This window comes from Hordeum vulgare, chromosome 5H (genome assembly GCF_904849725.1).
Source record: "Hordeum vulgare subsp. vulgare chromosome 5H, MorexV3_pseudomolecules_assembly, whole genome shotgun sequence".
NCBI lineage: Eukaryota > Viridiplantae > Streptophyta > Magnoliopsida > Poales > Poaceae > Hordeum > Hordeum vulgare.
This window is the reverse complement of record NC_058522.1, coordinates 464,647,052-464,719,140: the sequence shown is the minus strand read 5'-3', so window position 1 is coordinate 464,719,140 and position 72,089 is coordinate 464,647,052.

Here is a 72,089-nt window from a genome sequence, read left to right as displayed (position 1 = left end):
CACTTAGTTGCAAGCGTCGCCAAGTCTACTCCGTCATCAAGCCTTCCTTGGCATGGTGGCATCAATGATTAGGACATACTTTGTCATCTATAGTCAAACAAGTAGTCAATAAAGACAAACTTCTATTGTCAAATATTCGTGCTAGCGAGTCTGTTTGTGAAACTTGTCAATGTGCCAAGAGTCATCAACTCCCCTATCCTAAGTCAAATAGTGTTTCTCATTCTCCTTTAGATCTTATTTTCAGTGATGTATGGGGTCATGCTCGCGATTCTTTTGGACGCAAGAAATATTAAGTTAGCTTCATGGATGACTATAACAAGTTCACTTGGATTTATTTACTTCAATATAAATTTGAAGTACTTTGTGTCTTCCAAGAATTTCATAAACTTGCTGAGACACACTTTGACAAAAAAAACTGATCAAAGTGACTTGGGAGGGGAGTATGAGAAGCTTAATTCTTCCTTCCGAAACATTGGGATCGAACATCATGTCTCTTGTCCACATGCTCATCAACAAAATGGATGTGCAGAGCGCAAACACCGTCACATTGTTGAAGTTGGTCTTTCTCTTTTAGCTCATGCATCCATGCCTCTTTAATATTGGGATAAAGCATTTATCACCGCCACATATCTTATCAATCACCTACCTAGTAAAGTGATTGGCTATTCTACTCCATTAGAGTGTCTATATCATCAAAAACCTGATTACACATCTCTTAAAAAAATTGGTGCGCGTATTATCCCAATCTACGTCCTTACAATCGTCATAAACTTGATTTTTGTTCAACTCAATGTGTCTTTCTTGGCTATAGTATCCTCCACAAAGGGTACAAATGTCTAGACATTGCCACATGACGTATATATATTTCTCAAGATGTCATTTTTGATGAAACTCTTTTTCCTTTTGCCAAGCTTCATCCCAACGCAGAAGCTCTTCTTCGTGCTAAAATAGCACTCCTTTCAGACCATGTTTCCCTTCCTGATCATGGGGGGAATTAAAAGAACTTGATCATGTGACAAATTCAAGTTCCAAAGAAACATGTGATTTTGTTGCTACATGTGCAGCTACAGGGTGTCATTTTATGTGTGAAGAAACAAACAACACCTGCATGCGACCTTAGGCCAACTCCACCGCGCTCCCCCATCCTGTCCGCGCGCATCCGTTTGGGGTAAAATGAACGAACCAGACGGCCCAACGCGGGGAAGCAAACGGACTTTTGTCCGTTTTGTGTCCGCTTTTGACCCATCCCCGACGCAAGTTTGTGCTGCCTTTGGGGTAAAACGGACAGCGCACGGACAGACCGGACACGTGTGCTTGTCCTCCCGTGGCCCGCCCGTTGGGGGCACAGGTGTCCTTTTTCTATTCCCACCCCCCCATCCACGAAGCTGGCCTGACACGCGGTGGTGTATTTTATTAATATAAGGTGGACATGACGCGGCCCGGGCCTCCTTTTTCTATTCCCACCCCCACCCACGAAGTTGGCCTGACACGTGGTGGTGTATTTTATTAATATAAGGCGGACAGGATGCGGCCGCGCGCTGGGTGCACGGCCAGCGCATCCCAGGACAGGCTGGGACACGACCCCATCACCCTACCTAAACGGACAGAATCCGGGCAAAATGGACGTCTGTTTGGGGTCGCGCGGTGGAGTTGGCCTTAGGCTCATTCGGCCGGCAACACTCCCTTCGAGATGGTTTAGCGCGCCAGTCCTCGTGCTCCTGCCTGCATGAGATCCCCGGAGGATCCCTCCTCGCGTACGGCCACACGTGGCCTGGCAGACGGCATCCCCAATCGAGTGGAGCCCACCAGCTCAAGCGGGGATGGGGGTGAATCCCCTCTTGCCAAGACTTCACAAGTCGAGCCAGTGGACGACCAAGGGCCAACACCTGGGTCAGACGTGGTTGTCACAAGACGTGAACCCAACTGTGCCCATGAGTAATATGACGTGCGGCTCGATTCTACTGGCGCGGGGAACGTACTGCGAATTCGTTCGCCTGGTCCGGCGGTTGGCTCGGATCAAGATCCGGAAGATATTTTGCCACTATCATCTATGGCAGGTCTCTTTGATGAAGAATCTTCTACACCAATATGTTGTGTATCGACTCTTGTTCTTCGACAATGGTGGCGATGCAGAGGCTCTTCGGCAAGGCACAGGACGGTCGGAGGTCGGGGACGGGCAGATTCAGCAATCCCTGGCCGGATCTGGTCGGCGGACGAGCAGGCGGCCGGCGACAAAGTCTGCAGGCGGCTGGCTTAGCTGGCGTGGCGGCGCTCGCGCTGGGTGGTTTCGGTTGCACAGAAGAGCGGCGCGAGCTTTGGCGAGCGAGGGGCACAGTGACCGGCAAGCTCTGGTAGGCGATGGATGCTGACGAGGGAAGCCACGACAGAGGGCGAGTGATACGTCCATTTTGCATCATGCTTTTATATCAATATTTATTGCATTCCGGGCTGTTAATACACATTATGGTACTATCCGTATACCTTTTCTCTCTTATTTTACAATGTTTACATGAAGGAGGAGAGTGCCGGCAGCTGGAATTCTAGGCCGAAAAAGGAGCAAAACTGAGAGACCTATTGTGCACAACTTCAAAAGTCATGAAAATGTACGGAGAATTATTTCAGGATATATAAAAAATATTGGGAGAAAGAAATACATCAGGGGACCCACCAGGTGGCCACAATCTAGGGGCGCAGCCTACCACTCGGCGCGCCCTACAGGCCTCCGGTGCCCATCTTCCGCTATATGAAGGGTTTTGACATGGAAAAAATCATATAAGAACTTTTGGGGCGAAGCGCCGCCGTCTCAAGGAAGAACTTCGGCAGAACCAATCTAGAGCTTCGGCAGAGCTATTCTGCTGGGGAAACTTCCCTCCCGGAGGGGGAAATTGAAGCCATCGTCATCACAAACGATCCTCTCATCGAGAGGGGGTCAATATCCATCAAAATCTTCATCAGCACCATCTCCTCTCCAAACCCTAGTTCATCTCTTGTATGTGATCTTTGTCTCAAACCTCAGATTGGTACCTGGGGGTAGCTAGTAGTGTTGATTACTCCTTGTAGTTGATGCTAGTAGGTTTACTTGGTGGAAGATCATATGTTCAGATCCTTAATGATTATTAATAATCCTCTAATTATGAACATGAATATGCTTTGTGAGTAATTACATTTGTTCCTGAGGACATGGGATAAGTCTTGCTACAAGTAATCATGTGAATTTGGTATTCGTTCGATATTTTGATGAGATGTATGTTGTCTCTCCTCTAGCGGTGTCATGTGAACGTTGACTACATGACACTTCACCATTATTTGGGCCTAGGGGAAGGCATTCGAAGTAATAAGTAGATGATGGGTTGCTAGACTGACAGAAGCTTAAACCCTAGTTTATGCGTTGCTTCGTAAGGGGCTGATTTGGATCCATATGTTTCATGCTATGGTTAGATTTATCTTAATTCTTCTTCCATAGTTGTGGATGCTTGCAAGAGAGGTTAATAATAAGTGGGATGTTTGTCCAAGTATGGGCAGCACCCAAGCACCTTTCTACCCACATACCAAATTATCAAAGTAACAAACGTGAATCATTTGAGCATGATGAAAACTAGCTTGACAGAAATTCCCATGTGTCCTCGGGAGCGCTTTGCTTTATATAAGAGTTTGTCCAGGCTTGTCCTTTGCTACAAAAATGATAGGGCCACCTTGATGCACCTTTGTTACATTTGTTACTTGCTACACGTTTTGAATTACTTTATCACAAAACTATCTGTTATCGATAATTTCAGTGCTTGTAGAGAATACCTTAGTGGAAACCGCTTGTCATTTCCTTCTGCTCCTCGTTAAGTTCGACACTCTTACTTATCGAAAGGACTACGATAGATCACCTATAATTTTGGGTCATCAAGACTCTTTTCTGGCGCTGTTGCCGGGGAGTGAAGCGCCTTTGATGAGTGGAACTTGGTAAGGAAAAATTTATATATTGTGCTGAAATTTACTGTCACTTGTCACTATGGAAAATAATCCTTTGAGGGTCTTGTTTGCTTTATCTTCATCCCGATCGGAAGCACAAACAGATGGTCCTCAACCTGCTGCACCTACTCAAAATATTTATTATGAAATTCCTTCAGGTATGATAGAAAAACTGCTAGCTAATCCTTATGCAGGAGATGGAACACTACATCCTGATTTGCATCTAATCTATGTGGATGAAGTTTGTGGATTATTTAAGCTTGCAGGTCTGCCAGAGGATGATGTCAAGCAGAAGATTTTTCCTTTATCTTTGAAGGAGAAGGCGTTGACGTGGTATAGGCTATGTCATGATATTGGATCATGGAACTACAACCGTTTGAAACTGGAATTTCATCAGAAGTTTTATCCTATGCATCTAGTTCATTGCGATCGGAATTATATTTATAATTTTTGGCCTCGTGAATTAAAAATAATCGCTCAAGCTTGGGGAGGCTCAAGTCAATGTTATATTCATGCCCCAATCATGAGCTCCTGAGAGAAATTATTATTCATAATTTTATGCTCGGCTCTCTCGTAATGATCAATCCATGCTCGATACTTCTTGTGCTGGTTCCTTTATGAAGAAAGATATTGAATTCAAATGGGACTTACTGGATATAACTAAATGCAACTTTGAAGATTGGGAACTCGACGAAGGTAATGAGTCAGGTATAAGCCATAAGTTTGATTGTGTTAAATCCTTTATAGACATAGATGCTTTCGTGATTTTAGCACTAAATATGGACTTGACTGTGAGGTAGTAGCTTCATTCTGTGAATCTTTTGCTACTCATGTTGATCTCCCCAAGGAGAAGAGGTTTAAATATCATCCTCCCATTTAAGTTAAAGTAGTTGAACCTATTAAATTTGAAGAAGAACTATTATTTATAATGTTGATCCTGTTATTCCTACTGCTTATATTGAGAAACCACCCTTTCCTGTTAGAATAAAGGAACATGCTAAAGCTTCCACTGTGGTTCGTAAGAGTTGTACTATAACACCTATACCTCCTGAACAAATTAAAGTTGAAACTAATATTGCTATGGTTAAAGATCTCTTGGTTGAAAATATTGATGGGCATGTCATTCATATTTGTGATGAAGCTGCAAGAATTGCTAGACCTGATACTAAAAGTAAACATAGACCTATTGTTGGCGTGCTTGTTGTTTCTGTTAAAATAGGAGATCATTGTTATCATGGCTTATGTGATGTGGGTGCTAGTGTGAGCCCAATTACCTTTACCTTATACCAAGAAATTATGAATGATATTGCACCAGCTGAATTAGAAGAAATTGATTTTACCATCAAGCTTGCTAATAGAGATACTATTGCACCAATGGGATTGTTAGAGATGTTGAAGTCTTGTGTGGGAAAATAAAGTATCCTCCTGATTTTCTTGTTCTTGGTTCCCCACAAGATGATTTTGTTCCATTATAATCGGTAGACCCTTCTTGAATATTGTTAATGCTAAGATTGATTGTGAGAAAGAAATGGTTACTGTAAGTTTTGGGGATGTGTCTCATGAGTTCAATTTCTTTAAATTTCATAGAGAACCCCATGACAAAGAATTGCCTAGTAAAGATGAAATTATTGGTCTCGCTTCCATCGCTATGCCTCCTACTGATCCCTTAGAACAATATTTGCTAGACCATGAAAATGATATGCATATGAATGAAAGGAATGAAATAGATAAGATTTTCTTTGATCAACAGCCTATTTTGAAACACAACCTGCCTGTTGAAATACTTGCGGATCCTCCTTCACCCAAGGGTGATCCCGTGTTTGAGCTTAAACCATTACCTGATACTCTGAAGCATGCTTATCTTGATGAAAAGGAGATATATCCTGTTATTATTAGTGCTAACATTTAATAGCATGAAGAAAAGAGATTATTGAAAACTTTGAGGAAGAACCGTGCCGCTATTGGGTATACTCTTGCTGATCTTAAGGGCATTAGTCCCACTCTATGTCATCACAAAATCAATATGGAGCCTGATGCTAAACCAGTTGTTGATCACCAACGACGATTAAATCCTAAAATGAAGAAGTGGTAAGGAATGAAATACTAAAGCTTCTGGAGGCAGATATAATTTATGCTATTGCTGATAGTAGATGGGTTAGTCCCGTTCATGTGTCCCTAAAATGGGAGGTATTACCATTGTTCCTAATGATAAAAATGAATTGATCACGCAAAGAATTGTTACAGGATATAGAATGTTAATTGATTTTAGGAGATTAAATAAAGCTACTAGGAAAGATCATTACCCGCTACCTTTTATGGATCAAATGCTAGAAAGACTATCCAAACATACACATTTTTGCTTTTTAGACAGTTATTCTGGTTTCTCTCAAATATGTGTGTCAAAAGAGGATCAAGAGAAGACCACTTTTACTTGTCCTTTCGGTACCTTTGTTTATAGACGTATGCCTTTTGGTTTATGCAGTGCACATGCTACCTTTCAAAGATGTATGATGGCTATATTCTCTGACTTTTGTGAAAAGATTATTCACATTTCCATGGATGATTTTTCCATTTACGGAACTTCTTTTGATGATTGATTGAGAAACCTTGATCGAGTTTTGCAAAGATGTGAAGAGACTAATATTGTCTTGAATTGGGAGAAGTGTCACTTTATGGTTAATGAAGGCATTGTCTAGGGACACAAAATCTCCGTAAGAGGTATTGAAGTTGATAGAGATAAAGTTGATGCAATTGAAAAAATGTCGTGTCCAACAAATATCAAAGGTATAAGAAGTTTCCTTGGTCATGTTGGTTTCTATAGGAGGTTTATTAAAGACTTCTCTAAGATTTCTAAGCCTCTCACTAATATTTTGCAAAATGATGTTCCATTCATTTTTATGTTGATTGTGTAGAAGCATTTGAAATTCTTAAGAGAGCCTTCATCACTGCACCTGTTGTTCAACCACCTAACTAGAACCTACCCTTTGAAAGTATGTGTGATGCCAGTGATTATGCTCTTGGTGCTCTTCTAGGGCAAAGAGTTGATAATAAATTATATGTCATCCAAAACGCTAGTAAAACTCTAGACAGTACTCAAAGAAACTACGTTACCACTGAAAAGGAATTTTTAGCAGTTGTGTGTGCTTGTGATAAGTTTAGACATTATATTGTTGATTCCAAAGTAACTGTTCACACTGATCATGCTGCTATTAAATACCTTAAGGAAAAGAAAGATGCTAAACCTAGGCTTATTAGATGGGTTCTTCTGCTACAAGAATTTGATCTGCATATTATTGATAGAAATGGTGCTTATAACCCCGTAGCAGATAACTTGTCTAGACTAGAGAATGTTCTTGATGACCCACTACCTATTGATGATAACTTTCCTCATGAACAATTAGCTATCATAAATGCTTCGTGTAGTGCTCCTTGGTATGCTGATTATGCTAACTACATTGTTGCTAAATTACCGCCTAGTTTCACATACCAACAAAAGAAAAAGTTCTTCTATGATTTAAGACAATACTTTTAGGACGATCCACACCTTTATAAAGAAGGAGTAGATGGCATTATTCTACGTTGTGTACCTGAGCATGAACAGGGGCAGATCCTATACAAGTGTCACCCCGAGGCCTACGGAGGACACCACACTGGAGATAGAACTGCACACAAGGTATTACAATCTGGTTTTTATTGGCCTACTCTCTTCAAGGATGCTCGTAAGTTTTTCTTGTCTTGTGATGAATGTCAAAGAATTGGTAATATTAGTAGACGTCAGGAAATGCCTATGAATTTCTCTCTTGTTATTGAACCTTTTGATGTTTGGGGTTTTGATTATATGGGACCTTTTCCAATGTCCAATGGGTATACTCATATTCTAGTTGTTGTTGATTATGTTACTAAGTGGGTAGAAGCTATTCCAACTAGTAGTGCTAATCATAACACTTCTATTAAAATGCTGAAAGAAGTTAAATTTCCCTAGCTTTGGAGTCCCTGGATATTTAATGACTGATGGTGGTTCACACTTCATTCATGGTGCTTTCCGTAAATTGCTTGCTACTTATGATGTTAATCATAGAATTGCATCTCCTTATCATGCTCAGTTTAGTGGTCAGGTAGAATTGATCAATAAAGAAATTAAATTGATCTTGCAAAAGACTATTAATAGATCTAGAAAGAATTAGTCTAATAAATTTGACGATGCATTATGGGCTTATAGAACCGCTTACAAAAACCTATGGGCATGTCTCTGTATAAAATGTTTTATGGTAAAGCATGTCACTTACCTCTAGAGCTAGAACATAAAGCTTATTGGGCAATTAAAGAGCTTAACTATGAATTCAAACTTGCTGGTGAGAAGAGGCTATTTGACATTAGCTCGCTTGATGAATGGAGAACCCAAGCATATGAGAATGATAAATTGTTTAAAGAAAAGGTTAAGAGATGGCATGATAGAAAGATACAAAAGCGTGAATTCAATGTAGGTGATCATGTCTTGCTATACAACTCTCATTTACGATTTTTGCGGGAAAACTTCTCTCTAAATGGGAAGGGTCTTACATTATCGAGGAAGTATATCGTTCCGGAGCCATCAAGATCAACAACGCTGAAGGCACAAATCCGAAGGTGGTAAATGGGCAAAGAATCAAACATTATATCTGATGTACTCCCATAAATGTTGAGACCAATAGTGTCAATACCATAACTCCGAAAGAGTACATTAGGGAGGCCTATAAGAACGTTTCAGACTCCGAAAAGTAATAGGTATGTGTTACGGTAAGCAAACCGACTCCAAAACTTTTCCAATGGCAATTTTCATTAGTTTTAGAATATTTTCAAATTTTGGAAAAATCAAAGCAGCCCAAAAAGTGCACGAGGAGGCAACAAGCCAGGGGCCGTGCCCTACCTTCCTAGGCATGCCATGTAGGCTTGTGCCCACCCCGTGTACCCTCCGGACTCCGTTTTCTTGTGGAATACTCCTTCGGGTTGGTAAAATTTGATTATATAATCTCCCAAAAGTTTTGAACTTCGTATCACGACAATATCTCATGTTTTTGTTTTGAGTTGTTTCTGCAGCAGATTTAGATCAATATGACGTCTTCAAGTGCTTTGAAGGACAAGTTCTTTGAGAGGATCATCAACCCCTACCTTGAGGAGGTGTTGCAACACCCTCAAACCATTGAGATGCAAGAGGGGGTGCTGCACATCCGTGATGTTGAGGGGGCAAAGAAGACCGGAAGGGTGGAGACACTACTGGAATTTATAATTTTGTCGTCTGCCATGGCTGACGGCAAATGGTGGAACCACGGACGGCAAAGGCTTTGCCGTCCGTCAGGAGACGGCAAAGTAGACGGGGAAAAAAATCTGGTGAAGAGGTTGTTTGCCGTCTACTATTGTAAAGCGGACGGCAAAGAATCTTTGCCATGCGGGGGCACATGGCAAATTAAATGGGACGACAGATCCACCAACGGTCCCGTTAAGTGTTAACGGCAGGCCTCCCCTCTTTGTCGTCTGCCCTCCCCCCTTTGCCATGAGGGGGCCGACAGAAAAGGGGGGAACCAGCCCTTCTCTCTCCCATCTTTGCCGTCTGCCCTCCCCCCTTTGCCATGAGGGGGCTGGCGGCAAAGGGGGGAACCAACCCCTCTCTCTCCCTTCTTTGTCGTCTGCCCTCCCCCCTTTGCCATGAGGGGGCTCACGGCAAAGGGGGGGAACCAGCCCCTCTCTCTCCCCTCTTTGTCGTCTGCCCTCCCCCTTTTCCATCAGGGGGCTGACGGCAAAGGGGGGAACCAGCCCCTCTCTCTCCCCTCTTTGTCGTCTACCCTCCCCCCTTTGCCATGAGGGGGCAGACGGCAAAGGCTGAAACAACCCCTTTTTATTTTATTTCTTATTATATCCAGCAATTTTCATAATAATCAGGATATATATATATATATTTGACAAAAATAAATTTGTTTCCGTACTCATAAGCATATTAAAATAACTTTCATCCATAGTACATACATATTATGCAAGTTGCATCCGTACCAAACCATATATTACACCAGTTTCATCCACATGCATACAAAGTTTCATATATATCCATATACTACAATAGTTTCAATACAAGCTTCAGTGAAGCCATGGTACAAGAAATCATATTCAAGCATTCCATCAATATAATCCAAGCTTCCCGTGAAGTGAATGTAATCTGCAAAATGACAAATAAGAAAGTTAGAAGAAGAAAACTAGATGAAGAAGTAAATATAGGTTATTTCGGAGAGAACGTAGCTAATTATAGGCCATTTAATAGCTAAGTTAGGTCGAATAGGTCATCTTGGAATTACATAGCCTTATTATGTCATTTAGGAGAGAACTTAGCTAAGTATAGGTCATTCTAGAGATAACTTGGATAAAATATGTCATTTTGTAGCCAACTATGATTATTAATCCATTTTGACCTTATTATGTCATTATGGAGCTAAATTACTCATTTTAATGAGCTAACCAAGGTTCTTATGATGTTTTTACCTAACTATGCTAATTATGTCAGTTTGGAGGATAATTAGCTAAGTATGTCTTTGTTGGGGAAAATAACCTACGTAGAAGAAGAAATAGAAGAAGCAAGAAGAGAAGAAGAAGGAGAAGAAAAAGAAGAAGAAGGAGGAGGAGGAGGAGAAGGAGGAGGAGAAGGAGAAGGAAGAGGAGAAGAAGAAGAAAAGAAGAAGGACAAGCAGAAGGAGAAGAAGGAGGAGAAGAAGGAGAAGGAGCTTCTCTCCTCCTTCTCCTTCTTCTCCTTCTTCTTCCTCCTTCTCCTTCTCCTTCTCCTTCTTCTTCTCTTCTTATTCTCTTCTTCCTCTTCTTCCTTCTTTTCATTTTTCCTCTTTCTTCTCCTCTTGTCCCCTTCTTTGGGCTAAATTAACTAATTATGCCTTTTTGGAGCTAATTATGTCATTTTGAGGATAATTAGGTAAGTATAGGTCATGTTTTATTAAATAGACCATTTTGGAGCTAAGTAAGCTAATTATGTCATTTAGGTGGAAGCCTAGCTAACTATAGGTCATTTCGGAGCTAACTTGGGTAAAATAGGTCATTCCGGAGCAAACTATGCTTATTAAGCCATTTTAGATCTAGCTAAGCTAATTATAGGCCATTTAATACCTAAGTTAGGGGGAATAGGTCATCTTGGAGCTACGTAAGCCTTATTATGTCATTTAGGAGATAACTTAGCTAACTATAGGTCATTTTTTATTAAATAGGTCATTTTGGAGCTAATTAAGCGAATTATGTCATTTAGGCGGAAGCCTAGCTAACTATAGGTCGTTTTGGAGCTCACTTGGGTTAAATGTCATTTAGGAGCTAACTATGCTTATTAAGCCATATTGGAGCTAAATTGGCTAATTATATCATTTAGGTGGATGCCAAGCTAAGTATATAATATTCATGAGCTAACCAAGGTTCTTATGCCATTTTGAGCTTATTATTTCATTTTTAGCTAAATTGATCATTTTAATGAGCTAACCAAGGTTCTTATGATGTTTTCACCTAACTAAGCTAATTATGTCATTTTGTAGGATAATTAGCCAATTTAGTCTTTGTTGGATGAGTCTAAGCTACGTAGAAGAAGATAAAGAGAAGAAGCATGAAGAGGAAAAGAAGTAAAAGAAGAAGGATGAGGAGGAAGAGGAGAAGGAGAAGGAAGAGGAGAAGAAGAAGAAAAGAAGAAGGACAAGAATAAGGAGAAGAAGGAGAAGGAGCTTCTCTCCTCCTTCTCCGTCTTCTCATTCTTCTTCCTCCTTCTCCTTCTCCTTCTTCTTCTCTTCTTCTTCTTCTCTTCTTCTTCCTTCTTTTCATTTTTCCTCTTTGTTCTCCTCTTGTCCCCTTCTTTGGGCTAAATTAGCTAAGAATGCCTTTTTGGAGCTAATTATGTCATTTTGAGGATAATTAGCTAAGTATAGGTCATGTTTTATTAAATAGACCATTTTGGAGCTAACTAAGCTAATTATGTCATTTAGGTGAAAGTGTAGCTAACTATAAGTCATTTCGGAGCTAACTTGGGTAAAATGTGTCATTCCGGAGCAAACTATGCTTATGAAACAATTTTGGATCTAGCTAAGCTAATTATAGTCCATTTAATACCTAAGTTAGGGGGAATAGGTCATCTTGGAGCTAAGTTAGCCTTATTATGTCATTTAGGAGAGAACTTAGCTAACTATAGGTCATTGTTTATTAAATATGTCATTTTGGAGCTAACTAAGCTAATTATGTCATTTAGGTGGAAGCCTAGCTAACTATATGTCGTTTCGGAGCTAAATTGGGTTAAATATGTCATTTTAGAGGATAATTAGCTAAGAATGCCTTTTTGGAGCTAATTATGTCATTTCGAGGATCATTAGCTAAGTATAGGTCATGTTTTATTAAATAGACCATTTTGGAGCTAACTAAGAAAATTATGTCATTTAGGTGGAAGCCTAGCTAACTATAGGTCATTTCGGAACTAACTTGGGTAAAATATGTCATTCCGGAGCAAACTATGCTTATTAAGCCATTTTGGATCTAGCTAAGCTAATTATAGGCCATTTAATACCTAAGTTAGGGGGAATAGGTCATCTTGGAGCTAAGTTAGCCTTATTATGTCATTTAGGAGAGAACTTAGCTAAGTATAGGTCATTTATTATTAAATAGGTCATTTTGGAGCTAACTAAGCTAATTATATCATTTAGGTGGAAGCCTAGCTAACTATATGTTGTTTCGGAGCTAACTTGGGTTAAATATGTCATTTTGGAGGATAATTAGCTAAGTATATGTCATTTCGGAGCTAATTATGTCATTTCGAGGATAATTAGCTAAGTATATGTCATTTTTATTAAATAGACCATTTTGGAGCTAACTAAGCTAAGTATGTCATTTAGGTGGAAGCCTAGCTAACTATAGGTCATTTTGGAGCTAACTTGGGTAAAATAGGTCATTCCGGAGCAAACTATGCTTATTAAGCCATTTTGGATCTAGCTAAGCTAATTATAGGCCATTTAATACCTAAGTTAGGGGGAATAGGTCATCTTGGAGCTACCTAAGCCTTATTATGTCATTTAGGAGAGAACTTAGCTAAGTATATGTCATTTTTATTAAAACACAAGAAATATCATACCAGTATCGTCATCACGGCGATGAAGCACGGTGGCTCTGGCTTGTTTCACGTGGAGAAGGCTCCATTGTAGAAGGGTCGTGCGATGCGTTTCGGGAGATATTCTGCACCAAACATCATTTGCAATGTGTCATTAGCATGAGGACACTCTTAAGATCACTTCACTGAAATGAAACTCACCGTCCCCGCCATGTTAATGACTAGCATCACCGGACGGACTTGGTCGGTCTTCTCGCACATAGACTGTACATTTGGTTTAGACAAGTCAAACTTTTTAGTTATTAATGAAACGGACATTAAAATGCAAGATTTGAAATAATATGAAGAAAAAACTTAAAACGAAGAGCTCGTACATGGCCATGTTAGACGCATCATTCCGTGCCCTCTCCGCCTCCACCAATGAAGTCGTCCTCTCCTCCAGCTCCCTCATCTCCTTATCCTTCTCCGCCATGACCGCCTGCGTTGCCTCTCTCTCTTTCAGAATAGCAGCCTGCAACACAACTCATTGTTAGCATTGTAATCATATTGGTTACAACGCACAACATAATGTGGAAAGATAGTTGAGTCCATTAAACTAACCTCGATGGCAAGCTCGACTGGCCGTGGACGAGGTGTTATCTCCGGACAGGAGCTCGTTTGGCGTGCCTTTATCTACCGGAGAGTGCTAGAACAACGTGTAAGGCCGTCTCCAATGGAGATCGAGCCATGGGGCCTCCCGTTGCCAGCTATGATCACCAGCTCTGGATAAATAGGCCCCTCGCTCGGGTTAAAGTCCTCCCCTTTACTCGCCTTCCCGTGATCTATGTACTTCACAAGCTTGTGGTGGGAGGAGATGTTGGTGAAGTTTTCTGGATGCTCTAGGTCAGACTCACAGAATGCCTTGACCTTCTTGTACAAGGCAGTATGGGCCATCGCATACAGGTCGTACATCTGTGGCACCTCCGTCTTATTGTGACGCGCCTAAAAGAGAGAGAGAGAGGAAAATTGTATTAGTAAAGGGCTCAAGATAGCATTAAGAATGAATTGCATGAGGCATGAAGAAAACCACATACCTAGTTCTTGCCAAATTGGATTAAGTTGATGCTCCCTTGATGGTGTGTCACACCAACCATTTTGCCACGCCTCTCCTTGGCGTTGTTGTGGCTGGCCTCCCATGTTTCGGAGCACCACTGATCCACCAACGCCTCCCAACAATCCATCTTATCCACACACCATATCAGGGGCACCTAAGTTAATAAAGAGAAATTTGAGCGCGTAAGAACCAAATCAAGGAAACTAACTACAAAGCCTTAATAATATGTAATTACCTTCATGTAATGCTCCTTCTCGAGCTTAGAATCACGGCACTTCGCCTTGTCCTTCCTAAAACGCCGCGTGGCATAGTAGTCTCGAACAGCCTGCACCCGAGCCTCGTGCCGTAAGTTTTGAAGTAGGCGGCGACATTCGGTTTCGATAACCTTTGTCGCGTCCTCCTCGTATCCCTCCTCACACCTGTAGTAGGTCTGGAAACGAGACAACACCGATTAGTACAATAACTAGCTATGGTTGATTTATAATTGTGTGAAGGAGAAATTACCCAGAACTGTCGGATCACCATGTCGGCCCTCGTGTGGCACAAAACGCCGTCGATCTCCACCTCCGGCGGGGCCGGGGCACCCAAGTAGTGCTCCCAGGTCATTCCTACCTCTAGCTCCCGACCGGGCAACGTAACAAACCCTCGGAAGTTTTGACGGCAAAGCACATCAAGGATGTTGTTGGGCTTGCGGACAACCTTGGCAACAATCCAACCCCTACGGTATGAGAAATTAAAGCCAAAACATTAGATATTTGAGACAACGTGAAGGCAAAAGGTTAAATAAGAGTAAATGAACTTAGTTGTCCCCATTTGGCTTAATCGACCACCTCTGCTCGCGGGTCGTCGGCACGAGCGGGAGCCCCGAACTACCATGCTGGTAGACGGTAGCCCCCTCACCTAGCTCCTCGTCGCTACCAGCATGGCCACTTGGCTCACCCCAGGTACACCACTGGGTCTCTGGGGACGTACCCTCATCTCTGCTTTGCTCTGGAGTCGCCTGGAACGAAGCCTCTGGGAAACGAGTCTTGTGGGTCGAAGGCTCGTCGACCTGAGGCTCGTCGACCCGAGGCTCGTGAACCAGAAACTGTGTAGATTCCACCTTAGACGAATCCACCCTAGAAGTCCTGTGCTCAGGTGAATCAGCTTGGGGTGGTGGCGGAGATCGTGTAGCCTCCACCTCAGAAGGCGTGGAAGCCACCGCCCTACATCTCCCGTGGCCACGTGTACCTTTAGTACAATATAAATACCAACATGAGTAATAAAATGTATATAAATACCAATATGCATACAACATGAGTACAACATATATACCAACATGAATACAACGTGTACCTTTAGTACCTCTCGGCTTCGCGGGGGGTCGACCTCCTCTCACGGGGGGCGCTCCTTGCAGAGTAGAGAGCAACGCTCTCCGAAGAGGCGAAGCAGGAATGGAAGTACCCATCCCACCACCCGCCGACGAAGAAGGAGCCGCGGAGTGCTTTCGACCCTTTCCCACCATCTTTCAACACCTGGCATGAGAAAGAGTAAATGAAATTAGTACAACATAAATACCAACATGAGTAATAAAATGTATATAATTTAAGTGTATCATCGTCATAAATACCAACATGACTAATAAAAAATGAATACCTAAGATGAACTCAAAATTTATATATAGTAATAGTTGAATACCTGACATGAACTAATAACAATCGTGCTTATCTATATATGCTTCGGGGTCAATAAATGCATCATGATCATCACTATCATCAATAAATGCATCATCATCATCACTATCAGGAAGAACATGTGGAAGGCCACCATTACGTAATCGGTCAAGAAGTGACAGGTCATCCGCAGCAGTAACCTCTTCTTCCAGATCTTCCTATTCGGGCTCAGGGGTTAAGACAGATTAACTGCCGTTGTCTACTTCAATGTTCTGGGGTGAAGTAGAGCGGTTCTTGAAATGTTTCTTGGACATACGTGTTTCTTGGAAGAATTCTCCTTCATATGTGTCTGGGTTAATGTGAGGTTTGTAATCCTCTTCATTGAGGGTAGGTGGTCTAAAATGTGGTGGCACTTCATAAACGACATCCCAACCTTTGAGATTTGGATCAGTTTGGCAGGCCCATGGTAGATAGAAAACTTGTGTCGCCTGTTGAGCCATAATATAGACATCGGGAACATCTAAGTGGGTGTTTTGGTTGATTTCGACTAGTCCTATATGTTCATGAGTCCTTCTAGTCTCCCTCGGCTCAAACCAATAACATTTGAAGACTACGACGGTCGGTGGGTTTTCACCATAGAATAGAAGTTCATAAATTGCTTCAACTCTTCCATAATACTCGGTGCCTCCTTCGCCAATAGCAGAGACAGAACAATTTGTAGTCTTTAGGTTAGGCATAGATAGCTCTTTGCCAAAGGTACGAAAGTGATACCCGTTGATGTTGTATTTGTTAAATAAACGGATCTTATAGTCAAAACCATTAGCGACTTGTCTCAACTCGGTGTCCATAGACTCTGCATCAGCCTACAAGATTAATACGAAAGAATGGATGCATTAGCCGCAAATTAGACCAAGAAATCAAATGGGCCCTTAATGGTAATTAATTACCCTTTGTTTGAACCAAGAGATGAAACCGGGATAGTCGCCTCCATGCTTTGCGAGAAGCTCATACTCTTCGACGGAATCCTTTTCGATGACCGCTCCATCCGAGAATTCGGCAACGTATCGACTATATCAAATATCCGGGAATAAGAGTAGTTCAAAGCAATTAGAAGTTGCGGAACAATAATTTACCGAGAACTTCCTCGATGTACGGCCGCACTTCTGTTAGGTTGGTGAAGATATACAATGAAATGGTCCGCCATTCTTCGACATCCAACGATTTCCTTTTCGAAGCACCGGATGGTGCGAGCTTACCTTTGAATAGGCTGGGGTTGGATTGAACTTTTTTGGATCGCCATCATTGTACCGAGGCTTCGGGTTATGCAAATGATGATTTTGGGCTTCGTAGTGTGCTGTCACGAAGTTTGCTGCCTCCTCAGTAATGAATGCCTCGGCCATCGATGCTTCAATTCTACATTTATTTTTACACTTAGCTCGAGGCGTCTTTTGCATCCTCTCAGTTGATTAGCACCATCGATTTTGAATGGGCTCCCCATTCTTGCCTCGGTCGGGAGATGCAAAATCAAATGTTGCATTGGATTAAAGAAGCCCGGTGGAAAGATCTTTTCTAATTTGCAGATCAACTCCGCCGCCAACTCTTCCATTTCATCTAGCATGCCAGGCGATAGTTCTTTCGCACAAAGAGAATGGAAGAAATAGCTCAGCTCTGCCAGTACTATCCATTCATCCTCAGGGATAAAGCCACGCAACATCACCGCATTACCCGCTCAATCCATATGTGCCAATCATGACTCTTGAGACCAAATATTTTCAATTTCTCAAGACTCGCTCCCCTCTTTAGATTCGCAGCACACCCATCGGGGAACATCAACCGCATTTTCACCCACAATAGCATTTCCCTCATAGCTAGCCTTTCAAGATTGAACCATGCCTTTGGCTTCGCTATGCTTTGCTTTCCTTTCCGTTGTCGCAAGTTTTGCAACGATCTATCACATAGAGCCTCCAGGTCGATTCTAGCCTTAGGATTATCTTTTGACTTCCCCTCTATGCCGAACAATGTACCAAAAATGGCCTCCGCAATATTCTTTTCAGTGTGCATCACGTCGATGTTGTGTGGGCAAAGGAGGTCTTTGAAGTAATGCAGATCCCATAAGCATGACTTGTGAGTCCAGGCGTGTTCCATATTATACCCTTTGAAGTATCTTGGACGCAAAGGATCAGGCTCGAGAGCATTTAACTGATCAAGGGTCTGTTGGCCTGTCAACGCAGCTGGTGCAGTGTTTTGACAACTCTACCTTTGATGAAATTCTTCTTGTCTTTTCTAAACTTATGGTCAGGATCCAGGAATTGTCTATGCATGTCGAAGCAAGAAAACTTGCGACCAGCCTGCAGCCAACAGAACTGAAGAGCTGCCTTGCATGTGGTGCACGGGAACCTTCCATGCACACACCAACCAGCGAATAGCGCAAACGCTGGATAATCATGCATCGAGGACATGTACCACACATGCATTTTGAAATTTGTTTTGGTAGCCGCGTCATAGGTCTTGATCCCATTATCCCAGGCTTCTTGCAACTCATCCTTAAGCGGCTGCGTGTACACATTCATATTCTTCCCCGGATAGTTGGGCCCTAGAATTATCAACGTCAGGAAAAATGTTCTTTCTTTTCATAATCTCTCCGGGTGGCAAATTGAGTGGAATGACAAATACAGGCCAACAACTGTATTGTGCTGCCATCATACCATACACATTGAACCCATCCGTGCTGATGGCAACTCTAGGTTGCCTTGGATCTTCCGATTTATCCTTATGTAATGCATCGAAGTGCCTCCACGCAAAACCATCTGAAGTGTGTACCAGCATCTTGTTCCCATCCGCATCTAGTTCGGTTCTTTTGCCCAATTTGTGCCATGTCATCTGTCTGGCCGTCTCCTCGACCATGAAAAGACGTTGAAGTCCTGGTACGATTGGCAGATACCGAAGAACACTAATGGGGATTTTGGTTAGATTCTTCTCACCCATACCGTTCTCTACCACAATATACCTGGAAGAAATGCAAATGGGGCAATACTTCAAGGCCGCATACTCAAGCATAAATAAGGCACATCCATTCTCACAGGCATGTATCTTCTCATAGGGCATCTTAAGTACACGGAGGATTTTCTACGACTGGTACAGGTTTGCAGGGAGTACATGGCCTTTGGGTAGAAAGCGTCCAAATATCGTCATCATCGCGTCGTAGCATTCTCTGCCTAGGTTGAATTGAGCCTTCAGAGCCATTACTTGCGCGATGGCATCCAGCTGACAAAGCTCAGTCTGCTCGTGGAGAGGACGTTTTGAAGACTCCAACATTTCATAGAAGGCCTTTGCAGATTCCTCCATCTCATCGTCCTAATCACGAGCATCATCAAAGTCTTGCACCATGTCTTCAATCCCGGTACCATGCTCGTCGGTGCGACGATGAATCACCTCAACTCTGGCACGTTGGTCAGACTCACCATGAGAAGTCCACACCGTATAATTAGGCGTAAACCCCCACTTCTGTAGGTGTTTACCCATTTCAAACTCTGTCTGCTTTTTCCAGTTGTCGTAGTTGGGACAGGGGCACCATGTTTTTTGCTCGCCATTTGCAAATGCGGCTCTCACAAACCCCCAGGTTTTTGTTCACCATTCATGGGTCATGTCTTTCTGACTAGGGTGACAAGTGTACATCCAAGCACGATCACTCATGTTGCCTAGCTACCTATGGGTGCACAAGAAATAAATATATAATTCATCATCTATATTCATACGCTAATCAAGTTTGTCATTTTATTACGTTCATGCAACCTACACTCTAATAGGTAAAGATAGGTCCTAATCCCACCCGAGTATGTGTAGATTGGGTTCGTTTTCCCATGCTCTGCTCCAGATGCGACGCAGAATTTCGGCAGCACCTCCCCGCTGTTCTCCTGATACACGTCTCGGCAATAAGCAGAGAGGATGTGTACCCAGAGAACAACAGGGAGGCACTGACGAAATTCTACATCGGATCCAGAGCACAACATACAGGAAAACAAACCTAATCTACACATACTCGGGCTGTCGGACAATTCGAAAGGATGGCGGTTATAAAAATGCAAAGGAATGCATATTTATAGATGTCGCCCTTTCGAACGGGAGACGCATACTGGTCACGCATACTCATGATTGAAGAAACCTATAGCTAGCAAGTTTCATCGGCACGAAGACCGGGACAGAGCAAATTAAGGGGGTAGGAGGAGAAGTCATTTGTGCTCACCAACAAACGCAGGGGCGGAGCTCGTCCAACGCATGTGGAGGTCGTCGAACAACTGCACATTGAAATTCACACGATCAACACAAATATGATGTTTTTATAATTAACATAACTATGTGACCTAACTCATAACTATGTGGGTCAGTGTCGTCGGGGGTCGAGGGTCACTGGCGTCGGTGGTTGGGGTCTTTTCGGTCAACAAGAGGACGAAGAGGTGTCGGGGGTCGGGGGTTGGGGGTCAGTGGCGTCGGGGGTCGGGGTAGGGGGGTCGGGGGTCGAGGGTGAGTGGCGTCGGGGGTCGGGGGTCGAGGGTCAGTGGCGTCGGGCGTCGGGGGTCGGGGGTCGAGGGTCGGGGGTCAGTGGTCGGGGGTCGGGGGTCGAGGTTCGGGGGTCGGGGGTCGAGGGTCAGTGGCGTCGGGCGTCGGGGGTCGGGGGTCCTAATAAACTAACTATCTAATTTAACATAAAAACAGAAGAAAAAAAACTAAACCTAGCACTATACTACATATTCTTCTTCTACTTTTTCTACTTTTTCTACCTAATAAACTAACTATCTAATTTAACATAAAAAACAGAAAAAAACAAAACCTAGCACTAAACTAACTATCTAAGTATCTTTCTATTTAGAGCAAATTATTCGGATAAAACCTAAGAACGCTAACCTAATCTTATCTACACTACATACATAATTTAATCTATCAATTAAACAGCAAAAAAAGAAGAAACACGAGCAAAAACAAAAAAAATAGAAAAACACTAACCGGAGATGCAGGCGCCGGTGTCGTCGGCACAGGGGAGGTGTGGCTGGGGCGGCGACCGGGAGGGAGGTGGGAGGGGGGCAGCGGTCGGGAGGGTGGTGGGAGGGGGAGGGAGGTGCGAGGGAGGTGGGAGGGGGGAGGCGGCTGAAGACCCACAAGTATAGGGGATCAATCATAGTCCTTTCGATAAGTAAGAGTGTCGAACCCAACGAGGAGCAGAAGGATCTGACAAGTGGTTTTCAGCAAGGTAAAATCTGTGGGCACTGAAATTGTCGGTAACAAGTGATTGTGTGGTGAGATGATTCGTAGCAAGTAACAAGTAACAAAAGTAGCAACGGTGCAGCAAAGTGGCCCAATCCCTTTTGTAGCAAGGGACAAGCCTGGACAAAGTCTTATTGGAGGAAAAACGCTCCCGAGGACACACGGGAATTTCTGTCATGCTAGTTTTCATCATGTTCATATGATTCACGTTCATTACTTTGATAGTTTGATATGTGGGTGGACCGGCGATTGGGTACATCCCTTGCTTGGACAAGGATCCCACTTATGATTAACCCCTCTCGCAAGCATCCGCAACTACGAAAGAAGAATAAAGACAAAGTCTAACCATAGCATTAAACTAGTGGATCCAAATCAGCCCTTACGAAGCAACGCATAAACTAGGGTTTAAGCTTCTGTCACTCTAGCAACCCATCATCTACTTACTACTTCCCAATGCCTTCCTCTAGGACCAAATAATGATGAAGTGTTATGTAGTCGTCGTTCACATAACACCACTAGAGGAAAAACAACAGACTACATATCAAATTACCGAACGAATACCAAATTCACATGACTACTATTAGCATGACTTATCCCATGTCCTCGGGAACAAAAGTAACTACTCACAAAGCATAATCATATTCATGACCAGAGAGGTAATGAGTAGCATCAAGGATCTGAACATAAACTCTTCCACCAAACAATCCAACTAGCATCAACTACAAAGAGTAATCAACACTACTAGCAACCTTACAAGTACCAATCGGAGTTGCGAGACGGAGATTGGTTACAAGTGATGAACTAGGGTTTGGAGATGAGATGGTGCTGATGAAGATGTTGATGGTGACGAGTCCTCTCCGATGAGAGGAGTGTTGGTGATGATGATGGCGACGATTTCCCCCTCTGGGAGGGAAGTTTCCCCGGCAGGATCGTCCTGCCGGAGCTCTAGGTTGGTTCCGCTCAAGTTCCGCCTCGTGGCGGCAGCGAAACCACGAAAAAGCTCCTCCCTCATTTTTTTTTCTAGATGAAACCCTTCATATAGCAGAAGAGGGGGGCCAGTGGGCCAGCAGGCTACCCACAAGCCCTCACGGCGCGGCCTGGGGGTTGGCCGCGCCGTGCAGGCTTGTGGCCACCCCCTGGCGCCTCTCTGGCACTTCTTCGGCCCAGTATTTTTTAGAAATCCGGAAAAAAAATACTCATTGATTTTTACGGCGTTTGGAGTTGCGCAGAATAGGTATCTCAAACTTGCTCCACTTTCAGGCTAGAATTCCATCTGCCAGCATTCTCCCTCTTCATGTAAACCTTGCAAAATAAGAGAGAAAAGGCATCGGAATTGTACCATGAAGTGAAATGACAGCCCAAGAAGCGAGAAATATCAACATGAAAACATGATGCAAAATGGACGTATCAACTCCCCCAAGCTTAGACCTCGCTTGTCCTCAGGCGAAAGCCTAGCTCAATAAATATGTCCACATGTTTAGGGAGAGAGGTGTCGACAAAACAAGATACGAACATGCATGCATCATGATTAGAACAGCAATACAAACATATAATCTCTCATGCTAAAGTGATAATTCCTTCACAAAGTAAAGCATGGATCAAAAACCTTACCGAGAAGTAACAACCGATAGCCTTTAGTCATTGAAGCAATTGCAATTTATCACAACATCAGAAAGAGTCAAAGAAGAGCTTGTAAAGCAAATCCACATACTCAATCATACTTTCGTTCTCTACAATTCCTACAACTCACGTGGTACTCATGAGATCAAAGTTTCAGCTGGACACAGAGAGAAATAGGGGCTTATAGTTTTGCCTCCCAACTGCTTACCTCAAGGATAATGTCAACAATAATAATTCATGAATACTTACTTCCAAGTTGACATATGAATATAGATCTTTCCCAAGCATATGACGTTAGCCAAGATAAAGGCGAAACAGGGAATTGGTGAAGATCACCATGACTCTTTCAAGGGCAAAAAGTAAAGGTACAAGATAGGCCCTTCGTAGAGGGAAGCAGAGGTTGTCATGCGCTTTTGAGGTTTGGATGCGTGTCCTCTTAGTGCCGAGGAACGTCACTTTATATTGCCTCCTGTGATAAAGAACTTTATTATGCAATCTGTCGCTTTTATGTCTTCCTCATCACAGGTTCGTACAAAGCTTATTTTCCACACACTAATAGATCATACATATTGGAGAGCAATTTTTATTACTTGCACCGATGACAACTTACTTGAGGGATCTTATTCAATCCATAGGTAGGTATGGTGGACTCACATGGCAAAACTGGGTTGATGGTTTACGGATGCACAAGTAGTAACTCTACTTAGTGCGGGAGGTTTGGATAATATGAGGTGGAAGCGATCGTCACATGCTAAGAGATCTCTAATCATATAACATTGTTCGGAGCCAAGGAAACACAATTCATTATGTTGTCTTCCTTGTCCAACATCTACTTCTAGGCGTGCAATAGTTTAGTGAGTGTTCACAATCATAGATGGTGTCAGAGATGATATATTTATATGTGAACCTCTCCATCTTTATCACTTCCTATTAATTCCAACAATGACCAAGGTCTACGTTTGCCTACCCTCAACAAGTTTCAATCCTCATTCTTTTTACATGTGAAGCCATCACTTCCCATAAGATCATTACATGATCTTTCATGCTTTTGTTCTAGTCTCACTCTTTTGATCATGGAAGAGGCAAAGCCCTTCAACTAATACACTCTTTATTATATAGCTCACGAGCTCGAATACATCGGGGGTGACACAAAGCAAAACTCAAGACTAAACACTAAGAGTTTTAATCTACTAGAGAAAGAGAAAATTGAAAAGGAAAACTAAAACAAAGGTAAAGGCAAAAGATGTGATGGTGATACGATACCGGGGCAACTCCCCCAAGCTTGGCACAAGCCAAGGGGATTGCCCATACCCATGTTTAGTTGTCTTCCTTTGGTAGTGATCGTGGTGGAGTTGTGGCAATCTTTGACTCCAAGAGGGCCATTAATCTTTGATTTATACCTTGGAGATCTGTGATATGTTTTTCCAGCAAAACAACTTCACGAGTGAGACAAGTATTGCGAGTACGAGTTGTTTCACAAAACCTCAAGAGTTCAATCAAGGATGGAGACAGTAGGTGGAGGTAGGGTTGGAGGAAATCCACTTCTTCAACTTATTCCTTGTTAATCACAGATTGCACTTCATACCATGCCTGATTCTTCTCCTTAGCTTTGCCCTTGGTTTCTTTAGGTAGTCCTTTCTTAGCCTCCATGATTTCCATCCTTTTCAGATCAGCATGTACTTCTCAATAGAGTTGAGGGAGATTGTTCTCCCCCACAGATTCCTGAGACGACATCTTGCTCTAACTCTGTGGCAGAATACAGGCTCGAAATGAAAAACAGAAGAAATCTATGTGATGTAGGGGTCAGACCAAACGGGAGTATATATAATGATTTTTTTCAGACCAGAAGGAGTACCCTACACGAAAACGGAGTCCAGGAGGCGCACGAGGTGGCCACAAGCCCTCACGACGCGGCCAGGGGGTGGGACCGCACTGTGCACGCTTGTCGCCTCCTTGCGCACTTTCAGGACTACTTCCAATTTTTGTATTTTTTCAAATATTCCAAAACGGAGAAAATTTCCTACTGGAAAAGTTTTGGACTCTGTTTTCTTATAGAATCACATACCTCTTCGTTTTCGGAGTGTGAAACAGGATGATAAATGTCCCTTAGGTATTCTTCCGGAGTTACGGTATTGATGATATTGATTTCAACATTTATGGGAGTACCTGAGATATAATGCTTGATTCTCTGCCCATTTACAACTCTCGGACAATTACCTTCCGTGTTGTTGATCTTGATAGCATCGAAACGATATACTTCCTCAACAACGTAGGGACCTTCCCATTTAGAGAGAAGCTTGCCTGCAAAGAATCTTAAACGAGAGTTATATAGCAAGACATAATCACCTACATTGAACTCACGCTTTTGTATCCTCTTATCATGCCACCTCTTAACCTTCGCTTTGAACTACTTGGCATTCTCATATGCCTGAGTTCTCCATTCATCAAGCGAGCTAATGTCAAATAACCTCTTCTCACCGGCAAGTTTGAAATCAAAGTTGATCTCTTTGATTCCCCAATAAGCTTTATGCTCTAGCTCAAGAGGTAAAAGACATGCTTTACCATACACCATTTTGTACGGAGACATGCCCATGGGATTCTTATAGGCAGTTCTATAAGCCCACAGTGCATCATCGAGCTTTTTAGACCAATTCTTTATAAACCTGTTGACAGTCTTTTGCAGAATTAGTTTAATCTCTCTGTTGCTTAGCTCTACTTGACCACTCGACTGAGGGTGGTAGGGAGACGCAATTCTATGGTTGACATCGTACTTAGCAAGCGTTTTACGGAAAGCGCCATGAATGAAGTGTGAACCACCATCGGTCATTAGATATCTAGGGACTCCAAATCTAGGGAAAATAACTTCTTTAAGCATCCTAATAGAAATGTTGTGATCGGCACTACTAGTGGGGATAACTTCTACCCACTTAGTGACGTAATCAACAGCAACTAGGATATGAGTATACCCATTGGATTTTGGAAAAGGTCCCATATAATCAAAGCCCCAAACATCAAATGGTTCAATGACAAGTGAATAGTTCATAGGCATTTCCCAACGTTTGCTAATATTACCTATTCTTTGACATTCGTCACAAGACAAGACAAACTTACGGGCATCCTTGAAGAGAGTGGGCCAATAGAAACCTGACTGCAATACCTTGTGTGCGGTTCTATCTCCCGCATGGTGTCCTCTGTAGGCCTCGGAGTGACACTTCTGTAGGATCTGTCCCTGTTCATGTTCTGGTACACAATGTTTAATAACACCATCTACTCCTTCCTTATAAAGGTTAGGATCATCCCAAAAGTAATGGCTCAAGTCAAAGAAGAATTTCTTCTTTTGCTGGTACGTGAAACTAGGTGGTTTGTATTTGGCAACGATATAGTTTGCATAATCAGCATACCACGGTGCACTATGTGAAGCATTGATGACATTCAATTGCTCATCGGGAAAGCTATCATCAATAGGTTGTGGGTCATCAAGAACGTTCTCCAACCTAGACAAGTTATCTACTACTGGGTTATCAGCACCCTTTCTGTCAACAACGTGCAAATCAAATTCTTGTAGCAAGAGAACCCATCTGATAAGTCTAGGTTTAGCGTCCTTCTTCTCCATGAGGTACTTAATAGCAGCATGATCAGTGTGAATAGTGACTTTGGAGTCAACTATGTAAGACCTGAAATTTTCACATAAAAACACGACTCCTAAAAATTCGTTCTCCGTAGTAGCATAGTTTCTCTGGGCACTGTCTAGAGTTTTACTAACGTAGTGAATAACATTCAACTTCTTATCAACTCTTTGCCCTAGAACAACACCAACAGCATAATCACGAACATCACACATGATTTCAAAAGGTAAGTTCCAATCAGGTTCTTGAACAATAGGTGTAGTTATCAAAGCCCTCTTAAGTATTTCGAAGGCTTCCTCACAATCATCGTCAAAAACAAAAGGAATATCCTTTTGCAAGAGATTGGTAAGAGGCCTACAAATCTTAGAGAAGTCTTTAATGAACCTTCTATAGAAACCAGCATGACCAAGGAAACTTCTTATACCTTTGATATCTGTGGGGTATGGCATTTTCTCGATTGCATCAACCTTAGCCTTATCGACTTCAATACCTCTTTCAGATTTTTTATGTCCTAAGACAATGCCTTCATTAACCATAAAGTGGCACTTATCCCAATTCAAGACAACATTGGTGTCTTTACATCTCTGTAAGACTCGATCAAGGTTGCTGAGGCAATCATCAAAAGAAGACCCGTAAACGGAAAAGTCATCCATGAAAACCTCGACAATCTTTTCACAAAAGTCAGAGAATATAGCCATCATAAATCTTTGAAAGGTTGTAGGTGCATTACATAAGCCAAAAGGCTTACGTCTATAAGCAAAGGTACCGAAAGGGCAGGTGAAAGTGGTTTTCTCCTGATCAGATTGTGCAACTGGTATTTGGGAGAAACCAGATTAACCATCTAGAAAGCAGAAGTGTGTGTGTTTAGACAGTCTTTCTAGCATGTGGTCGATAAAAGGCAAAGGGTAATGATCTTTCCTACTGGCCTTATTCAATTTCCTAAAATCGATCACCATCCTATAGCCAGTAATAATCCTCTGTGGGATCAACTCATCCTTATCATTAGATACAACGGTAATGCCTCCCTTCTTAGGGACGCAATGCACTGCACTCACCCAATCGCTATGAGCAACAGGATAGATAATACCCGCTTCCAGGAGCTTTAGTATTTCTTTTCTTACTACTTCTTTCATCTTATTATTCAATCTCCTTTGATGATCAGCAACTGGTTTGAAATTAGGATCAGTTTTGATCTTGTGCTGGCACAGAGTGGTACTAATGCCCTTAAGATCATCAAGAGTATATCCAATAGCAGCACGGTGCTTCCTTAGACTTTTTAGTAACTTCTTTTCTTCATGCTCCGAGAGGCTAGCACTAATGATGACAGGATATATCTCCTTTTCATCAAGATAAGCATACTTAAGAGTATCAGGCAACTGTTTAAGCTCGAACACAGGATCACCCTTTGGTGGGGGTGGATCCCAAAGCAGTTCAACAGGCAAGTTATTCCTAAGGATAGGATATTGTTCTAAGACAACTCTATCTATCTCATCCCTTTCATCCATATGCATATCATTTTCATGCTCAAGCAAGTATTGCTCTAAGGGATCAGTAGGAGGCACGGCAATAGAAGCTAAGGCAATAATTTCATCCTTACTAGGCAACTCCTTTTCATGAGGTTGTCTACCAAACTTGGAGAAATTGAACTCATGTGACACACCTTCAAAGCCAACAGTGACAGTTTGCTTCTCACAGTCAATATGAGCATTGACGGTATTGAGAAACGGTCTGCCAAATATGATGGGACAAAAGCTATCTTGTGCGGTAGCAAGAATGAGGAAATCAGCAGCATACTTCGTTTTACCACACAAGAGTTCAACATCCCTAACAATTCACACAGGGCAGATAGTATCTCTATTGGCAAGCTGAATAGTGACATCAACAGGCTCTATCTCAACAGGTGTAATCTCATCTGTGATTTCATTGTATAAGGATTGAGGTATTGCACTAACACAAGGACCCACGTCACATAAACCATGATAGCAATGATCTCCTATCTTAACAGAAACCACAGGCGTGCCAACAACAGGCCTATGTTTGTCTCTAGCGTGAGGTTTAGCAATTCTAGCAGCATCTTCACAGAAGTGAATATCATGTCCCTCAACATCGTCGGACAGAAGATCTTTGATAATAGCAATGCTAGGTTCAACTCTAATTTTCGCAGGGGGTGTAGGTGTTCTAATATAGTCTCTATGTATCACAGTTGAAGCTTTAGAATGATCCTTTATCCTAACAGGGAAAGGTGGTTTCTCAATGTAAGCACTGGGAACCACAGGATCATTATAGGCAATGACTTTCTCTTCAACCGGAGTGGGTTTAACTACATTGACTTCTAAAGGAGGAGGATATTTAAACCACTTCTCTTTGGGGAGATCAATATGGGCAGCAAAGGATTCACACAATGAAGCTACTATCTCAGAGTCAAGTCCATACTTAGCGCTAAAGTCACAAAAAGTATTTGTCTCAATAAAGGATTTAACACAATCAAACGTGAAATTCATACCTGACTCCTTACCTTCTTCAAGCTCCCAATCTTCAGAGTTGCGTTTAATTCTCTCCAATAAATTACATTTGAAGTCAATATCTCTCTTCATAAAAGAACCGGTACAAGAATTGCCAAGCATGGTGCGATCATCATGAGAAAGCCGAGGATAGAAGTTCTGAATGATAATTTCTCTCGAGAGCTCATGATTGGGGCATGAATATAACATTGATTTAAGCCTCCCCCAAGCTTGAGCGATGCTTTCTCTGTCACGAGGTTAAAAATTATAAATATAATTCCGATCACGATGTACTAAATGCATAGGATAAAACTTTTGATGAAATTCCAATTTGAACCGATTGTAGTCCCATGATCCAGTATCATCACATAGCCTATACCATGTCAACGCCTTATCCTTCAAAGATAAAGGAAAGACATTCTTCTTGACCTCATCCTCGGGCAAACCTGCAAGCTTAAATAAACTACAAACTTCATCTACATAGATTAGATGCAAGTCTGGATGTGATGGCACATCTCATGTAAAAGGATTAGCCAGCAGTTTCTCAAGCATACCCGAAGGAAATTCAAAGCAAATATTTTCAGTAGGTGCAGTAGGTTGAGGAGCAACTATTTGTGCTTCCGTTCGAGGTGAAGATATCCCGAACAAGCCCCTCAAATTATTAGTATCCATAGTGACAAGTGACAATAAATTTCAGCACACTATATGAATGTTTCCTTACCAAGTTCCACTTACGAAAGGCGCTTGACTCCCGGCAACGGTGCCAGAAAAGAGTCTTGATGACCCACAAGTATAGGGGATCAATCGTAGTCCTTTTGATAAGTAAGAGTGTCGAACCCAATGAGGAGCAGAAGGATCTGACAAGTGGTTTTCAGCAAGGTAAAATCTGCAGGCACTGAAATTGTCGGTAACAAGTGATTGTGTGGTGAGATGATTCGTAGCAAGCAACAAGTAACAAAAGTAGAAATGATGACCCACAAGTATAGGGGATCAATCGTAGTCCTTTCAGTAAGTAAGAGTGTCGAACCCAACGAGGAGCAGAAGAATCTGACAAGTGGTTTTCAGCAAGGTAAAATTTGCAGGCACTGAAATTGTAGGTAACAAGTGATTGTGTGGTGAGATGATTTGTAGAAAGCAACAAGTAACAAAATAGCAACGGTACAGCAAAGTGGCCCAATCCCTTTTGTAGCAAGGGACAAGCCTAAACAAAGTCTTATAAGAGGAAAACCGCTCCCAAGGACACACGGGAATTTCTGTCATGCTAGTTTCATCATGTTCATATGATTCGCGTTCGTTACTTTGATAGTTTGATATGTGGGTGGACCGGCGCTTGGGTACTGCCCTTACTTGGACAAGCATCCCACTTATGATTAACCCCTCTCGCAAGCATCCACAACTACGAAAGAAGAACTAAGACAAAGTCTAACCATAGCATTAAACTAGTGGATCCAAATCAGCCCCTTACGAAGCAACGCATAAACTAGGGTTTAAGATTCTATCACTCTAGCAACCCACCATCTACTTACTACTTCCCAATGCCTTCCTCTAGGCCCAAATAATGGTGAAGTGTTATGTAGTCGACGTTCACATAACACAACTAGAGGAAAAACAACATACAACATATCGAACTACCGAACGAATACCAAATTCACATGACTACTATTAGCATGACTTATCCCATGTCCTCGGGAACAAAAGTAACTACTCACAAAGCATAATCATATTCATGACCAGAGAGGTAATGAGTAGAATCAAGGATCTGAACATAAACTCTTCCACCAAACAATCCAACTAGCATCAACTACAAAGAGTAATCAACACTACTAGCAACCTTACAAGTATCAATCGGAGTCGCAAGACGGAGATTGGTTACAAGTGATGAACTAGGGTTTGGAGATGAGATGGTGCTGATGAAGATGTTGATGGTGACGAGTCCCCTCCGATGAGAGGAGTGTTGGTGATGACGATGGCGACGATTTCCCCCTCCAGGAGGGAAGTTTCCCCGGCAGGATCGTCCTCCGGAGCTCTAGATTGGTTCTGCTCAAGTTCCGCCTCCTGGCGGCGGAAAAACCACGAAAAATCTCCTCCCTCAGTTTTTTCAGACGAAACCCTTCATATAGCAGAAGAGGGGGCCCAGTGGGCCAGTAAGCTGCCCACAAGCCCTCATGGCGCGGTCTGGGGGGTGGGTGCGCCATGTAGGCTTATGGCCACCCCCTGGCGCCTCTCTGGCGCTTCTTCGGCCCATTATTTTTTATAAATCTGGAAAAAATCCTCGTTGATTTTTACGGCATTTGGATTTGCGCAGAATAGGTATCTCAAACTTGCTCCACTTTCAGGCCAGAATTCCAGCTACCGGCATTCTCCCTCTTCATGTAAACCTTGCAAAATAGGAGGGAAAAGGCATAAGAATTCTACCGTGAAGTGAAATAACAGCCCAAGAAGCGATAAATATCAACATGAAAACATGATGCAAAATGGACGTATCAGCGGCCGGGAGGGAGGTGGGAGGGGGCAGCGGCGGCTGAGAGGGAGGTGGGAGGGGGGCGGCGGTCGGGAGGGAGGTGGGATGGGGGGCGACTGGGAGGGAAGGTGAGAGGGGGCGGCGGAGGCCGGGAGGGAGGTGGTAGGGGGCGGCGGTCGGGAGGGAGGTGGGAGGGGGCGGCGGCCGGGAGGGCAGCGGGGCGGGTGGCTGGGGAGGGGAGCTACGGCGGCGGCAGGTCACTGGGGAGGGCGGCGGCGGGTCGCTAGGGAGGGGCGGCGGCGCGAGAGAGAGAGAGAGGTTAGGGGAGGCTGTCGATGGGAGCTATTAGGGAGGGTCGTGGGGGTGGGGGTGAGCCGTTAGGGGCATGTCCCCTTTGCCGTCTGGAAGGGAGGGTGGCGGACGGCAAAGGGGCGGGGTGGGTGGGGTGGGGTTTCGTCCGTGGGTGGGGATGCTTTGCCGTTCGGCCGTCCTTTGCCGTCCGGATAGGGCTTCTTTGTCGTCCGCCAGCAGACGCTAAAGAGGTGGCCGACGGCAAATAAACCGTGTGCCATCAGCCACCTCTTTGTCGTGAGCCTTGCGCCAACTGACGGCAAAGAGTACCTTTGCCATGCGTCAACTGACGGCAAAGAGTACCTTTGCCATGCGTCACCAGACGGCAAAGGCAAGGCCGGCGGCAAAATTATAAATTCCAGTAGTGAGACCAGGCTCGAAGCAATGGAGCAACAAGTCTTCAAGTGCCAGAGGATGGTGGAACGAGGAATCAATGCCAATCACATGATGACCACGGAGTTTACCCATAAGCACAAGCTTGATGCAAAGGACATCTGGGATCACGTCTTCAAGCTTTACGAGAAAATCAAGAATCTCCAACCCAGATCTATGACCTACAAAACCATAACTGTGTGTAAGAATACAGATTTAAGAGAATGAGTTTGGCTACAGATTTGAGGATCCTGGAGACTCGTTCATCTTTTTACAATGGTGAGCCCATGCCTTGGAAGACGGAGGACAAGCTTCCAACCTCACCAACAACTCTAACATCACCACCTCCGAAGAAGGACAACTAAACACATGGGTATAGGGCACTTCCCTTGGCTTGTGCCAAGCTTGGAGGAGTTGCCCCGGTATCGTATCACCATCACATCTTTTACTTTCTTCATTTTTCTCCGTTCAAATCTTTGGTAATACCTTGATCTAGTAGAATAAAGTTTTAGTGTGATCTAGTTTTGAGTTTTCCTTTATGTCCCCCCTATGTAAGCAATAATAAAGAGTAGTTTGGAGATGAGGGCTTTGCTTGCTTGCTATGATCTTGAGAAATAGAAATAGAAAGAATTATAGAACAAAAGCAAAAGAGTATATATAATCATCTTATGGGGAGTGATGACTTCACATATTGAAAGTATGTTGATCGAAATTTGTTGTGACTTGACAAATAAAGCTATTGGTCATTGCTGCAATTAAAAGGAAGTAATAAAGAAAGAGAGGTTCACATATAAATATATTATCATGGACATCTTTTATGATTGTGAGCACTCATTAAAATGTTATATGTCAAGAAGTTGCTATTGGACAAGGAAGACAACATAATGAGTTATGTTTTCTTATTTCCGAATAGAAGTTATATGGTTATAGATCCTTCAACATGTGTCTCTTGCTTCCACCCCATGTTAGCCAAAAACTTCTGCACCAAGTAGAGATACTACTTGTGCATCCAAACACATTTAACCTAGTTTTGCCTTGAGAGTCCACCATACCTACCTATTGATTGAGTAAGATCCTTCAAGTAAGTTGTCATTGGTTCAAGCAATAAAAATTGCTCTATAAATATGTGTGATCTATTATTGTGAGGGAAATAAACTTTATACGAACTTGTGATATGGAAGAAATAAAAGTGGCAGATTACATAATAAAGTTCTTTATCACAAGGGGCAATATAAAGTGATGTTCTTTTGCATTAAGGGATTGCACATCCAACTATAAAAGCGCATGACAACCTCTGCTTCCCTCTGCAAAGGGCCTATCTGTTACCTTTACTTTATAGTACTTACCTTTATGTAAGAGTCATGGTGATCTTCACAATTTCCTTTATTTCACCTTTATCTTTTGGAAAGCATCATGTGTTGGGGAATGATCTAGACAAATACATCCACTCGGATGTGGGTGATCATGAGTTATTATTGTTGACATTACCCTTGAGATAAATAGTTGGGAGGTAAAACTATAAGCCCCTATCTTTTTATGTGTCCGATTGAAGCTTTGACCTCATAGATACCGCGTGAGTGTTAGCAATTATGAAAGACCATAAGATGACTGAGTATGTGGATTTGCTTTGCAATCTCTTATATTGACTCTATCCTACGTTGCGATAAATTGGAATTGCTTCAATGACTGAAATCATAGTTTGTTAGTTCTCACTAGAGTTCTTGATTCATATTTCACCTTGTGAATGAATTATTACTCTAGCATAAGATATTCTATGTCAATATTTGTTATTGTGATAAAGATAACCATGATGCCTTCATGTCCGTATTTTATTTTATCGACACCTCTATCTCTAAACAAGTGGGCATATTTAGCGATCTCGACTTTTGCTTGAGGACAAGCGAGGTCTAAGCTTGGGTGAGTTGATACGTCCATTTTGCATCATGCTTTTATATCGATATTTATTGCATTATGGGCTGTTAATACACATTATGGTACTATACTTATGCCTTTTCTCTCTTATTTTACAAGGTTTACATGAAGAGGGAGAATGCCGGCAGCTGGAATTCTGGACCGAAAAAAGAGAAAATCTGAGACCTATTCTGCACAACTCCAAAAGTCCTGAAAACTTACGGAGAATTATTTTGGCATATATAAAAATATTGGGAGAAAGAAATACATCACGGGACCCACTGGGTGGCCACAAGCTAGGGGCGCGCCCTACGCCCCTCGACGGACCCTCTAGGCTTGTGGCCCCTTGGCAAGCCTCCGGTGCCCATCTTCTGCTATATGAAGGGTTTTGACATGGAAAAAATCATATCAGAACTTTTGGGGCGAAGCGTCACCGTCTCGAGGCGGAACATCAACAGAACCAATCTAGAGTTGCGGTGGAGCTATTCTGCCGAGGAAACTTCCCTCCCAGTGGGGGAAATCGAAGCCATCATCATCACCAATGATCCTCTCATCGAGAGGGTGTCAATATGCATCAACATCTTCATCAGCACCATCTCCACTCCAAATCCTAGTTCATCTCTTTTATTCGATCTTTGTTTCAAACCTCAGATTGGTACGTGGGGGTTGCTAGTAGTGTTGATTACTCCTTGTAGTTGATGCTAGTAGGTTTACTTGGTTGAAGATCATATGTTCAGATCCTTAATGATTATTAATACTCCTCTGATTAATAACATGAGTATGCTTTGTGAGTAATTCCGTTTGTTCGTGAGGATATGGGATAAGTCTTGCTATAAGTAATCATGGTATTCGTTCGATATTATGATGAGATGTATGTTGTCTCTCCTCTAGTGGTGTCATGTGAACGTGGAGTACACGAAACTTCACCATTATTTGGGCATAGGGTAAGGCATTGGGAAGTAATAAGTAGATGATGGGTTGCTAGAGTGACATAAGCTTAAACCCTAGTTTATGTCTTGCTTCGTAAAGGGCTGATTTGGATCCATATGTTTCATACTATGGTTAGATTTATCTTAATTAATCTTTCATAGTTGCGGATGCTTGCGAGAGAGGTTAATCATAAGTGGGATGTTTATCCAAGTAAGGGGCACCCAAGCACCGGTCCACCCACATACGAAATTATCAAAGTAACGAACGCGAATAATATGAGCATGATGAAAACTAGCTTGACGGAAATTCCCATGTGTCCTCGGGAGCGCTTTGCTATATATAAGAGTTTGTCCAGGCTTCTCCTTTTCTACAAAATGGATTGGGCCACCTTGTTGCACCTTTGTTACATTTGTTACCTGCTACCCATTACGAATTACCTTATCACAAAACTATCTGTTACCGATAATTCCCGTGGTTACAGAGAATACCTTGCTGAAAACCGCTTGTCATTTTGTTCGGCTCCTCGTTGGGTTTGACACTCTTACTTATCGAAAGGACTATGATATATCCCCTATACTTGTGGGTTATCAGCGAGCTTTCGCTCGGGGCAGAGCCAGGGACAAGCGACGCCGGCACAAGCACCTAGCGGGCGCGGGGTTGAGTGACCCGGGCCTCGCGGGCTATGGCGGCGGTGTACCGTGCTCGGGAGGATCAGATCTAGGTTGCGGCGTGCCTCGGCGGCTGGTGGGGGTTTTATGGGTGACGTGGCATGACCTTATTGTCTGCGGGGGCAGCTACGACGGCTGGTTTGGCTGGGGCACCACCAAGTGGTGAGGTGGGTGTGGGGAGGCGTGTATCTCCACGAGGAGGCGGATGGAGATAGGGGTGGGGCTAGGTTTTCCTAAAATGGCATGGGGAGGTGTTTAAATAGGGCAGGGGCTAGGGATGAGCGTTTTAATCCGTTTTCGAGTTGTACGATATTGATTTCATGGCTTCGCACGCGGGGGTGGTGTAGGTGGACTGTGTAGATGGGCTAGGATGAGAAGAGACGTGATTTTATGGCCCATGACTATGTTCTATAAACCGAAAACGTCTGACGTTTGATCGGTTGTAGTGTCGGTATAGGTTCATCCGTTGGGGTATCAAAAAACCTCTGATTGCGACGAAATTTGGTAGGCGGTTGAAAGAAAAATTGGTCACTAAGGTGGTTTTGGTAATTAATAACAACATATGTATGATTGAACTAATTATCTTATCAGAGTATATTTTGGAAAAGTTCAAAGATGCATTGGTTAAAAGATTGTGAGGACAAACCGCATGATGAAAGGAAAGGAATAGGATTGGCTCAAGCTTCAAGCAATAGGACTCTATATTTTACATTTGTGAGAAATCACTTTTGAGTCTATAGGAAAGCCAATACTATTAAAAGGGGGTAAGATATTATGATCAATTGGTTGCTCAAGTTCTAAGAGATACCAACCAAAAATATTCACGTATTCTCCCATAAATATCTCTATCCCAAGCCAAAATAGCAAAATTGGTGCCACCAAGTTTTCCCACTCGGCCCTAATGATTTTCCGCCACACAGATCCTTTGCCAAACCATAATCTCTCGGTACAACCAAGTTTCACATTTGTTCCGCCGAAAGCATGTGACCAACTTTCTGTTGAGGAGATTTTAAGAGTCAGAATTTCCGAGTTTGAAAACAGTCTCACCAAGATTTGGAAACTTCCCTAGGTCAATGTATCGGTACAACCGAGATTCATATATCGGTTTCACCGAGAATTCAAATTTGCCACATTAAATGCAACTAGGTACCACCAAGATTCATTTCGTTGCCACCGAGTTGGGAAATAATGTTGTAATGGTCGGATTTTGGGTGATGCCAATATGTACCCCTCCACCTCCTCTCATTCGCAGAGGAAACACTTAGAACACACACACACAGACACACACACACACACTTGACAGATCCATTTTTTTTAGAGATAGACACCTACTCATCTGTTGAGATCAAGAGATTCCAATCCAACCATTTTAAACTTGATCTCTAGCCTCTCCAAGTTGCTTTCCACAAAGTCAATATCTCCTACACATGCCAAATTGGTGAGAGATTCATTGAGTGTTGCGGAGACAATCTTTTGAAGCACAAGAGCAAGGAGTTCTTCGTTCTACCGCATCTATTACCTTTTGGAGGGTGGTGCCTCCTAGATTGGTTAGGTGTCTCTTGGGAGCCTCCTACTTCGTCTTGTGTAGTTGAACCAAGTAGTTTGTACGGGCAAGGAGATCGCCTACTTCGTCAAGATCTACCGTCTGCGAGGCTAGTCCTATGTTGACATAAGCCATGGTGGAATAGACAAGGCCGCTTCTTCGTGGACCCCTTGTGGGTGCAACCCTCTATGGACTCTTGCATTTGTGACCCTCCGTGGGTTGAAGTCTCCACTAACGTGGCCGCGCAATAGCGCCACCTATTGGAACCATGCCAAAAATCGACGTGTCAACCTCTACGTTCGATCTGCCATCCCTACCCTCTACATTACATCTGCATGTGTTTACTTTCTACTACTATACTCTTAGATATGCATGTTTAGGGTGAACTTGACTAGTCATAATTGCTAAAACTGGCCCACAACTAAAATTGGGAAAAGGCTAAGTTTTTATTTGGTCAAGTAGTCTAATCACCCCCCCCCCTCTAGACATACTTGGGATCCTATAGCGATCTACCTACATGATAATAAGACGGCGCGCCAAATTTCAACCGAACCCGACAAGGTTTTATACACACTTATAAAACAATATTTAAATGATGCCACAGGAACATGCGTATGTGGTTGGTCCCGAAACGGTCAACGACAAAACACACAGAACCGTCAACTAATAACGGATGCAAGTTTTGAAAAATGACGGCGACGGAGTGCCAATGCAACACAGATGATGAGAATGGTGCAATGATGAATGCGACAACCAAATAAATCAAACCACAAGAATGGAATAAAATGGGAATCTTCTAGAGCGTCAGTTCCGGGATGTTAGAACTCTCCTCCACGAACAAGAGATCTCGACCCGAGATCTTAGAATGAGAAGAGAAAGAGATAGAGGAAGTGGTAGAACTTAGTTGCTTCTTTGACAAATGAATGAAAGAAATGAGACTTAAAGGTTGCAAAGAGATGAAGAATGGCACGAGAAACTAGCAAAAATTGAGAAGAAATTTGGGCAGCACTTCGTTAGGAAATACATGAAAAACATGATAATATGGAAAGCACTTGACAAACAAGGTAATAACATGATCTTGACAAAACAAGATAATGGATGAAAGAGAGCAACATAACAAAGCTTTCAGAACAAAAGAAAAAAACTAGATCATCTGTTTCAGAAGAAAATGACAACTTCTACCACAATTGAATTTGAAAATCATCCTTACAAAGAAGAATTAAACAGAGTTGATGAAAGGTCTACAAAGAAAGAACAAGCTTGTTGTGGGCTTATGGAAACCATTTCAAAATTATGAGGTGATAACCAGCCACTAACGAAACAACATTGATTGGGAGCACCAAGATATGCAAAATTACGTTCACCAATAGGATACAATGAGAACTTGGATCAATGATAATCACCATTATAGCAACAATCCAAGGAAAAGCTTTAGGTGAAATCCAATCCAAGATAGCTTTAGTGAAGAAATCATGGTTTGAGAATATCTCATGATCGAACAAATTGGTTGGTTTAATTATCTCATTCTTGAAACAAATTCTCTTCAATATTCCTCGTGAGTCAAGAATGCTATAACAACATATCAAAGGATAATGGAGGAAGAATTGCACTTTGGATTGCAATGGAAGGAATACTTTAAGTTCTCCAACAAGAATCTTGAAGAACGCCTTAAGAATGAATTAAATTCTTGAAGAACCACCCTGAAGAACCTTTGTATACAAAAGAATGATAAACTGAAATGAAGGTTGAAAATAATAAGATTATGACCTTGCACAATTTAGATAAGCATCGCGAAGAGATACTTGAGAAGACTTGAAACTCTCTAAGGAAAAAAGATAAGCAACTTAGAACCGGAATTTGATATGATGAACAACTCCGGAAGAAGGATTAAAATCACTTCAAGGAAACAAGAATAATAATTACTTTATGCCTCTCCTTCATCGAGTTAAATTGATGACAAGCACTGGATTTGCATACCACTTTTTTTTCTTGAAAAGATAAAAGAGAGATATCATGAACATGCAGAACTCTTGAGCGAACCACTGTTAGAATTTGAAATGACTAACGATACCATGAATGAATGGAGACACCTAAGAATGAATAGATCATGATCCACCTAGAAGAAAATTTGAAAAAGGCATGGGAATAATTTAGATACAAATGAAGAGACAATAATTGAGAAGAATTTGAGAACAAAACCTGAAAGTTGAGAATGAAGAAATTTTCTGAATCTTGGCCTTCGGAGGATCCAGAAATGACAACAACTCTGAAATGCACTGGATAGATATGGAAGGAATTTCTCATGATTGGAAACAATTTGAAAGGATAACAACAAGCTGAAATATGAATCTACAGAAGAACAGACTAAGAGTTAAGAGAAACACTTCTTCGATCTTCCAAGCTCAGAATGATGGCAAGAATCACCATCAAGACTTACTCACTCTAGAATAATGAATAAGGAAAATTTAGGCCATCGACGAAAAGTAATTCAAATAGATCATGGAGAAGGAATATGACTAATGAAATTAATACTTATGTCATACATGAAAAGAATATGAGATCTCTGGATAGATTAGAAGAGAATAAGTTGTGGGTTATTGACCCACTAAAAGAAAACAGAGCTGAATTAACTGATTAGAAGAAGAGACTCCACTAGATAGATATTGAAGCTTGATGAGGTGAGAACCTCTAAATAATTGAAAGGATTTTGAATGAAAATATAATCTTCTGAGATATCTTCAACACTCTGAATAGAATAGAGACGGATGAAGAAATAAGAGAGGTTTCAATAAGAATTTCAAACATGTGAAGCATTTAAAGGATAAAAAGGATATGATGAACACCGAGAGCTTGATTTGAATCCATCGTAGAACAAAAACTAGAAAGAAGAAATGGCGAACTTTGCACTTGAGCATCTTCACAATGAATCACCGGATAGAACATTGAAGAAAAGATAGCAGAATCAATAATGAAAGAAAGGCACATGGATGATAATTTAATAGCTGAAGAAAAAAGGGTGGGAGGGCGGGGAAAAACAAAGATAACTTGGGACATATGAGACAAACTCCGGAAAGAAATAAGAGGATTTATCTTGCAAATATTGGAAAGGATTGAATCAACTTGAAGGGAACAACACCAGATGAAAAAGAATTGCCATGAAATTTGATTAAGAAAATTGAGTAGCACTCCCATAGAAATATGAGAACACCGCTTACGGAACATATGGAATCATCACTTGACATCGAAGCAACTCAAATTACCATAATCCAACAAAACAAAGGATGAGGCTTACGAAACAAACCAGGAACAATACATAACAAAGATTTCGTCCGGTATTTTTGTGGTAAGGATCGCACGGGCTCGATCGTACACTGGATTGTCATATTGAAATGACGCTCGAATATGCTCCCTAGGCGTAGCGACTTACAAGGCTTGACGGAGCATAAGTGATGAAGCATATCGAGACTATCCTCTCTAAGAAAGACCATGAACAAACGAATCCACTAGATGTCGAACCCCAACCTTGCATCATGCATTTGTTGGAAGATAACCCTAGGGAACTACTTGAATTGCCACCTCAGAGTTTCTGAAATATTTCTTGGTTATGCTATCAGGTTGCGGGTCCGGGGACCTATTCAATGTAATCAACAGCATGACCTTTCCCACAACTATCAACACACATCCGAGAAGTTCTGTAAACTCATCTACCTCAGACCTTCGAAAAACAACGATACTAGACCTGGTAGACCATCCGAGCTATCTCCACTAGTAATGGGGAAAAGTCACAGTACTATTTCCCACCAAGCAAAGTATTGAAGCGTTTCAATGTCCGCCTCCTGTGATACTAAAGAAGCTGAATGATAACAATGTGTCGAAAACCCCTTTGGAGCTCTACTCCTCGATAACAGGAGGCACCAAGTCAGAATTCCGCCACATCGGCATCATATAAAAATCCATGTGATCCTAAGAAAAAATTGAGCGAGAAGAGGGGTAGAATTAAAATTCCAACGTCAAGATTCCTCACCAGAGCATAGAAGAGGAGTAAAAAGAATCGTACTCTCCGATATATAACTATACTCAAAGTAGTTTTCACTAGTGTCAACTCGGCCAAGTTCTATCAATCAAGGGGGCTCCTAGGTCGGTACTGTTGTGATACCGACTTGTAACGCCCAAGATGTGGTCTTATCCTTATTTTGGAATGAGGGCCTCGACAGGGATAGGATCGCATCTTGTCATTATACAAGAACGGATATCGTTACAAGTACATGTAAAGAAGAGATGAGTATATGGAATTGGCTTACACTCAACACAAGCTAATCATGATCATCTCAATATAATCATACATTCAATCACCATTTAGAAGAGCAGGGTCTGACTATGGACGAAATCAAATGATAAAACGATGTACATCCTTACTATCCCAGGCTCCCGGCTTGGAACCCATCCTACGATCGATGAAGAAGAAGAAGAAACGCCAAATAGAACAACCATCACGCTCATGTCAAAGTATCACCTTATATGTTCCTGCAGCTGTTGTTGTAGTAATCTATGAGCCACGGGGACTCGGCAATCTCATTTCCAAACGTATCAAGACTAGTAAAGCTTAATGGGTGAGGTATGGTTAAGTGGTGAGGCTGCAACTAGCACTAAGCATTTATTTGAGTGGATAACTTATGTGTACAAGAATAAGAGGGGGTGATCTACGCATAAATGGACGTGAGCGAACAATGATCACAAAGTGATCATGAACACCTACTTATGAGTCAAGCATAACCCCACAATGTCCTCTCTTATATAAAAACTCATGAGAAGAGACAATCACGGTTAAGCACACAGTTGGCATATTTTATTTGAGTTTACTTCAAGTTTGCTATGACCGGGTGATAAACAAATTTTCCAAGTTGCCACATAACCGCGAGCACGGCTCTCAAAAAGATTTAACCCTGCAGGGATGCTCCAACTAGTCCATCACAAACCACCACATGCTACGTGGAATAACCTCAACCACGGAAGACTCATACTCTCCTCAGAAATTACGATAGAACACCTCAACCTCAAGATAGCCCGAAGTATCCTCGGAATCCTGCGCAATGAGACATTCGATAAGGGTAAACAAATCCATCAAGACCGCCCGATGTGGCGACGACCCTGATAGGAGTCACGTATATCGTTCTCAAGACATGTTGGATAAGCTAGTGTACGGTGGTGCGATAGAAATTTCCCGAGTTGCCGTGGGAAGGACCCACATATTGCTTTATTTTGGACAAACACTCATGAGGAGCATTGTCCCGGGGGTTGATTAAGTATCCATGGGGGTTGGCGGGTCCCTATGCAATTTTATTAGTTATTAGGAAAATGTAGTACCAATGTTGGGCCTTGACAGAAGAGTTTTATCCCAAAACAAAAATCAAGGGAGTCCACATAACACCGCAAGAATATTAGGAGCACTCAATATGGATCATAACACCGGTACACAAGTAACTAGGGCGGCAAAGGTGTAACTAAACACCGAGCTAGAAGGCCAAGCTTTCCACCTCTTACCAAGTATATAGTGTTGGAATTATGCCCTAGAGGCAATAATAAATAAAGTTATTATTATAATTCCTGTATCAAGATAATCGTTTATTATCCATGCTATAATTGTATTGAATGAAGACTTATATACATGTGTGGATACATAGACAAAACACTATCCCTAGCAAGCCTCTAGTTGGCTAGCCAGTTGATCAACGATAGTCAGTGTCTTCTGATTAGAGAATTGTTTCACAGTTAACACCGCCTGGAACACCACAGCGTAATGGTGTGTCCGAACATCGTAATCATACTTTATTAGAGATGGTGCGATCTATGATGTCTCTTACCGATTTGCCATTATCATTTTGGGGTTATGCATTAGAAACAGCTGCATTCACTTTAAATAGGGCACCATCAAAATTCGTTGAGACGACACCATACGAACTGTGGTATGGCAAAAGGCCAAAGTTATCGTTTCTTAATGTTTGGGGATGTGATGCTTATTTCAAAAAGCTTCAGCCTGAAAAGCTGGAACCCAAAGCAGAAAAGTGCATCTTCATAGGTTACCCAAAAGAGACAGTTGGGTACACCTTCTATCTCAAATCCGAGGGCAAAGTGTTTGTTGCTAAAAACGGAGCTTTTCTCGAGAAGGAGTTTCTCTCGAGAGAATTGACTGGGAGGAAGATAGAACTTGACGAGGTTGTCGAACCTCTCATCCCTCTAGATGGTGGCGCAGGGCAAGGGGAAACCTCTGTCGTTGCGACGCCGGTTGAGGAGGAAGTTAATGATGATGAACATGAAACTCCGGTTCAAGTTTCTGTCGAACCACGCAGGTCGACGAGACCACATGTTGCTCGAGAGTGGTACGATAATCCCGTCTTGTCAATCATGTTGTTAGACAACAATGAACCTGCAAACTATGAAGAAGCAATGGTGGGCCCAGATTCCAACAAATGGCTAGAAGCCATGAAGTCCGAGATAGGATCCATGTATGAGAACAAAGTGTGGACTTTGGAAGTACTGCCTGAGGGCCGCAAGGCTATTCAGAACAAATGGATTTTTAAGAGGAAGACGGACGCTGACGGCAATGTGACCGTTTATAAAGCTCGACTTGTGGCAAAGGGTTTTTCACAAGTTCAAGGAGTTGACTACGATGAGACATTCTCACCCGTAGCGATGCTTAAGTTCGTCAGAATCATGTTAGCAATAGCTGCATTTTTCGATTATGAAATCCGGCAGATGGATGTCAAAACGGCGTTCCTTAACGGTTTCCTTAAGGAAGAATTATATATGATGCAACCCAAAGGTTTTGTCGATCCTAAGAATGCTAACAAGGTGTGCAAGCTCCAGCGATCCATTTATGGACTGGTGCAAGCATCTCGGAGTTGGAACAAACATTTTGACGAGGTGATCAAAACATTTGGGTTTATACAAGTGGTTGGAGAATCTTGTATTTACAAGAAAGTGAGTGGGAGATCTGTGGCGTTTCTAATATTATATGTGGATGACATATTGCTGATTGGAAACAACGTAGAGTTCTTGGAAAGCGTAAAGGATTACTTGAATAAAAGTTTCTCTATGAAGGACCTAGGAGAAGCTTCTTACATTCTAGGCATTAAGATCTACAGGGATAGATCAAAACGCCTGATAGGACTTTCACAAAGCACATACCTTGATAAAGTTTTGAAGAGGTTCAAAATGGAACAGTCCAAGAAAGGGTTCTTGCCAGTTTTACAAGGTACGAGATTGAGTAAGACTCAGTGCCCAGCAACTGATGAAGATAGAGAGCATATGCGCTCCGTCCCCTATGCTTCAGCCATAGGTTCTATCATGTATGCAATGATGTGCACTAGACCAGACGTTAGCCTGGCCATAAGTATGGCAGGTAGGTTCCAGAGTAATCCAGGAGTGGATCACTGGACGGCGGTCAAGCATATCCTGAAGTACCTGAAAAGGACTAAGGAGATGTTTCTCGTGTATGGAGGTGACGAAGAGCTCGCCGTAAAAGGTTACGTCGATGCTAGCTTTGACACAGATCCGGACGACTCTAAGTCGCAAACCGGATACGTATTTATTCTTAATGGGGGTGCGGTAAGCTGGTGCAGTTCCAAGCAGAGCGTCGTAGCAGATTCTACATATGAAGCGGAGTACATGGCTGCCTCGGAGCCGGCTAAGGAGGGTGTCTGGATGAAGCAATTCATGACGGATCTTGGAGTGGTGCCAAGCGCACTGAATCCAATAACCTTGTTCTATGACAACACGGGTGCCATTGCCCTAGCAAAGGAACCACGGTTTCACAAGAAGTCCAGACACATCAAACGACGCTTCAACCTCATCCGCGACTACGTCGAAGGGGAGGACGTAAATATATGCAAAGTGCACACGGATCTGAATATAGCAGACCCGCTGACTAAACCTCTTCCACGGGCAAAACATGATCAACACCAGAACTGTATGGGTGTTAGATTTATTACAATGTAATTCGCATGATGATGTGAGGGCTAGATTATTGACTCTAGTGCAAGTGGGAGACTGTTGGAATTATGCCCTAGAGGCAATAATAAATAAAGTTATTATTATAATTTCTGTATCAAGATAATCGCTTATTATCCATGCTATAATTGTATTGAATGAAGACTTATATACATGTGTGGATACATAGACAAAACACTGTCCCTAGCAAGCCTCTAGTTGGCTAGCCAGTTGATCAACGATATTCAGTGTCTTCTGATTATGAACAAGGTGTTGTTGCTTGATAACTGGATCACGTCATTAGGAGAATCACGTGATGGACTAGACCCAAACTAATAGACGTAGCATGTTGATCGTTTCATTTTATTGCTACTGTTTTCTGCGTGTCAAGTATTTATTCCTATGACCATGAGATCATATAACTTACTAACACAGGAGGAATACTTTGTGTGTATCAAACGTCGCAACGTAACTAGGTGACTATAAAGATGCTCTACAGGTATCTCCGAAGGTGTTCGTTAAGTTAGTATGGATCGAGACTGGGATTTGTCACTCTGTGTGACGGAGAGGTATCTCGGAGCCCACTCGGTAATACAACATCACACACAAGCCTTGCAAGCAATGTGACTTAGTGTAAGTTGCGGGATCTTGTATTACGGAACGAGTAAAGAGACTTGCCGATAAACGAGATTGAAATAGGTATACGGATACTCACGATCGAATCTCGGGCAAGTAACATACCGAAGGACAAAGGGAATGACATACGGGATTATATGAATCCTTGGCACTAAGGTTCAAACGATAAGATCTTCGTAGAATATGTAGGATCCAATATGGGCATCCAGGTCCCTCTATTGGATATTGACCGAGGAGTCTCTCGGGTCATGTCTACATAGTTCTCGAACCCGCAGGGTCTGCACACTTAAGGTTCGACGTTGTTTTATGCGTATTTGAGTTATATGGTTGGTTACCGAATGTTGTTCGGAGTCCCGGATGAGATCACGGACGTCACGAGGGTTTTCGGAATGGTCCGGAAACGAAGATTGATATATAGGATGACCTCATTTGATTACCGGAAGGTTTTTGGAGTTACCGGGAATGTACCGGGAATGACGAATGGGTTCCGGGAGTTCACCGGGGGGGCCACCCACCCCGGGGAAGCCCTTGGGTATTGGGGGTGCCGCACCAGCCCTTAGTGGGCTGGTGGGACAGCCCAAAAGGGTCCTATGCACATTGGGAAGAAAATCAAAGAGAAAAAGGAAAAAAGGAGGAGGTGGGAAAGGGAAGAAGGACTCCACCTTCCAAACCAAGTAGGACTCGGTTTGGGAGGGGAATCCTTCCCCCCTTGGCTCGACCGACCCCTTGGGGGTTCTTGGACCCCAAGGCAAGGCTCCCCCCTCTCCCTCCTATATATAGTGGGGTTTTAGGGCTGATTTGAGACAACTTTTGCCACGACAGCCCGACCACATATCTCCACGATTTTACCTCTAGATCACGTTTCTGCGGAGCTCGGGCGGAGCCCTGCTGAGACGAGATCATCACCAACCTCCGGAGCGCCGTCACGCTGCCGGAGAACTCTTCTACCTCTCCGTCTCTCTTGCTGGATCAAGAAGGCCGAGATCATCGTCGAGCTGTACGTGTGCTGAACGCGGAGGTGCCGTCCGTTCGGCACTAGATCATGGGACTGGTCGCGGGATAGTTCGCGGGGAGGATCGAGGGACGTAAGGACGTTCCACTACATCAACCACGTTCACTAACGCTTCTGCTGTACGGTCTACAAGGGTACGTAGATCACACATCCCCTCTCGTAGATGGACATCACCATGATAGGTCTTCGTGCGCGTAGGAAAATTTTTGTTTCCCATGCGACGTTCCCCAACATATAGGTGCATTAAATTAAATAGAAATAATATGGTGATATTCAAAGAATATCCATGTTGTCACATGGAAGCATCTGCACCTGCAACTAGCAACGCTATAAGAAGGTGAGCAAGTGGCAACATAGCCAAACAAAGGTTTGCTCGGATGTGGAGGGGGTTAGAGGCTTTTCATGGCGATGTTGGGAGGCTGAAATTAACAGGTGGTAGGAAGCGAGACATAATGATAGAAGTGAGACAACTAGCACAACAATGATAGTAGTGGTACCTAGGGAAATGATCATCTTGCTTGAGATCCCGCTTGGAAGAAGAACGAATCCGCAAAGTAGATGATCATCAACTACTCACAAAGCATAATTATATTCATGACCAGAGAGGTATTGAATAGCATCAAGGATCTGAACATATAATCTTCCACCGAGTAATCCAACTAGCATCAACTACAAAGAGTAATTAACACTACTAACAACCTTACGAGTACCAACCGGAGTCGCGAGACGGAGATTGGTTTCAAGAGATGAACTAGGGTTTGGACATGAGATGGTGCTGATGAACATGTTGATGGTGATGAGTCCCCTCCAATGAGAGGAGTGTTGATGATGACGATGGCGACGATTTCCCCCTCCGGGAGGGAAGTTTCCCCGACAGGACAACCCTGCCGGAGCTCTAGATTGGTTCTGCTCAAGTTCCGCCTCGTGGCGGCGGCGATTCCGCCCGAAAGCCTCCTATTGATTTTTCTGGAACGAAACCCTTCTTCTAGCAAAAGAGGGGAGCCAGAGGGCCAACAGGGAGTAGGTCACACCTAGCAGGCTTGCGGCCTCCTCCTGACTCCCCTTTGGTACTTTTTCGGCCCAGTATTTTTTATAAATTTCAAAAAAGTCCTCGTTGATTTTCACGGCTTTTGGAGTTGTGCAGAATAGGTATCTCGAACTTGCTCCTTTTTCAGGCCAGAATTCCAGCTGTCGGCATTCTCGCTCTTCATGTAAACCTTGCAAAATAATAGAGAAAAGGCATAAGTATTGTACCGTGAAGTGTAATAACAGCCCATAAAGCGATAAATATTAACATGAAAGCATGATGTAAAATGGACATATCAGTACTCTATATATTCCAACCCCTCCAGAGGTTAGCGATCAATTTAGTAGCTAGAGTTCTCAACTAATTTTTTGTTTTTGAAAAACACACGGATTTCCCAAAATACGACACCTATCACTAATAATCTCAAGCTCTTTGCACCAATAGTCCAAACATTACTCAAATGAATGTTGGAAATATGCCCTAGAGGCAATAATAAAATAGTTATTATTATATTTCCTGTTTCAAGATAATCGTCTATTATCCATGCTATAATTGTATTGAATGAAAGAATAGATACATGTGTGGATATATAGACAAAACAATGTCCCTAGTAAGCCTCTAGTTGACTAGCCAGTTGATCAAGGATGGTTAAGGTTTTCTGACCATATGCAAAGTGTTGTCACTTGATAACTAGATCACATCATTAGGAGAATGATGTGATGGACAAGACCCAAATTATAAACGTAGCATGTGATCGTGTCATTTTGTTGCTATTGTTTTCAGCGTGTCAAGTATTCATTCCTATGACCATGAGATCATGTAACTCACTGACACCGGAGGAATACCTTGTGTGTGTCAAACGTCACAACGTTACTGGGTGACTATAAAGGTGCTCTACACGTATCTCCGAAGGTGTCCGTTGAGTTAGCATGGATCAAGACTGGGATTTGTCACTCCGTGTGACGGAGAGGTATCCCGGGGCCCACTCGGTAATACAACATCACATACAAGCCTTGCAAGCAATGTGACTCAAGTGTAAGTCACGGGATTTTGTATTATGGAACGAGTAAAGAGACTTGCCGGTAACGAGATTGAAATGGGTATAGGGATGCCGATGATCAAACCTCGGGCAAGTAACATACCAAAGCACAAAGGGAATGTTATACGGGATTATATGAATCCTTGGCACAGAGGTTCAACCGATAAGATCTTCGTAGAATATGTAGGATCCAATATGGACATCCAGGTCCTGCTATTGGATATTGACCGAGGAGTGTCTCGGGTCATGTTTGCATAGTTCTCGAACCCGCAGGGTCTGCACACTTAAGGTTCAGTGACGTTTTAGTATAGTTTAGTTATAGGTGTTGGTGACCCAATGTTGTTCGTAGTACCGGATGAGATCACGGACGTCACGAGGTGTAGTGCCCCAAGTGTAAAGCCTTCCCTTTTTGTAACCTTCCATGTGGGACCACCTTGACATTGTCATGAGAGCTATCTATGCATGTACGATTTCATGTGTCACCTTGTATTCTTCTTTTGCATGCATGCCTCCATGCCATACCATCCTTGCCATACCTTACGATTCTATGTCATGATTGCATGTGATCTTGCTAGGTGTGATTTTGTGATCTTGTGATTTCATGTGTTCATGCACATGTGATGATGTGGTGTGAAGTAGTGGGGTGTGGTGCTTGGCATTATTTTCAAACCCCCTCTAGTTATGTGCAAGACCCCCCTCTCTCTTTTATTCCACAAGTGTAATTCCAACTTGTTCCTAACCTGAATTTAAAATGTTCAGGGTTTAGGAAATATTGTGAGAATAAATATGTGCTAGTTTGGTGATTTGTCTTGGGTGCTAAAGGTGCTAGAATAAACACAAAAACAGCCGCCAATATTGCTGTTTTGTATTTATTTAATTGCCCCATAAAATTCCTTTTGCATTTTTTTTAAATAGCTCATGTATTTTCAGATCCAGGGGCATTTTTGTTTTGATTTAATATTCAGTAGTTTGACCTGTGGGATTTTTCTTTTCTCTGTGCTTTAGTTAAATAGGAAATAGCCAGAGTTATTTTCTTCTCTTATGATGTGCTCTGGTGGGCTTCCTCCCACCAGAGAGGCCCATCTCTCCCCCTCCAGCGCGCAGTGCAGCCCATCCCGCGTCCCTCTTCCTCCTCCGTCGACGTCACTGTGTACGACTCCACCTCCTCCACCGATTCTCCATGGCCTCGATCCTGTGGCTCAATTGCCTCCCCCGAGGTAATATAAGACACAGGGAACCCTCCTCCTTCCCTAGGTTTCCCTCTCCTTCCTCCAGTGCGCCACCACCGTCCTCCTTCTCTCTTCCCCCCTGGTAAGCCTCTGTAGGAGTTAGCAGAGAGAGAGAGAGCAGCCCGCCATCGTCTACCCTACCGTCTCCGTCGAACAGTGTCGGCGGTCATGTCCAGGGGCACGGGGATGGTGCCCACGCCCCATTTTTGTCCTCGGTGAGGCCGAGGAGCGCCCTCACCATCGACTAGGAGCCCGTCTTTGCCGCGGACCCGGAGCCCCTTCGTTCTGCTTCGGTTCTGCATCCAGGAGCGTCTTCATCGCCGATCTTCTTCCTCTCCATCGCCCTCTCCCTCGATCGGTACCTTCCCTTCCTTACCCAAGGTGAGCCGACCTTCCTCCCCTCTCTCGCGAGTAGAACCGGTGCAGAGCAGTAGCGGCGCGCCCCTGTCCCGAGCAGCAACCGTGGTGCCTGTGTGTGTATGCTGATGGCCTGTGCGGTATAGCTTGTGTGGCCAGTGTGTCGTTTTTGTGCTCGGGTGGTGCTATGTAGCAGGTAGAGGCGTTCATCAGGCTAGAGTATAGCGATATGTTCCCCTGTCGTAGCGCAGCAGCAGCAGCAGAGGAGCCATGGCGGCCTCCCGGTCTCCGGCGCTTCCCTGTGCTCTGTAGAGCAAGCCACGCAGTAGAGTTAGTACTCCTGGCATAAGTTCCTTCTCTGTCCAGTCTTCGTAGCGTAGTGTAGTGGTGCAGTGCCCGGACCTGGATCAGGTGGTCGTGGGATCGATCCCCCGCGGCGCCACATATACCCCCTTTTTATTTCCTGTTGTTTGCACCATAGCACAGTAGCTACAGGAAGCCACCATACCAAGCAGTTTCCCTTGTTCTGTCGATAAGTTGGCAAGTACACTAGTGGGGACAGGGCTTTAGTCCCGGTTCACCAACCGGGACTAAAGGGGCGGGACTAAAGGCCTAACCTTTTCGTCCCGGCCCTCTTACACGCCGGGACTAAAGGTGCTCCACGTGGGCGCCTCGTAGCGCCCCAGGGGCAGGCCCTTTAGTCCCGGCTCATTACACGGACCGGGACTCAAGATTTTCAGATTTTGCTGGTTTTTGGCTTTTTTATGAATGAAATTATTTTTGGGTTTTAGGGTTTAGGTGTTCAGGAGATTAACGTGATGCCTCGTTTTGTGTTCGGGAATTAGTTTTCATATAATTTAAAATAGAAATAATTATGCATATATATATAAGATTAACTCATCTTACAAGCGATCATATACAATTATATGGAGATCTGAATTATCGGGACTAGAGCCCGTCTATTCGATTACATGGACGAACATCGGTAATGGCCCTTAGCTACACTAAATCGTCATTTGTCTTCTATAGCTTCCGTCCTCAGAAATCCCGCAAGCTCCATTGCAACAGCAATCGCGCGTTGCTCTGGTAGGACCTTCGTCCTCATGGCCTCATGCTATATAAGAAGAGGAGATGAATATGAATATCAATCATGATAACAAAGAATGAAGGGTAAAAATAGAGGTGTGAATGTTCATTGCTTACGTTGAATCTGTGCTCCTTGAACTCAGAGGTAAACATGCGAATGGTCTCGCAAACATAGTATCCGCATAGATGCGTTCCCCATGGCTGTTGGTCGCACTTTACGAGAATGGAATATATATAATCAAAATAATAATCTAGCATCATAAATGTATTGAAAATTAATAGAAGTATATCATACTACTACTTACCTGAGCCGCTCTAAAGGTCAGCTTCTCAGGAAAGTTACCGGGAGTCACGCACTTGAACCGATTCCAAACCCTGCCCGACAAGGATAATGATTTGCTAAGTTTTTCATTAATTGATATATCAGAAAATCATCGAAAGAGACCGATAGAGCGCAAGAATGATTAAAATTACACTTGGAGCATGTCCTGCAGGCTTTGGAACTGTTCCAAGGGTCTCGATAATGGGTCGAAGGCATCAACTATTCCCTTATCAATTTGAATGTCCAACAGAATCCAATGGAAGCTGCACATGTATATATATATATATATATATATATATATATGTGTGTGTGTGAGTAACTTATCAATTACACTTATAAGTGAATGGACACAACAGAGTAAAGACCCTCACCTGAAGTTGTATGGAAACAGTATGTGGTCACAGAAATTTTGATCTCTTAGAAACCTTAGAAGGTTTTCCTCCGTCTCCTTGGGATAATTAGTTAGCGTCGCTATATGTATTTTATCTGGATCAATAAACCCAATATTTATGATGCTCTTACTTTTACACTCCAGAATCTTCATTCTGCATAATAGAGTACAAGTTATATATAGACAATGAATTGAAATAACTAAACAAGTTATATGTAGACAACGAATTGAAAAACTTACACACAATAGCAACTCATAAGCGATTTGTCGAGGGCGTCGCCATTGTACATCTGGAAGAGTTCATCAAAGTCGATATGGATTTCTTCGGAGCGGCCGTAGTACTCCTGTGGGACACTCAGCATGATCATCGTTCTCCCATTCTTTGATTCACTGAAGTACCATTTATGCAAGTAACGCATATTTGTTGGGAGATCATCTTTGCTGACCAAAGGCTCTCCCATGACAAACTGTGGCTTAGGGGCTACCACAGCCTTGGGTATCCTGTTGTCTTGGGAATTAGCCAGCAAATTTTCAACCGAGATACCACATTCATCCTCCAACTCCTTTGCGTTTTCAAAAGCTTGCCCCTGCATCGGAGGGGGAACATTCTCGGTTAACACCTTGAGGGGTGGGATCGACTGTTTGGCCTGTTGTCGAAGCTGAGGAACGTCTGATTTTTTCTTGCTTGTAGTTGAACTTGATTTGCTCCCACGTGCACTTGCATGTGACTTGCTCTTTTTCACTTCCTTCTGCAATGTGCGTGTATAGTCATCAGGCTTATAGTGTAAGTCATACTGTGATGGAGTGGTTATGAAGTCTTTTGCCCATGTTATGTTCTTCTCGGTGTATTTCGAGCGGGGCTCGGGTTCCTTCCTTTTCATCTGCGCCTCATGTTGTTCCTTTGCTATCCTGGCGTTTTCCTCGGGGGTACGATCATAAGGTCTGATAGGAAGATTAGCATGAGGTACCTTTGGGAGGGGCGACAGTTTGCGCTTTGGGGAGCTCCGTCGCTTAGAAATCATCGACGAAGCGTTCTTGCTGGCACGTTTCCGCTTAGTATCATGTGCGGGCGGCGGCGAAGACGGACAACCCAAGTCCGGCGGCGGTGATCGAGATGGACTCGTGTTGTGCTAGCCGACGTCATGTGGAGGGCTTGGAGGTAATGGAGGTGTAGGTGACCTGCGACGACTCGGAGGCGGTGTTGTCCTTGGGGCCGAGTCTGGAAGCTTGATGTAGTTCTTGTCCCATAGGATGACTCCACCCAGTACTTCTCCGAGTGTCCTATCATCTTCGGGTCCAGCTATGTCGAGCTCCATATCAGTAAACCCCGTCATGATTTCATCCACCCCGACTTTAGCAAAGCCAGCTGGAATCTCACGGCCATGCCAGCGTGCATCAGGACCAGAAGGTAAAGCTTGTCCGACGGCCACCTTCATGGATATGTTCTTGAATTTCTGATGGAGTTCACATGATGTTGACTCCTTGATTCCATCCACGGGGTAGCCAGGACCGCCCTCTATCATTCTTCGTTCATCGTCGGGCGGGGCCTCAGATTCAGCCATGCTGCTTTTCCGCTTAGAAGGGGCGCCGGTAATATCAACTGCAGGATCTTCCTGGCGCGTTACTCCTCTAAGCTCATCAATCTGCTTCTGTTGCTCGTTAATCCTGGCAAGCAACTGGTTGAACTTGTCATTCTCCTCATCCTGCTGCCGCTTCTTTGCTCTCTCTCGGCTTCTGTAAGTGTCTTGGTCTCTGGCAAACCCAAGCCACCACGGGTAAGAAGGACCGAAGCCTCGCGTTCGTCCTCCATGTTCGTCATTGCCGAGGACCAGTGTGAGCAAATCTTTCTCTCTATCTGCAGTGAACTTTCTTCTTCCCTCCTTAATTTCTTTCACTATCCTTTTCCAATTCTCCCTGGGTATCCTAAGATTGTCATTGCAGATGAGGTCCCTTGTTGTTTCGTCATACGACCCATCATGCGCAAGGAACCAATTTCTTGCTCTCAATTCCCAATCATCACGGAGTGGTTCAGGTACGACGCCTTTATCTATCAGATCTTGCTCTTTCTTATCCCACTTTGGGATGGCAATCTCATAGCCCCCTGGCCCCAGCTTGTGGTGATATATCTTCTTGTCGGCATTTATCTTGTTCTTTTCTGATAATGCCTGGGCATCTTCTGACTCCTTGTACTCTTGAAATGCCTTCCAGTGATTCGCCTGCTTGGCTAGATACCCCTCGAATACTGGCACTTTCTGTGTCTTCAGATAGTTTTTCCATAGCTTCTTCTTCCAGCTACGGAACAATTCGGCCATCTTCTTCAGAGTCCACTGCTTGACTTTGGCCCTCAGTTTGTCTGCGGTGTCTTCATTCTCACATTCTGGCAGGTTGAAATGTGACATGAGATCATTCCAAAGATTATATTTGTACCTTTCGGCGACATAGTCACTATCGGCTGCCCCTTTGCGCTTGTTCCACTCCCGAACGCTGATCCGGACATGATCCCTAACGAGAACTCCGCATTGCTTCTTGAATGTGTCAGCAGCATTCTTAGGAAGCTTGGGTTCGCCCGTAGGAAATATCACCTCAAATTTGTAATGCGTCCGTGCATCCAACTTTCTAGTCGGGACTCGTTTCGTAGTTTTGCTCGATGTGGAGGCCTAAGAGGGAGAAACATTTGTCAAATGAATGTATATGTATACAATATAGAGCTATCTCCAATATTTTTCACATATTACAAGTGATTGTCGAACTTCATATGTATACCTCGCCAGACTTCTCCTCTTCACCGGCTTCTCCATCAGTGGAGCTATCACCTTCTCCGTCATTGGACCTATCTCCTGCCCCATCGGCTTCATCTTCGTGTCGCTCGACCTCCATTCCAACGTCCTGGTTTAGATATAACGACGGAGATTCAGCTGGTTCAACGTCGGGGCCGTCTTTGATTATATCTTCCAGAAGTTCTTCCTCTTCGAGGTTCCTGATATGTGGATTCATAGTTCTGCAAAAAACGGATTCTCTTAACCTTTGTACCAAAAACCAAAGTAGGAGTACTTTTCCAATTTGAGACTCCTAGATTTCTGCATAGTATTCAAAGTAGGAGTAAATTTCCAATTTGAGCATTCACTAAGCAAAACCAAATCGTAAAATAAAGTAGTATTCAAATTAGCATGCATTCAATTATAAGCTAATACATCATCACTTTTGTCCGTACATCGTCGAATATTATCATTAATACTCCTCGAATACTATCATACATATAGCATCACTAATACATCTAGAACCGTAGCGCCCGACGGGTATCGGCGCGGGCGGTGAATCATTTTTCTTCTCCTCCTCTTCTTTCTTCTCTTCTCCTCCTCTTCTTTTCTTCTCTTCTCCTCCTCTTCTTTTCTTCTTTTCTTATACACTATACACTATATACACTATAGCAAAATTCCTCCTCTCCTTATACACTATACACTATATACACTATACACTTAAGCATATACACTATACAATATACACTTTTTCTTCTTTTCTTCTCCTCCTCTTCTTATTTTCATTTTTCCTAATCTTATTTTCTTATTTTTGTTCATATTTCTTCTTCTTGTAACCCTAACCTAATTCTAAATATTACTAACCCTAATAATCTAGCACAAACCTAATAACAATAGGAATTAAATGACAAAAAAATCTTTTCTTTTTCTTCTTTTCTTCTCCTTTTTTCTTCCTTTATTCTCCTTTTTTCTTCTCTTCTCCTTTTTCTTCTTTTCTTATATACTGGCCGGAGTGTTGGGGAGGAGGGGGCGGGGGGCTTACTGGCCGGACTGTTGGCGAGGAGGACGGCGCGACGGCGAGGAGGACGGCGCGACGGCGAGGAGCACGGCGCGGCGGCGAGGAGGACGGCGCGACGGCGAGGAGGACGGCCGACGGTGAGCAGGACGGCGGGCAGCCTGACGGCGTCGGTTACGTTCGTCGTTGTGTCGCGCCGGGCAGGAGAACGAGAGGAAGAAGAAGAGAAATGGACGAATTGGGTTGGAAATTTTCGAAGTCCCGCTTATATAGGTGGATCTATAGTCCCGGTGCGTGGCCCGGGCCGGGACGAAAGACCCCATTTAGTCCTGGGTGGAGCCACGACCCAGGACTAAAGGCCTCTTTTCGGGAAGACCAAGAGGCGGGAAGCACGGGGTCTTTAGTCCCGGGGCGTGGCTCCAACCGGCACTAAAGGGGGTCTTTAGTCCCGGGGCGTGGCTCCAACTGGGACTAAAGCCCCTCCTCGGCTGCACGATAAGTTTAGTCCCACCTCGCCCAGCGAGGGGGACTAACACTTCTTTATAAGCCCCGTCGCAGCTTCTCCATCGAGCTCCTCTCTAAAGCAGGCTTACGGGCCTAAACTTACTAAAAATTGTAACTATAGTAGAAATTATAGGGAAATTCAATCTAAATTCAAATGAGAATTTAGGTTGAATTTTCTCTATGATCTCGAATATAGTTTCAATTTTTTTTATTTTCATAATTAATAATTTTGACTATCCAAACTATTATCTATTTTGTTATTTTCAATTAAAAACTATGTTTATTAAAAATTCTTTTTGCATATTTGAGAATTTGACAAAACTATGATAATGAAAAGTGTTTCAAATTGAATAAATAATGCAAAACTATTTTTTATTTTCATAATTAATAATTTTGACTATCCAAACTATTATCTATTTTGTTATTTTCAATTAAAAACTATGTTTATTAAAAATTCTTTTTGCATATTTGACAATTTGACAAAACTATGATAATGAAAAGTGTTTCAAATTGAATAAATAATGCAAAACTATTTTTATTTTCATAATTAATAATTTTGACTATCCAAACTATTATCTATTTTTTTATTTTCAGTTAAAAACTATGTTTGTTAAAAAATTCTTTTTGCATATTTGAGAATTGGACAAAACTATGATAATGAAAAGTGTTTCAAATTGAATAAATAATGCAAAACTATTTTTTATTTTCATAATTAATAATTTTTTGCTATCCAAACTATTATCTATTTTGTTATTTTCAATTAAAAACTATGTTCATTAAAAATTCTTTTTGCATATTTGAGAATTTGACAAAACTATGATAATGAAAAGTGTTTCAAATTGAATAAATAATGCAAAACTATTTTTTATTTTCATAATTAATAATTTTGACTATCCAAACTATTATCTATTTTGTTATTTTGACTTAATTTGTTATATTTCGTGCATTTACTAATTTTTTGAGCTAGTTGACCCTGGAATTGAAAAGCACTACAAATGAACTCTGAAAATGTTGAAAGTTGGCATGCTATCATCATTTCACCCACATAGAATGTGTTAAAAAGTTGAGAGGGCTACGACAAAGACTGGATGCAGTTCATGTACAAAACTGACAATCTCTCTCGAAGTAGCAGGGTTTCGAACGAGAACTCATCTCTTGCAAAGGGATTTCATTTTTTTTTAAATTTATTTGAACTCCATACTTTTTGTGTGTTCAAAATGCACCATTCAAAGGCACATCACAAAATTTCAACAATTTCTAACTTCATTTGTTATATTTCGTGCATTTACTTATTTTTTTGAGCTAGTTGACCCTGAAATTGAAAAGCACTACAAATGAACTCTGAAAATGTTGAAAGTTGGCATGCTATCATCATTTCACCCACATAGCATGTGTTAAAAAGTTGAGAGGTCTACGACAAAGACTGGATGCAGTTCGTGTACAAAACTGACAATCTCTCTCGAAGTAGCAGCGTTTCGAACGAGAACTCATCTCTTACAAAGGGATTTCATTTTTTTTAAACTTATTTGAACTCCATACTTTTTGTGTGTTCAAAATGCACCATTCAAAGCCACATCACAAAATTTCAACAATTTCTGACTTCATTTGTTATATTTCGTGCATTTACTTATTTTTTTGAGCTAGTTGACCCTGAAATTGAAAAGCACTACAAATGAACTCTGAAAATGTTGAAAGTTGGAATGCTATCATCATTTCACCCACATAGCATGTGTTAAAAAGTTGAGAGGGCTACGACAAAGACTGGATGCAGTTCGTGTACAAAACTGACAATCTCTCTCGAAGTAGCAGGGTTTCGAACAAGAACTCATCTCTTACAAAGGGATTTCATTTTTTTTAACTTATTTGAACTCCATACTTTTTGTGTGTTCAAAATGCACCATTCAAAGGCACATCACAAAAGTTCAACAATTTCTGACTTCATTTGTTATATTTCGTGCATTTACTTATTTTTTTGAGCTAGTTTACCCTGAAATTGAAAAGCACTACAAATGAACTCTGAAAATGTTGAAAGTTGGCATCCTATCATCATTTCACCCACATAACATGTGTTAAAAAGTTGAGAGGGCTACGACAAAGACTGGATGCAGTTCGTGTACAAAACTGACAATCTCTCTCGAAGTAGTAGGGTTTCGAACGAGAACTCATCTCTTACAAAGGGATTTCATATTTTTTGAACTTATTTGAACTCCATACTTTTTGTGTGTTCAAAATGCACCATTCAAAGGCACATCACAAAATTTCAACAATTTCTGACTTCATTTGGTATATTTCTTGCATTTACTTTTTTTTTGAGCTAGTTGACCGTGAAATTCAAAAGCACTACAAATGAACTTTGAAAATGTTGAAAGTTGGCATGCTATCATCATGTCACCCACATAGCATGTGTTAAAATGTTGAGAGGGCTACGACAAAAATTGGATGCACTTCGTGTACAAAACTGACAATCTCTCTCGAAGTAGCAGGGTTTCGAACGAGAACTCATCTCTTACAAAGGGATTTCATTTTTTTTTACTTATTTGAACTCCATACTTTTTGTCTGTTCAAAATGCACCATTCAAAGGCACATCACAAAGGGATTTCTTCTTCTCTCATATATGGTGGACACTAGCTCACCTGATTTTTCAACCGTCGATGATGGTCGCTACTCCTACTTCCCCTAGTGCATAACCAATATCTAGCACAAGGAGAAGAAGGAGAAGTGATTGTTTTAATCAAAAACAGATCTATTACAAAAGGGATTTCATTTTTTGAACTTATTTGAACTGAAGACTTTTTGTATATATATGTGGTCGGAATGCATGATACCATGAAGTTAGAAAGGGCTAAACCATTCAAAAGTAGCAAATGAAGTTAGAAAGGGCTAAACCATTCAAATTTGGAAACTATAATGGCACAAACAGAAACTAGACATATATAAATTGGTCCAAGAAGTACATGATACTAGTCCAAACAGTACATAATAATAGCTACAATAGATATATATACAAGTGTTCGACGTTAAGAACACTACTCGTCGGAATCATCTGAATCAAAATGTCCACCTTCCTCAAGGGGATATAGGTGACGTTGGCCATAGTGGACGAGTCGAATCTTGCGGTACAACTCGTATGAAACATATGCATCTTTTGCTGCATACTCAATGTTGATATCATCAAGTGGGCCCTTCTCCCAAAGTCTGTGCTGAGACCTTGGGAAACTGGTCTTCATATCAGCATATGAATCGTCGATCAAGGCAACTGCCATACGAGCCATCGAAGTCCTGTCATGTTGAAGCTTGAATATCGTTTGGATATCAACGAGGCAACCAGATGGTATCTCAATACCGAAGCTGTGCCTCATCTTCAGCCTGTCGTTCCTTATGTCAACGGAAGCAAAAGTGGCGCCGCTGCGAAGGAACTCCATGAGTCCTGGACAATGCTTGTCACTCCTGCAACAGAAACAAATTAAAATGGACCAAATGTTACATACTGCTGCAATAAGGAAACATGTTTCACTACAACTAAAGAGAAACTTATCTTTAGTATTCATATAGCACATATGCAATGGAACCTAGAAATAGATTATGAACCTACTGCTGCAATAAGGAAACATGTTTCACTACAACTATTTGAAGGGAACCAACTATGATAGAAACAAATAAACTTATACGTGGAATTCACTATGATAGATTATGGACATTATGCATAATATGCAAACAAAAGAAAGCTTGTTAACTAGTAAATCCAAACTACAAACTAAGTCTTATCGGATTGACAAAATTCGATCCAATGTGAATTATAAATGAACACAAATAAATCAAATGTACTCCACACATACTACACTACTAAATCAAATGTACTACACTACTAAATCAAATGTACAAATACACAAAATCAAATGTACTCCACTACTAAATCAAATGTACTACACTACTAAATCAAATGTACTACACTACTAAATCAAATGTATTCCACTACTAAATCAAATGTACTACACTACTAAATCAAATGTACTACACTACTAAATAAAATGTATTCCACACATACTTCACTACTAAATCAAATGTACAAATACACAAAATCTACTACGCTACTTAATCAGATACACAAATACACAAAATCCATGTGAACGTGGGAGTAGTGACCCTAGGGGAGGCATTATCTTGGATCAAAGAAAGCCTCAAAACTTACTTCGCCCAATGGAAGATCAAGACATGGCTTGCGAAGCATATTTGGATGACGGCGACACCATGTTGATCGGCCGTGTACTCCAGATCAAGCCCGAAGAACTTCTCATGATCCGGTGGGTGGTTAAACCATTGTTCCTTCAACTGTTGAAGGAAATACGGCACCTCCGTGCTCAGGTTCGTGTACACGACAAGGAGCTTCGTCGCGCCATGCGCGACCACCTCACGAAAGATAGTTGGCATGGTGGAAGAAGAGAAGGGAAGAAGAGAGGAGAAGAACAGAGAGGGCAACGCGAGAGAGAAGAAGAACAGGGAGGGCGACGCGAGAGAGAAGAAGAACAGAGAAATGGCGACTGTACGCTTCGGTTTGTGCTTTTCATCGCCCGAAACGACGCGGGATGCAAACCGTTTGGGCCATTAATCCTGGGTTGAGCCACCAACCGGGACTAAAGAGGTATACCAAACGGTTGCCACCACTACGGCAAGCCACGTGTTAGGCTTTTAGTCCCGAGTTCAACCAACAACCGGGACTAAAGAGGTATGCCAACGGTCGCCCCACTACGGCAGGCCACGTGTTAGTCCTTTAGTCCCGGGTTGAGCCACCAACCGGGACTAAAGAGGTATACCAGCCGCCGCCACAACCATGGCATGCCATGTGTTAGGCCTTTAGTCCCGGGTTGAGCCACCAACCGGGACTAAAGGGGGATACGAACGGTTGCCACCACCACTGCCCGCCGCGTAGCCCTTTAGTCCCGGTTTGGGACACGAACCGGGACTAAAGGCTCCTTACGGCCCGGGACTAAAGCCTCGAGGGAGGCATTGAGAATTGGGGTGACGTGGCCGGGCCTTTAGTCCCGGCCCAGAGGCACTCCGGGACTAAATGGTCCAGGCCAAAGGCCCGTTTTCTACTAGTGGTAGCAGGGTGGAATGGGCCTTGGGGTTGACCCAGGAGGTGGCTGAGTTCGATCCCAGCAGCCGTGTTGTCATTTTATTTTTATTTTCTTCTTTCTTTCTTTTTTTGTTTTCCCTTTATGTTGAATCTACCCTTTGTGCCTAATCCAATAGGTATTAAAGGGGCAGTTTATGTTCCTTTTTGTATGCTATAGAATTATTGGCAGAGAGCATGTATGTAGTGTGTTGTGTGTTTATGTGTGTGTGTGTGTGAATGCTTGAGGGTGAGTGTGTGTGCAAGTGTGTGTGTGACTCTACACACATGCTTGTGCAATTGCACAAGCCCTTGAGTTTAAGCCTTGTGTGTTAGTAGTTTTGTGCCTCTGTGTGTGTCTCCCCACACACTTATGCATACACACCCATGTGAGTGTGTATGTGTAGGTGAGTGAGTGTGTGTGTGCTTGTTCTTGCTCAATTGTGGTGTGAGTGGGTGTGTCGATGAGCTTGGTGTTGGACTCATGCCACCATTGGCCTTGTGATAGTGTGCAATGGAGTATGTGGGAGTTGTTCTAGTGATTTTGCACATGTGATGATGCACTAATCTCTATAGGTGATTCTATGTAGACTTTCTTTTCTAGTTTGTGTTCACTTGCTCCAAGTAAGTGCCCACAAATTATATATGTTTTTGGGGTAGAATCTCCCAAGGAATCCAGTGGTGAAGTTTGTTTTGCCATTAGGATACTTTATGGACTTGACATATTCAGATTTGTTGCAAGTTTGTTCCTTGATTCCATGGAATAGGTGGAGCCCAAGGGCATGAGTTTTTGTGTGACAGTAGTAGGGGTTTTGCTCTACACCATAACGGTGTCATTTATCACTTGGTGTTATGTGTGTGCAAACTATGCCTAGACAAAGTGGGCATGTGGCTGAAAAATTCCAGATTAGTGAAATCTGAAATTTCACTAAGTCTGGGATTCTGGAAACATTTTCTTCTCTTATAGATGAGGATGTACTGGTCATTGTGTTGAGAACTAGCCTTAGTTCAATGCTATGATTTTGAACCTGATATGTTTGTGAAGCTCTCTGTCACATTTCAAACCATTTGGAGTCCAGTAGGTTGTGTTTTGGTTGCTGTCAAAAAAGCTTCAGAACAAAGACAGAAACTCAGGTGCAGGAATTTTCACCAAGTCCCTGAGATCTGATGGTTTTGGGAAAGTTTGTGGCCTTGTATCTTCTAGAGTCTAATTCCTTTTGTGGTGATTCTTGCTGGTGCTTGTAGTGTTCTTGGTTGGCAACAGCCACATATATCATTTGTCATGTTTGGAGGCCTGTAGCTATGTTGCATGTAGCTCCCAAAGTGCTAAGATGCAGATTATGTAGTGTTGTCATTTTGATCTTTGTGTGTGCTTAGTTGGTCTTGTCGTGTTCTTCCTTGCTCCAATCCATTCATGTTGGGTTGTTACATGTCTTGGCAACCTGGGAATGCCAGATTTGTGCCAATTGTGAGTGTGGTGTTGATTCTTCCACGTAGAGCTTCATATCTTGTTTCGTTGGTTCTCGTTGATCCGTAGCTCCGTTTGCAATGTTCTTTATATGGTTTTGCATCATTTTCATGAGCCGCATCTATTCATGTCATCCTCATGCATGTCAAAATAGCTTCGTGTACGGTTCTGTCCAGAAACTTGTAGTAGTTTCTTTTGCCTATGCTAGAGTAGAAATAGTGATGCATGCCCATTTTTCATCTCATGCATCATGTGATTGTTGCATCTTGTGGTGCTTCTGTTCATTGGCTATTATTCTTATGTTGGGTAGCACCGGGGTCGGAGAACGAATACGTGGAGTCAAGAGAGTACGTGCAGGACGAACCAGAACCATTCCAAGCTGAGGATATCACAGGCAAGATGATATGACCTTGATTCCATCTCTAGACTTGTTATGCTAGTTTTCGTTTCCATGTCATATTGCTCGCTGCCTACCACTGAATTAAATTGCCTCTTGTTGTGCCATGAGCCCAAACACCGTTCTCCTTCCTAGCAAACTTGTATGGCTAAGTAGGCTTGCTCAGCTACTAATGTTAGCATTGCTAGTTGCAGGTGCTTTGCCTCATGTGATAACATGAGCTTGATATCATTATCTTAAATTTTGTTATTTAATTAATGCACCTATATACTTGGTAAATGACGGGAGGCCTAGCCTTTTGTCGGGTGCCTTGTTCCGTTATTGCCGCCTTAGTTACCGGTTACCGGTGTTTGATTCCATAATGATCGCTCCTAACACGTTCGGGGTTGTTATGGGGACCCCCTCGATAAATCACGTAGTGCTAAGGCTTGTCTGGCAGGACCCAACATTGGTGTTAATTTGCTAATCACTTAATAATAAACTGCATAGGGAATAGCTACCCCGAGGATTTTAATCAACAACCCGGGCCAGTGCTCCTCATGAATGTTGGGCCAACCTGGACAGACTGCGGGGGCCACCACAGGGAAACCTGAGGTTTGGCTCGTCTAGGCTTTTCCATCCGTCGTGTCCTGAGACTGAGATATGCGGCTCTTATCGGGGTCGTCGACACGTCGGGAGGTCCTGCTAGCCTAGTCTTACCTTAGCGGTATATCTTGCATATAGGAATCCCACTGAAGCTTTGGTTTCCCCCAGAGTTGAGGTTTTCCTCTAAGGAATCCGACAAGATCACGAGATTCGTGATAGACGATGCCTTTGCGGCCTGTGTTCGTTTGCGATGGACTAGTTGGAGCACCCCTGCAGGGTTTAATCTTTCGAAAAGCCATGCCCGCGGTTATGTGGCAACTTGGAATATTTTGTTTACATCCGGTATTAGAGAACTTAAACATAATCTAATAATGCCAACCGTGTGCGTAGCCGTGACTCTCCCTTCGAGGATCCCTCTTCGATCGGGAACACGGTCGGGTTATGAATGCCGTAGGTAGGTGTTCAGGATCACTTAGTAATCAAGTAATCCCGACCGCTAGCGTAGACCACCTTCACTTCTACTTTGCGTAAGTTAGCCACTTAATCAAGCATAGGATGTTGCAGCCTGATACACTTCACCCTTACCCTACCTAATAACATGACTAGTTCTGGCACCAAGGTCTTAGATTGCTGAGTCCCCGTGGCTCACGGATTCCTCCGAAACTCCCAGCAGGTACAGGTACCCCAGAGACAGATGATCCCGACGGCACCCAGCTAGCGTGGCAGTACGACGAGGAGACAGACCGCCTCTACGTGAACTATCCAGAGGACTGAGGCGTGGTCGTGATCGTGGGCCTGCAGGCAGGGTAGCATAGCATTTCCATGTTTTGTAGTCCGTAGCGGAACTACCTTGATTGTATCTGTGATGTACTCTGAGTTATTAATAAGAAGACAGGTGAATCCCGAATTGTCTACTTGTATTATTATTTGTGCTATGTTACTTGCTTGCGAAACGCTTAGATGCGCTTCTTTCCTATTCGGGGGCCTCGACCCCCAGATCGGAAAGGACCGCATCTTGGTCGTTACACGAGGGTTTCCAGAATGGTCCGGAAACGAAGATTGATATATAGGATGGTTTCATTTGGTCACCGGAAAGATTTCGGGCATTACCGGGAGTGTACCGGGAGTGACGAATGGGTTCCGGGTTTTCACCGGGAGGGGCCTATTGACGGGCAACTATTCCTGACTTGATGCCTCCCCGGCAACGCCGCCAGAAAAGAGCTGCTCCCAGTTGCTCAACAATTAGCAATTGTCTTGCAATGGCCTACCAGCGTGTGGGATCGCAGCAGTTTTCGAGGGTAGAGTATTCAACCCAAATTTGTTGGTTCGCCGATATGAAGTGAGAGGATATTCTCAAGTATTAGCAGCTAAATGTGTCAGATTCAACCACACCTGAAAGATTAATATCTGCAAGCAAAGTATCAACAGCAAAGTAGTATGATAACAACGGTGTCAGAAACTATATGTTGACGGCACACTATTCCTAACTGTCGTATCAATGGCACCAGTCGTTGCCCGTTGATGGAAATTGTCTTTTCCCATCAACGACGAGCGAACCAAAATTGTAGCAGGTAGCAGCAGTGTAACGAGTAGCAGCAGCGGCAAGGAACAGCAGTAGTGACAGCAGTAGCAAGTAGCAACAGTACCAAGTAACAGCAGAGCAAGTAACAGCAGCAGCAACGGTAGCAAGTAACAGCAGCAGAGAAAAACAAGTAACAGCAGCAGTGGGACAAACCAGTAGGCAATGGGTCAGTGATTTGTTTGGATGATATTCATCATGCAATAGTTATAACACAGAGAGATATGTGGCTAGCTCACGTTCATCAATGTGATGTAGGCATGCATTCCGTGTGTCATCATACGTGCTTAGGGAAAAGAACTTGCATGACATCTATTGTCCATCCCTCCCGTGGCAGCGAGGTCTAAAAGGAAACTACGGGATATTAAGGTTCTCCTTTTAATAAAGAACCCGACCAACGCATTAGCACTTGGTGAACACATGAACTCCTCCAACTATGGTCATCACTGGGAGTAGTTCCGGTTATTGTCACTTCGGGGTTGCCGGATCATAACACATAGTAGGTAACTACAACTTGCAAGATCGGATCTAAAACACACATATATTGGTGACAACATAATAATTTCAGATCTGAAATCATGGCACTCGGGCCCTAGTGACAAGCATTAAGCATGGCAAAGTAGTAGCAACATCAATCTCAGAACATAGTGGATACTAGGGATCAACCCGTCAATACTAACTCGATTACATGATAGATCTCATCCTACTCATCACCGCCCAGTGATACGTCTCAAACGTATCTATATTTTTTGATGGTTTCATACTGTTATCTTGTCTTCTTTGGATGTTTTATATACCTTTTATATCTTTTTTGGGACTAACTTATTAATTCAGTGCCAAGTGCCAGTTCCTGTTTTTTCTGTGTTTTTGACTCTTTTCATATCTGATTTTGGAACACAGTCCAAATGGAATGAAATCACCGAAATAAATTTTTCCAAAACAGAAGAAGATCGGGGGACTTGAGGGCCAAGGCAGGAGAACCATAGGGGGCCCACAAGCCCTTTAGCCGCCACTAGGGGGCCAGCGGCTACCAGGCTTGTGGCCCCCCTGGAGCTCCCCTGCCCTAGCTCTTTCGCCTATATATTCCCTAAAATCCCAGAAAAAATCAGGGCATCCACGAAAACACTTTTCCACCGCCGCAAGCTTTCGTTTCCGCGAGATCTCATCTGGAGACCCTTTCCGGTGCCCTACCGGAGGGGACTTTGGAGTTGGAGGGCTTCTACATCAACATCATCGCCTCTCCAATGACTCGTGAGTAGTCCACTTCAGACCTACGGGTCCGTAGTTAATAGCTAGATGGCTTCTTCTCTCTCTTGGATCTTCAATACAAAGTTCTCCATGATCTTCATGGAGATCTATCCGATGTAATCCTCTTTGGCGGTGTGTTTGTCGAGATCCGATGAATTGTGGATTTGTGATCAGATTATCTATGAATTATATTTGAGTCTTTGCTGATTTCTTATATGCATGATTTGATATCCTTGTAAGTATCTCCGAGTCTTGGGTTTTGTTTGGCCAACTAGATCTATGATTCTTGCAATGGGAGAAGTGCTTGGTTTTGGGTTCATACCGTGTGGTGGCCTTTCCCAGTGACAGAAGGGGTAGCAAGGCACGCATCATGTTGTTGCCATCAAGGGTAACAAGATGGGCTTTCATCATAGATTTGAGATTGTCCATCTACATCATGTCATCTTGCTTAAGGCATTACTCTGTTCTTATGAACTTAATACACTACATGCAAGCTGGATAGCGGTCGACGTGTGGAGTAATAGTAGTAGATGCAGAAAGTATTGGTCTACTTGTTTTGGACGTGATGCCTAGAGATATAATCATTGCCATAGATAACGTCACGACTTTGCGTGGTTCTATCAATTGCTCGGCAGTAATTCGTTCACCCATCGTCTACTTGCTTTCCTCAGAGAAGCCACTAGTGAACACTACGGCCCCCGGGTCTATTCACAACTATCGTCTCCACTTTCACTTTTACTTTGCTTTGTTTACTTTTTGCTTTCAGTTCTCACATTGCAAACAATCTATAAGGGATTTACAACCCCTTCATAGCGTTGGGTGCATGCTCTTTGTGTTTGTGCAGGTACTTGTGACTCGACGCGATCCTCCCACTGGATCGATACCTTGTTTCTCAAACTGAGGGAAATACTTACCGCCGCTGTGCTACATCACCCTTTCCTCTTCAAGGGAACACCAACGCAAGGCTCCAAGGCCGCGGGGAAATCCTTTGCATATTTGCCAAGGAAGTCCCTATATGCGTAGCCCGTGACAGAAGGATTCCTGACGCTATTGCCAAGGAAGGTATGTTGTCGCAGTAGCACCCAGCGAACCTACGAATAGATTACTCACGAACGATGAAGAGCTTCATGGAATTGGAGAGGGAAGAAGGTTGATGATGACGATGGCGACGATCTCCTTGATCCGGAGCCCAAAACGGACTTCAGATCTGCCCTCCAGGGCAAGAACGGGATGTGGCGGCGCCTCTGGATCGTGAAACGCGATGAAATCTTCTCTCTTGATTTTTTCCGGGATGAAAGGGAATAAATAGCGCTAGAATTGGGGGCGGCATAGCCACGTGGGCCCCACAAGCCTGGTGGCCGCGGCCAGGGGGGAGGCCGCGGCCACAGGGCTTGTGGCCCACTGGCCCGTCCCCTCTAGTGGATCTTTGCGCAAGTATTTTTCATATTTTCTAGAAATATTCTCCGTAAATTTTCAGGACGTTCCGACAACTTTCATTTCTGCACAAAAACAACACCATGGGAATTCTGCTGAAAACAGTGTCAGTCCGGGTTAGTTCCATTCAAATCTTGCAAATTAGAGTCCAAAACAGGGGCAAAAGAGTTTGGAAAAGTAGATACGATGGAGACGTATCAACTCCCCCAAGCTTAAAACATTGCTTTTCCTCAAGCAACTCAGTTGACAAACAGAAAGAGAAAGAAAAACTTTGACAAACTCTGTTTGATCTTGTTGTTGCAACTATGTCTAACTCATAACCAGAATTTCAGCAAGATCACAAGTTAACCACATAAGCAAGTGACACATAGGTCTCACGGTAAACTAATATCAATGGCATAATCAGCTAGCGAGCAAATAATAATGAGTTTCAGATACCAACAGTTCAATCAAACCAAGCATGAAGCAATATGTATAGGTGGTATCTCGCTAGCTCTTTCTGAGACCGCAAAACATAAATGCAGAGCACTTTCAAAGATCAAGGGCTGGCTAAACATTGTAATTCATAGCAACGAAGATCCAGTCATAGTCATACTCAATATCAATCAAAAGCAAAGCATAAAAATGATAGAGGTGCTCTCTAATTGGTGCTTATATAAGAAGAGGATGACTCAAGAGGAAAATAAATAGACAGACCCTTCGCAGAGGGAAGCATTGATTTGCAGAGGTGCCAGCGCTCAAGCTTTGAAAACAGAGATAATTATTTTGGGTGGCATACTTTCATTGTCAACGCAATGACCAAGAGTTCTCATTATCTTCCATGCTACTCATGCTATAGGCGGTTCCCAAATAGAAAAGTAAAGTTTTAACTCCCCCACCACCAACCAATCACACTCCACGGCTAGCCGAATCCTAGGGTACTGTCCATACTAACATCAATCCGGGAGGGTCTTGTTTTACAGTTATGTTTTTGATTTAAGCGTGGAACTGGGCATTCCAATTACCGGCCCCTTTCTCGTGAATGACAGTAAATAAACACATGTCGAGGATAACACGCCTAACATGGAAGATACCAATAGCCCCCTATCACCACATGAGCGGTTCGGGCATGCAAAATAGATTATTTCTTGAAGGTTTAGAGAATGGCACATGCAAATTTACTTGGAACGGCAGGTAGATACCGCAAATAGATAGGGATGGTGGACTCTCATGGAAAAACTTTTGGGTTTATGGAAGTGAATGCACAAGCAGTATTCCTCTTAGTACAAGTGAAGGCTAGCAAAAGACTGGGAAGCGACCAACTAGAGAGCGACAACAGTCATCAAGATGCAATGAGTTTGACTAACATTGAGTGTAAGCATGAGCAGGATATAAATCACCATGAACACGAACATCATAGAGGCTATGTTGATTTTGTTTCAACTACATGCATGAACATGCGCCAAGTCAAGCCACTTGAGTCATTCAAAGGAGAATACCATCCTATCATACTACATCATAGTCATCTCAAAATCTATGTTGGCAATCAAGACAAACCATTATAAGCTCCTAGCTAATTAAGCATGGCATCAGAAACTATGATCTCTAAGTTGTCATTGCAAACATGGTTCTCTCTCAACAAAGCTGAATCTGGGACGACAAGCTAGTCATATTTACAAAAACAAAATAGATAGAGTCCATACCAGCTTTTCCAGTCTCATTCACTTCATCATATATCATCATTATTGCATTTCACTTGCACGATCGAACGATGTGAACAATAATAAGAGTGCTCGTGCATTGGACTAAGCTGAATCTGCAGGCAAACACAAAGGAGAAGACAAAGTAATATGGCTCTTTAACAAATGAACAGGTATGCATGCGAGAGCCACTAAACATTGTAACCATGGTCTTCTACCTCGACTCAAAGAAAAAGAAAACTATTTACACGGGAAAGCTCCGAACAAGCAAAAGAAGAAAGGAAAATCTTTTTGGGTTTTCTCAAAAGGACACAAAACAAGAAAACAAGAAAACGAAAATAAACTAGCATGGATGATACAGTGGCAAAGTGTGAGCACCGACTAACAAAGTGAAAGCATAAGCAAGAATGTAAAGTCGGTGAGAACACGTACTCCCCAAGCTTAGGCTTTTGGCCTAACTTGGTCTACTCCCAAGGAGGGAAATAACCAGCTCTGGGATACTCCGGAGCGGACTGTGGATGCCACTGCTGTGTGACCTCCTGTGGCTCCCACTGATAAACTGGCGTCTGGTACTCGATTGGCGGCTCGGGCACGGGCACCTGTGGTTGGACCAAGCCCCAATACGCGTAGATGTCCGAGGGCATAATAATGTACCTACCTGCATAAAGGTTGAACAAAGAAGGAGTAGGCAAAGTAATAGTCTCTCGAGTACCCTGACTAAATACGAAGTTATAAATCATCCGTCTACTAGCATCTCTATCCAGAAAATCATGGCGAACCATGCTGTCATAATCCAGATATTTCTTAGGAAGTAGCATTTCTTCCTCCTCGCGAAGTCTAATAGGTATCTCAAAGTGTCTAGCAAGACGAGTAGCATAAATACCTCCATAGACGACACCTTTGGAACGGTTTGTGTTCAACCGCTGAGCTACTATAGCACCTAGGCTATAAGTCTTGTTGTTATAAAGGCCTTCGCGCAAAACCGCAAGGTCTAGAGAGCTAAGTGATCCAGCCTCCCCACGGCCAATCAAACATTTTCCCACAAATAATGAGAAGTACCGAAGCACAGGAAAATGTATGCTAGCAATTCTAGTGCGAGACACTCCTCTCTGCTCTACAATAGCAATACTACGTATGAAAGCCTCCAAGTCCCGTGGACGAGGATCATGAATATCCCCAACATAAGGTAATTTGCACACATTGCAAAAATCATGTAGTGTCATGCGCTGGGGGATATCGTATAACATGAACTCAACCATAGGAGGATTCTTCCTTAGATAAAAGTTGAAGCTTTGAACGAAAATATTGGTGAGGAGGAGGTATTGTGGGCACTTATCTTCAACGAACGCGGTAAGACCTGCGTTCTCCACCAAGTACTAAAAGTCTTCATAAAGCCCAGCGGCGCGCAAAAATTCATCACTTGGCCACTCGCACGCTCGAACTTCTGTGACTCGAGTAATTTCCCCAAAACGGTTCGGAGAATGGTGCTTTGACCAAGAAGATGGAAAATCATAGCCAAATGAACAAGAACACGGGTTTGAGCTGCGAAATGATTTTTTTTCTGGAGGTAGAAGAAGAGGATGGGAGTTGGAATGAGTGGAGGGGGTCCCAGTGGGCCCCAAAAGCTTGGTAGCCGCGGCCACGGGGGAGGCCGCACCTACAGGGCTTGTGGCCCACTGGTGTGGCCCCCAGGCCAGCTCTCAGTCCCAGTATTTTTCAAAAAATCCATAAAAAACATATTTGAATTTCTGGACCATCGAAAGAAATCTGTCAATGGGGTTGATCAAATCCTCATGACAAAACCTTTTCAAATTGCAAAAGAAAACGGAGAATTGTCGAATAGCCACTAAGTCACCTCAATGGGGATATGGATCTCCCCAACGAGCAAATCATACTTCATCTTGACACGAGGAATAGGGCATTCAAAGCTCCCAATAAGAATCGATGAAGTTTTTTCAATAGCATTGATGCAATGTACTTGATATCGTTTCTTCGGAAAGTGCACTGTATGCTCATTACCGTTGACATGGAAAGTGACATTGCCTTTGTTGCAATCTATAACAGCCCCTGCAGTGTTTAAAAAGGGTCTTCTGAGGATGACAGCCATGGGATCGTCCTCGGGAATATCCAAGATAACAAAGTTTGTTAAGATAGTGGTGTTAGCAACCACAACAGGCACAT